General features: G+C 38.5%; 5 protein-coding genes across 5 annotated transcripts; 3 read left to right on the top strand and 2 right to left on the bottom strand.

Annotated features, from left to right (window-relative positions):
- Positions 1-14,997: 14,997 nt before the first annotated feature.
- LOC104453060 (phytosulfokines 4) lies at positions 14,998-15,656 on the bottom strand. Its single transcript, XM_010067560.3, has 2 exons — positions 15,413-15,656; positions 14,998-15,273 (listed from the first exon to the last, which is right to left on the bottom strand). The coding sequence occupies exons 1-2, from the start codon at positions 15,545-15,547 to the stop codon at positions 15,151-15,153; spliced, it is 258 nt and encodes an 85-aa protein (XP_010065862.1). The 5' UTR covers positions 15,548-15,656; the 3' UTR covers positions 14,998-15,150.
- Positions 15,657-23,733: 8,077 nt separating this feature from the next.
- LOC104453058 (pre-mRNA-processing protein 40A) lies at positions 23,734-45,027 on the bottom strand. The gene is made up of 29 exons (XM_010067558.3): positions 44,770-45,027; positions 41,151-41,213; positions 40,171-40,239; positions 39,740-40,081; positions 39,455-39,658; positions 39,234-39,319; positions 37,665-37,734; positions 35,270-35,322; positions 35,130-35,187; positions 34,707-35,053; positions 34,554-34,620; positions 34,377-34,472; positions 34,220-34,288; positions 34,068-34,145; positions 33,899-33,985; positions 33,781-33,815; positions 33,591-33,696; positions 32,706-32,786; positions 32,475-32,567; positions 32,353-32,406; positions 32,106-32,222; positions 31,926-32,024; positions 29,796-29,843; positions 29,633-29,725; positions 28,499-28,606; positions 28,330-28,394; positions 27,913-28,006; positions 27,160-27,450; positions 23,734-24,355 (listed from the first exon to the last, which is right to left on the bottom strand). Exons 2-29 carry the CDS (start codon positions 41,181-41,183, stop codon positions 24,218-24,220), a joined length of 3,081 nt encoding a protein of 1,026 aa, XP_010065860.2. The 5' UTR covers positions 41,184-41,213; positions 44,770-45,027; the 3' UTR covers positions 23,734-24,217.
- Positions 45,028-49,145: 4,118 nt separating this feature from the next.
- On the top strand, positions 49,146-53,275 carry LOC104453057 (probable zinc metallopeptidase EGY3, chloroplastic). Its single transcript, XM_010067556.3, has 6 exons — positions 49,146-49,834; positions 50,424-50,621; positions 51,223-51,447; positions 51,688-51,926; positions 52,041-52,195; positions 52,645-53,275. Exons 1-6 carry the CDS (start codon positions 49,298-49,300, stop codon positions 52,998-53,000), a joined length of 1,710 nt encoding a protein of 569 aa, XP_010065858.2. The 5' UTR covers positions 49,146-49,297; the 3' UTR covers positions 53,001-53,275.
- Positions 53,276-55,079: 1,804 nt separating this feature from the next.
- Positions 55,080-59,420, top strand: LOC104453056 (protein SHORT HYPOCOTYL IN WHITE LIGHT 1). The gene is made up of 4 exons (XM_010067555.3): positions 55,080-55,445; positions 55,518-55,739; positions 56,329-56,394; positions 58,807-59,420. The coding sequence occupies exons 1-4, from the start codon at positions 55,095-55,097 to the stop codon at positions 58,960-58,962; spliced, it is 795 nt and encodes a 264-aa protein (XP_010065857.2). The 5' UTR covers positions 55,080-55,094; the 3' UTR covers positions 58,963-59,420.
- Positions 59,421-60,678: 1,258 nt separating this feature from the next.
- Positions 60,679-63,376, top strand: LOC104453055 (tubulin alpha chain). Its single transcript, XM_010067554.3, has 4 exons — positions 60,679-60,936; positions 61,718-61,952; positions 62,041-62,411; positions 62,525-63,376. The coding sequence occupies exons 1-4, from the start codon at positions 60,844-60,846 to the stop codon at positions 63,176-63,178; spliced, it is 1,353 nt and encodes a 450-aa protein (XP_010065856.2). The 5' UTR covers positions 60,679-60,843; the 3' UTR covers positions 63,179-63,376.
- Positions 63,377-71,313: the final 7,937 nt, after the last annotated feature.

The raw sequence follows: 71,313 nt of genomic DNA, 5'->3' as shown, positions 1-71,313 counted from the left end.
CCAGATTCTGGGTGTAGATGTAATCGATGTTGGCATCTAAGGTTTTTCGCGTCAGGCACTCCTCTTCTCCCATGCCGCTGCAACCTTCACCGACCTTCGATCCCTAACCCGCAAAGACGACGACGACGACAACAAAAGGTAAAGATCAGAAATGAACGAACGGAACATTGAGCGATGGATCAGCAACAAAAGTCGGGAAAATTACCCAAAAAAGTCATAAACCTATTGCACTAGTGCCAATTCAGTTATAAACTTTTTTTTTTTTGCCAATTTAGTCCTAAACCAATTTAATTTAGTTCATCCGGCCGACACTAACGTGGATGCGATCGTCCGACAAAAGCCGACATGGCAATTTTTAAAATTTTTTAAAATTTTTTGAATTTTTGAATTTTTATTTTTTTTTTCCTCCTTCTCCTTCCTCGTCCGGGAGGTCAGCCTCACCTAGCCAAGGTGAGGGTCGACCTCACCGATGGCTAGCAAGGCTCCTTGCCAAGCCTCGCTAGATCTGGTGACGACGGCCTCGCCATCCCTAGGCGGGGAGCCTCGCGGTAACGATCGACCTCATCGATGGCTAGCGAGGCCACTATTGCCAAATTTGGCGAGGCTCAGCTCGCCATCCTTGGTCGAGGAGCCTTGCCAGCCACCGGTGAGGTCGACCCTCACCTTGGATTTGGTGAGCCTCATCGTCCTTGGGCGAAGTCGAGCCTCGCCTTGGCTGGGCGAGGCCCTGCTAGACCTGGCGAGACTCAGCCTTGCCCAACCAAGGCGACAACCAAGGTGACTGTGGCTAGTGAGGCTCCTCGCCGAGCCTCGTTAGATCTGGTGACGGTGGCCTCATCATCCCTAGGCAAGGAGCCTCGCTAGCCCCCGGTGAGGTCAACCCTTGCCTTGGTTGGCGAGGCCTCGCCAAACCTAGTGAGGCTTAGCCTTGCCTAGCCAAGGCGACGGTCAACCTAACCAATGGCCGCTATTGCCAAATCTAGCGAGGCCGCTATTGCCAAATCTAGTGAGGCTCGGCTCGCCTTGGCTAGGCAAGGCTTGGGCAAGGTCGAGCCTCGATGTCCCTAGGTGAGGAGCCTCACCCAGCCAAGGCGATGGTCAACCTCACCGGTGGCTAGCAAGGCCGTTGTTGCCAGATTTGGCGAGGCTCGGCTCGCCTTGGCAAGGCAAGGCTTGGGCGAGGTCGAGCCTCGCCGTCCCTAGGCGAGGAGCCTCACCCAACCAATTGACCTCATCGGTGGCCGGCAAGGCCGCTATTGCCAGATTTGGCTCAGCTCGACTAGATCCTGGGCAAGGAGCCCGCCGGCGAGGCTTGGCTCGCCCAACCAATTGTCCACCGGTGGTGAGGAGCCTTCGGCTCGGCTTGGCTCGCACCTGGGCGAGGAGGCCCACCGGCGAGGTCAACCTCGCCTTGGATCTAGCGAGGCTCGATCCCACCTAACCATCTCGCGATGATCTCCGCGAGGTCTCACCTAGCGACGACGCAAAGGCCGCCCTCGCCTCGGCTGGAAAGAGAAGGTGAAAAAAAAATTAAAAATTCCAAAAATATTTAAAAATATTTAAAATTTTGCCAAATCCACGTTAGCGCCGGCTGGCCAATTTTAGCCATATGGACTAAACTAGCACAATTGTAAAAGATTTAGGGCTAAATTAGCCCCCAAAAAAAAGTTTAGGATTGAATTGGCACAATTACAATAGGTTGATGACTTTTTGGTAATTTTCCCACAAAAGTCAAGGAACAAGAAGCGCGGCGTACTTGAGGCTGAGACTGTGTCGTCAAAGCAGCGCCATGAGATGCCTGGTCAGGACGCGCAGCCGAACAGACAACGATGAAGGAGACGGCGAGGAGGGCCAAAAGGGCGAGACATTTGACTTTCGGAGACATCTTCTCTCTCTCTTCTTAGGGTGTCGAGGTTTCTTCGAAAACGCAGGACAAGACAAGGAGAAGGAAGAGAGCGAATTCGAATGTATTTATAGGGAGAGTGGCTGATTAGAATGATATGGAAGGAAGGGACAAAAGTGGATCTGCAAAAGTTGGAAAGATATAATTTTAAATCAAGAACGGGAATGATAATGAATAATGTACTCAACTAGATGTGATAGATGGTGTCGGGATTAGAATGTTTATGAATAAATCTCTTAATAATCCGAATATGATAACCACATTTCCTAATTTACTGGATTTGTGCAATCTTACCCTTCCTAATTTATCAATTAGAATGCTTAAAGAATTTATTTTCCTTTTCCTTTTCGCAAAATGTTTTGACATGATCAAGTCCTCCAACTTACTCAATTCACATAATCAAATCTCCTACTTCATCTAATTACGCGTATCAGAGCCTTCCTAAATTATCAATGAGAACGTGGACAATCAAGTTTCCTAGTTTATCTGATTTGTGCAATCCAATCCTTCCTAATTTATTGACCGTCATGTGTAGAAGGACTCGCCTAGGTCGATTCTAAAGATTTTAAACTAATACTAAGTTACATAAAAGTAACAGCTGAACCATTCATTTCGTAAGATCTCTCATTTTCTTTTTTTATCATCTCTTCTGTTTGTAAGTTACTAAATTCTAATCGACAAAGTGCACCGGACACTCTCAAAATCATGATGAAAAATTAGTTATAAGAATAAAATTAAAGGGATTGTTGATGCATAAATTTTAGTGATCCATTTAGTTGTTCATTGCATAGAAAAATTAGAGACCAACCCAAGCCTTTAGACAAAAAATAGTAGTTAAAGCATATTTTGCATTTATATGTATATATTAGGAGCATTTTAGTCAAGCTCATATAATTTGCATTGAACTGATAGCAGATGGAAATAAGGCAAGAAAGTTATGAGCTTAATTTAAATCAGCTAGTTCAAGCCTTTGTCGATGGAAATTTGGCTGCCTGTTAGTCCCTACAATGGCCGAAAATTAATGAAGAGAGTTGCCAAGTTGGTAAACAATGATTAATTAAAGATAAACTTGAAGAATAATTAAACTTGATGTTATCACAATTTAAATTATAAGAGACATTATAATAGACATTATAATTTTTTCCTCATGAGGCATATCTTCTTGTGTCAAGATAGGAATTAAAAAAATTTGGGCTCTTGCAAGTCAACCCTAAATTGGTGGTCATAAATACAGGAGGATTACGGCACATTTAGGGTGGGTTCTCAATTTAAAGAAAAAGAGACGATCACGCGCTCAAGAAAAAGAAAAAAGAAAAACGAGAAGTTATCTCTCAAGTTATTCTCCACGAATTTCGAGCCCTTGCACCTGAGAAAAGCACAGAATAGAGAGAAGAGATCAACGCCTTAGGAAGAGAACAAGGAGAGCAAAAGTAAATCTAGCCAATTCGACCATGAGCTGTTGCTGAGAGCTATTAGTGACCAAAAGCAAATAGTTTGGTAAACTTGTAATAGCTTTATGAGTTTGGAGTTTTCGTAATATTAACTCTTAAATAAATTCCCTTATTGAAAACTTAATAATCAAGAATTCGAGTGTGAGATGGATCGAATTTTTTTAGTATTTTGACTCTCTTTTTTTTGTGTCAGGGTTAATATATTGATTATAGTGTTTATTATATTGCATGAGATTAATTTAGTGAGCTCTCCTATTTGAAAATTACAAAAAAAAAAAAAAAAAAAATAAAAAACATAGCATGTTACGATAATATTTTTTTCTAGTTTAGAATTTCATGTTTAGGAGCAATATAGTAATTTAGGAAATTTCCTAATTTTTAATAAGATTTAATTAAAATTATTTCCAAGTTTGAATTAGGTAATTACATATTTATCTAACTTCTTATTTTAATTCCTAAAATAAATAAAAAAAAAGTAATATACATATCATATAGAATCAGTTGCATCAATTGCACATCTTCACATTGCCACTTTATCGTATGCCATGCATCATTGCCATGTCATCATGTTGCCCTGTCATTGTTTTCCATGTCACCAATATGCACATGCCATTTTGTGATTGCATTTTAGGATTATATAAATTAGATTGCACCTCATGTTAGATTAGTGCAATACTTTGCGCACCATTGAAGTTAGATTGCATGTCACTTATCATTAGTTAAATTAGCATCACGTAGACATAACCTAGAATGATATTGCATGTTAACCTTATATATAAATTGCATATAGTTTAGTTTTCATAATAAGAAAAAAAAAAAAAAAAGTTAGAATTACATTAGAAATCATGTTTAGGGAATGCATATTTTTACGTTAACATCATGTAGATATTTGGGGTATTGATAACAATGAAGCAATGCTTTGCTTGGCGCTATGAGGTTTTTCCCTTATATCTAGTAGTTTATTAATTACTTTGATTATTTAGTGTTACATTATCAATTGTTCCCCACTTGATCACTCTTGCATTTAGTGGCTTTATGCTTAAAATCAACCAAGACTATTTGCAAAATATTTTTGAAAATAAAATAGAAAAGTACCGAAAGAGCATTAAATTTATCTAGCTTAATAGAATTCCCATATCCATGAATATTTAGTTTGTAGAAGTAAGGTGCTCTCAACACGCATTTCATTGAGGTGTCTAATCAATTTACCAATAACTGATTATTGACAATTTTTGAATAAACCAATTTGCATATTGAGTTAATTAAATTAGAACCCAAAAGTTGTGATTGTTAAAGGCTTGGGAAAGTAAGTACTAAGCCTACTAAGGGCCCGTTTAGTTCAACTTTGGGGAAATGGCTTTGCATTTCTCCAAGTATCTTTAGAAGAATGGGCATTTGATGAAGGCAAAGGTGTTTGGGTACTCTCATTTTGGTGTATTTTGCAAAGTAGCTTTGAGGTGAAAAGAAAAATGAAAAAAAGAAAAGGAAAAAGGAGGAGGAGATGCTGAAGTAGAGGGGAACGATCGGGAGCAGCCGGAGCTGGTGGTTGTGGTGGTAGGTCGCGCGACCCATGCACCGCCGTTGCTTGGGTCGCAGCCTCAGGTGACACCGCCTGGGTAGCGCGGCCTCAAGTGGCGTCACTTGAGGCCGCGCAACCCACGGGACGGTGGTGCGTGGGTCGTGCGCAACCCAGGTGGTGCCACTTGAGGCTGCAACCCAGGCAATGCCACTTGAGGCCGCGACCAGGCAACGCCGGTGTGTAGCGACGATGGTGCATGGGTAACCAAATCTAGCCGGCTAAGCTCCACTGGGTGGTGACGACGATGCGTGGCAACAACGGTGCATGGGTGACTAGATCTAGTCGGCTAAGCTCCAATCAGCCCATCGCGTGGGTCACGTGACCCAAGCAACACCGCCTAAGGCCATGACCCACGTGACGGCGGTGTGTGGCAACAGGGTGCATGGTGATGGTGATGTGTGGGTGACCAGATCTAGTCGGTTGAGCTCCGCCGGCTTAGCTTCACTCTTGAATAAACAAATCCAATGAGGAAGACAATGAATAGTAATTTTTTAGGGTAAAATAGGAAAATGCAATTATCAGTGAGGGTAATATTGAAAGAAAAAAATCATTAAACCCCTCTTTAGTATTCCGAAAATGCTGAAAGCCCAAAGCAAGTCCCAATTTGCTTTGGGCTTTTAGCATTTCAAATGCAATCATTTGCCTAAGGAGACCTCCAAATGCTGAACCAAACACCTAAAAATTTTCCCCAATGGACATTGGGGGCTCAAAGTCCATTGGGAATGCTGAACCAATGGAACCTAAGCCTTTGGGCTTAGTAATCTATTAACTTTCATTTTAGTGATTCACCTCAATTAAAGTCGCGATAAGGGAGACCTTATTTAAGATTGCCATCAACACTTTATGACTACAAAAAATCCTTATAAATTATACACCGACCCTTAATTTGGAATAAACCTATCATGAAAATGACCCTCTTGATTTTATCATTATTATTCTCTTTTGTTCATCCTTATCAACACGTTAGTGAGGCATTACCCAATGAGAAACAAGGTATACGTTAGTGAGGCATCACCCAATAAGAAACAAGGTATGATGTTGTTGGCATTTTTATCGGGTACTTTTGAGCAATTTATGGATTCACTGCTATAAAGACATACTACGATTATCTAAGAAGAGGTAAAATTTGCCTTGTTTTCTAAGAAGTTGCAAAGAAGTTGTGAGAAGATAACTTAGTGCAGAATACGATGTAAGGTTTGATTATCTGGAGTAAAGACAAATGTAGAGATTCAAGATGTAGCATATGGAAGAGTCATTCTAAATTAAGGTCCAACATTCGGAATTGTCAATGTTATCACTACGAGAAGGTACAACGCTATAGGAGAGATTGTCTAAAGTAAAAGGGTAAAGAAGTTAAGATGGAGTTTGCAAGCAATGGTAATATTGTTACCACAATAGATAATAGTTATAGTGATGTTGATATTGTTTTAACAGTCACCATGAGTTCATCAAGTGATGATTAGGTGCTTGACTTTGGGTGTTCTTATCATGTTACTTCTCATAGACAATGGTTTATTAACTATTAGTGCATGGGAGGTGGTAAGATGCTTATGGGAAATGATGTTGCTTCTGAAGTGATAGTGATCGGAACAATTCAGATTAAGATACCCAATGAAGTGGTGAGAAAGTTGATTGATGTAAGGCGTGTACAAGAGCTAAGAAAAGAATATTATATCATTTAGTACTCTAGATAAATTTGGATACCAAATCTCCACTAAAGGTGGACTTTTAAAGGTCTTTTGAGGTGTGCTTACTATGATGCTAAGGAAGATAGACTATAGGTTATATCATGGGAACTTCCAAAAAAGTCTTATACCTATTGCAATTATGCAAATTCAATTCTAAACTTTTTATTTTGTCAATTCAATCCTTTTGCATTGGTTGGCCAATGCTAATGTGATGCTACTGGCACTGACGTGGCATTTTTCTTTTATTTTCTTCCTTCCCCTTCCTCTTCCCCTACCCTCAACGCTGGCAAGGGTCATTGACCAACCCTCACTGGTAGTGGTCAAGGGCGGCGTGCCCTCACTCGCCTAGATTTGGTGAGGCCATCACGTCTTCGCCTAGACCAGGCAAGGGCCATGACATCCTCCCTAGCCAGATCTAGCAAGGGCTGCAATGCCCTGGCCCACTACCTATGAGGGCCGTGACGCCCTTCATCCACTACCAGTGGCCCTCGTCGGTGCTAAGGTAGGGGAAGGGAAAGGGAAGAGGAAAAATATAAAGAAAATAAAAGAAAAAAGCAAAAATTATAACAAATTAAAAAAATATTTACAATATTATTTTTAAAATGCCACATTAGTGCCGGCCAGCCAAAATTGGCTAGGTATACTAAATATGTACAAATACAAAAGATTTAGGATTGAATTGATCAAACAATATTTATGACTAAATTGGCACAATTGTAATTAGTTTAGGACTTTTTTGATAATTTTCATAGTTGTATCACCTCTACGAAGATAGTGATTGGCTCATTTGCTAGATTCTCTAACGCTTCAAGTCGGGACACACACAGTTGTGGCATATGAGACTTGGACACATGAGTGAGAGGGAAATGATTATTCTAAGTCAGAGAGGTCTACTAGGAGGCTATCCAATTGAAAAACTGAACTTTTGTGAACTGTACAACATGGGTAGTCAGCGAAGAGGGACCTTCTCAAGTTCCGTCCAAGGGTGGTGCCACGTATGTATTATCCTATATTAATGATGTTTCAAGGAAAGTCTAGATTTATTACTTAAGCACAAGAGCGAGGTTCTTGGTTGGTTCAAGTCATGGGAAGAACATCACATGCCTAAGAACTAAAAAAGGGTTCAAATTATGTTATGATGAGCTTGGTTACTCACAAAGGAAGGCATAATGGAATATTGCACTGTTGCCTATACACTAACTTAATGAAGTTACATAATTGATAAATAAAATTATATTGGAGAAAGCTCGCTCTTTACTCTTCAACATTGGATTAAGTGAAGATTTCTAGGCTAAAGTAGTGAATACCGCTTGTTGTTTAGTGAATAGATCACCATCACCAAAAATCGATTAGAAACTTCTCAGGAAACATGATGAGGTAAGTCTGCTGATTATTCCAACAACCAAAAAAAAAGGCTTATTGGTTATATCAGATTAAGAGTGTTCGGTTGCCTACTTATGCTTGCATGAATGATGACATGCTGGACTGAGGAAAGGAAGTGCTTATCCTTAGACTATACACATGGGTTGAAGGGATACGAGCTATGGTGCATTGAGGAAGATTCACCTAGTTTTATGTTAAATAAAAATATTGCCTTTGAAAAATCTGCCATGTTAAATAAAATAAAATAAAAAGTGTAAGATACCAATTGGGGAAAAAGATCTGGACGATGTTTAGAAACTATAGAAGCTTTAAGGAGAGCCTAGATGTATTCAGAGTATGGTAGATATGACGGTGTTTGCAAAGTCTTTAGATTCTATTGCAACATATAGTTATTCCGAGCTTATAGTTGGTGAAGCTTCATGGTGGTTGAAGGAGTGTATGAGATAGAGCAATAATTGTACGGATATATTGAAATATATCTCAATATCTCCCTACCAATGAGCTACCTTACATTAGATCATTCTAACAAAGACAAATTTTCAAATTAATGGAAATCGGATGGATGCATAAAACAATAAAGTCTACTAGATTGTGACATTAAAATTTTAATTATATTTATCAACTTATCCATGATAAGAAATGTAAATATTTTTATATTCTTTTTTATCATTCCTAAAAAGACCTTAATAATTTCTTAGCTATGGATTTTGTATGATACCTCGTCATATTATAACTTCCACGTAGAACGTCGTGACAACACACCAGTGACTACTAATTTTAACGTGTTTGTGCATTATGACACTTTTGTGGGAGTTACTATAGAAAGATAAACCTTGATTACAATGAGATATAATGGATGATTGGTTGCTCAAAGGACTAAACTCTGGCTTACTTGGCCTCAATTACCCTCCTTATTATGCTCCAAATGATGCTAAAATAAAAGTATAGTTATCATTTGTAAATGACAATGCTCGATCTAGGCGACAAATTATGTTTTTTTTTTTTCTTGGCAATTCAATATTGAAATTAGGGGTGGAGGAGGATGAGAGTCAACTTACAGAGAGGCTTTGAATTGTCCAAGGTAGGTGGAGTTGCAAGCAAATGTATTATGATTTGGGATCAAGATGCTTGCGTGGTGGGTAGGTGCGATTGCTCCACAACTCTCACGTGCAAAAGCACATGGGAACTCATGCAAAGCCATACGTCAATTGGGACTCTCCCTAAAATTCATCCTAAACCTCGATGGTTTTGTCATTTCATGAGCTGGTATTTTAGCCTAATATGGAAGACGATTACATGCAAAGCAATACATAAAATTCCTCTTTAAGTATATACACAATCAAAGACAAACATTTTTATCGAGCTTTTCTTTTTCTCCTTTATATTTTTGGCTAGCATAGAAGGCTCAATTCTGGTCATTAGAATGAGTTTGGTGCAAGATGTTTAATTTCGCAAAGTTAGTTGAAAAAGTCCAACACAATCCTAACCGGGAATCACTATTAATCGAATTATATCCCACTAGTCAAAATGAGGTTGGATGGATGATTTACATTATAAATTTAACTCTTCGTTCGAATAATGAACTTAAAGCATAAAAAATGCTAAGTTAAAAATAATCGGGGGAGTCTTGGCCTTTTTGCTTTTGTAACTTTGCAAGCGTTCGTCATAAATAGTATTCTTTTACGGTCACCAGCAAAAGAAAAATAAGAAATCAATAAAAAACTATTTTACTTATTTTTTTCTATAATTGCTTTATTTTTCTCGTAGCCAAAGGTTAATTAATGTTTATGAATAAGCAATATAATTCTAAACAAAGCTGTGAGATTTTGTGGGACCACTATCAATTATTCTAAAAATTTAAACTATTAGATGAAGGCGTAGTTTATTATTTAAATATTCTAACAAAAATAAAATAAAAAATGTTTGTTTTTTGTCGGTCTTATTCTACTACTATTCTAACCCTCACTTTCAGACTTTTGCTTTATCTCGTTACATGGCATGAGAATTGAAACCCATACTTAAAACTAATTCGTCATCACCCAACACCCGAAAAAAAAAATATATATCACCAATAACTGCATGATGCAAACCTCCCATTGATTTGACTTGATCAATACACACAAAAACATATCTATTTGGAAAACAAGAAACACAACAAAATCATAAAATGAAAAATGAAAAACTAAAAAAGCTAAAAAAAATTAGGTTTCTCAAGGCTTTTTATTCACGGAGTAGTCGCAATCGATGTAAACCTGCGGGGCTCGTCGCATCAGGCACTCCTCTTCTCCCCCGCCACCGGAATCTTCACTGACCTTCGATCCCAAACACAAGAAGAGGATGACGGCGTCCGCGACAAAAGGTAAAAGATCAGAAACGAACCAACGACCATTGAGCGATGATAGAGTGATTCCAAGAAAGCAACGAAATTCAAGGAACAAGAAGCGTGCGGGCCTAGCTGAGACTGAGACCGTGTCGCCGAAGCATCGCCGTGAAATGCCGGGTCGGGACGGGCGGCTGAAGCGACGGCGATGAAGGAGACGACGAGGAGGACCAAGAGGGCAAGACATTTGACTCTCGGATACATCCCTCACTCTCTTCTTTGAGCTTCGAGGTTTCTTCGAGAACGCAGAAGGAATTTAGAAGTACTTACAGGGAGAGTGGCTGATGGAATGATATGGATGGAAGAGGCAAAAGTAGAATTGCGAAAGTTATGCCGACCAAATTGCTGTGCACAATTTTATTTTTTTGGCTAGCAAAAAGGCAGAAAACAAAATTAAATCAAGAGTGAGATCCATAAAGAATAATGTAGACAATTAAATGTGATAGAGAGTGTTGGGAGCCAATAAATAGTGAAAATAAGCTAATAGCACAAGCCTCTCTCTTTTTTTTCTTTTTACATGATCTAAGTAGATAGCGATACAAAATTTAAATGATTCACAAAAGGGAATAGATCACGCATTCTTTTCTTTTCTTTTCTTTTCTTTTCTTTTCTTGAAAAATACCTAAACCTCATCCATCTTATAAAAGAGTGGTATAACGACCGGCCTAGGCCACTTGTAAAAATTTTAAACTATACTTGATTAAATAAAAGTGGTAGCTGAACCATTTATTTCATGAGATTTTAATTTGAATAAAGCAAGACATACCACTAGCCTAAATCTTTTCTTTTTTTCCTTTTTTTATTATCATCTCTTCAATATAAATATTATCAAATTCTAATTGACATAGTGCACCGGATAGGCTCAAAATCATGATTGAGAATCAGTTCTAAAAATTAAATTGAAGGGAGAAAAACCTTGTTTAAGACAGCTATTAACACTTCATGATTGCAGTCGAATTCTATAAATTCAGCGCCTACCCGTGATTTGGAATGTAACCTGTCATGAAAATGACCCTTTCGATTTATTTTCTCATTGTTCTCCTCTCTTGTTCATCTTCTTTATAGAAATTTCATTGCAAAAGCGATGGATTTATGAATAGCCAATCATTGTTCGTGTGTGAATGGGATCGATGTAGAGTCTGGATAAGATGATCCAGCGGAGATTTCATTGTAATGATACAGAAATTGATGGATTAAAGTCAACGGGTTTGCACATGTAGACGACAAAATCTAATCGGTTCTGTGGATGTGTTGTAACCAAGAATTTAGCCAGCCCTAAAAGGTTTTTTTTTTCTTTCTTTCGAAAGAAAGAAAATTGTATTTATTATTAAAAAAAAAAATACTTGAGAAAGACGTAGACTTCTAAAGTAGATCAAATTAGAACAAGGCTTAGAATACTACAAAATAAAGTCATATCAAGAAAATAAAGAGCATCAACAAAGCACCAGTAGGTTTAAGCCCACACTCATTCTATAAGAACAAATCTGTCAAACAAAATAGTCGGCTGTTGATCATTTGATTATTTGAGTGACGTTAGCAAGGGCCTTTCAACAATGTTGAGGATGGTCAACTCAAGTTAGAAGTTGACCTAATAGTGTAGAGGCCTCAAATAGTGATATATGAAATGAAAATGTATTATAAAGATGCGTGACATATAAATGAAAATCCATTAGGTTTTGTCTTGGAAATTTTCCATTGATGTAACCGTGATGGGACTTAAACAACTCAGAATAATACCATTGAGTTGTCACTTCAAGTTTAAAGTACAACATAATTTTTTAGAAGGAAATCGTTCTATTGACTAGCTAGATATAGAATTTGATAAGCGCCTAGATATTAAATTCTTTTCAATGTCCTTTAGAGAGTTACTGCATATTTTATTAAGTGATAGAAAAGCAATAGTAAATTTACAACATTACAATTTTATATTTGGCTTTAGCCCTATTTCATACCCCAAAAAAAAAAAAAGAAGAAGAAAGAAACATCTCGAGTGTTTAAATAGAGATCATGAGATATGAAATCGCAATTGTGCAATCGAAGAGGTTAGTGAAAAACGTTCAATAACGAGCAAGAAAGAAATCGAGTTGAATATGAATATAGTACGCATGATTACTACATTTATATTTTTTTAAAGGGGAAAAGTCACAAAAAAATCTTAAAGTATACCTACTGTGACACATTTATCCAAAAAAAAAATTCTTGCAACATAAAAACCTAAATTTATATCTATATGATACATTTACCTCCATCAAGGTTCTCCATTAGATGATTTTTCAGTTAAAACAACGTCATTTTTATTTCACTTAAGTCACGTAAGGTGCCATTTCAACATTATTTGCTTTCTTGCATCTATGTAGGCAAATTTTTAACTGTTCTTATTAGCAAAACTTTGACAAAATGTACATATGTCATAAAAGTACAAGTTTAGAATTTTTGGTGTTACACAAAATTTTTAAGAGTCCATGTGTCACCATAGGCATATTTTATGGTTTTTGGTGATTGTCCTTTTTTAACTATTATAATATGAACTGAATATATGTACGACTATCAGGTCAAGATACATGGCAAGTTCCAAAAGGCTCGATTCTAATTAGGAACCATAAATTGGGTTGTCGGGATGATACTTCGATCGAAAATGCATGATTTCTTGGATGAGGAATAGATATGACATGCATTATGAATTGGACGAAACTTGGAAGTGCCGATAAATCAGTGATGAACATCTAGGGTCCTTCATAAGTCCGGGAAATTACGTATTTGAAACCGAAAATGTAGTAATTTGTCAAATGCGGCATCTTCTTTGATAACCGGCAGAGTCACCCGGATTGAAAATGATGCGAAATTGAAATGCTAATTATGCAATTTGCAGTACCACTTTTGTAATCACATCAAATATGTCTTAAGTGGAGGAGCTTAGAAACCAACTTGTGAATAAGGACGTTCACACCGAACGTAAGGTGTATTTATCTTTATAGGAACGACAAGTAGGATCTCCAACCATGATGTCTATTCTAATTCCCGCGGAATTGTCCGAAAAGAGAGAGGTCGCTGCGGATCACGCATGATGGCTCTTTCGGTTTGTGCTCTTCTAATCATATGCGCTCCTTCACAACTCATGACTAATCATGGGTCAACAGCAAGACTTGCATCATTGCTTTGTGCATTTAGTGTTCGAACAAAATTTCAATAATCAAACGAACTTGAAGTCATGGCATCATCCAATCCCATATCTTCTGCCTTCTTTTTATCGTGCATGTAAATCTCAATATCTCCCTCCCAAAAGTAGTCCAATGAGCTGGCTTAGTAATGATTATTGCGACAAAGACAAAAATCTTGTATAATTTAACTTCGAAATTAATGGAAATCGGATGGATGGATTAAACAATAAAGTCTACTAGAATTTCAAATTAAATTTTGATTACAAAAGTAAAGATATCATATTATTTTTTCCCATTCAAAAAAAAAAAACAAAAACTAAGTAATTTCTTGGCTGGGGGTTTTCTATGATCCCTTGTCGTTATTGATATTATAACTTCCACTTAGAATGTCATAATAACACATTGATGACTATTAATTTTCAAAGTGTTTGTGCATTATGACACTTTATGTGGGAGTTAAGAGATAAAAATAAACCTGGATTACATTGAGATACGACGGATGCACACAGGGTCAACTGATTGCTCAATTACCCTCCGAAATACACTCCTAATTATGTTAAAAACAAAGTATAATTATCATTTTATAATGGCGGTTGGTTTTCAATGCTCAATTTGAGCGATGAATTCCGTTTTCCTCGTGGTGCTTAGAAGTAGAGGAGGATAATATTCAACTTAGACAGAGGCTTTGACTTAGTCCAATGTAGGTGGAGTGGCAAGCAAATATATTATGATTTGGATCAGGATGCTTGTGTGGTGAGAAGGTGCAATTGTTCTCCAACTCTCATGCGCAAAAACCACATGGGAACTCATGCAAAACCATACGTCAATAGGGACGCTCCCTAAAATTTATTCTAAATCTCCATGGTTTTGTCATTTATATCTTAGCCTAATATGGAAATTGATTATATGCAAATTGATTATATGCAAAAGCATTACATTAAATTCCTCTTTGAGCATTTCTTTTTGACAATCATAGAAGGTTTTCTTTTTCTATCGAGAGCTTTTCTTTTTCTCTCTATATTTTGACTAGCATAGAAGGTTTCTGAATGGGTTTGACCGTCTTCCACATGCTTAACCTCAGAAAACTAATCAAAAAAAGTTCAATAAAACTCTAATGGGGAATTACTACCAATGGAATTATATCCCGCTAATCAAAATGGATTCAGAATCATAATGTAATGCTCCGACTTCGAGCATTTAAAGCGCTGAGTTACATAGAATTAAAGGAGTCTTGGCCTTTTGTCCTTTTGCCACTTTGCAAACGGTTCTTCACAAATAGTTTTCTTTTACGGTTACCAGGAAAATAAGAAGAAGGAGATTAATAAAATTCTTTTTTACTCGTACCTTTTTATAATTGCTCTATTTTTCTCGTGCCCGAAAATTAATTAATGTCCATGAATAAGCGATATAATCCTTAAAGAAAAAAAAAAAAAATTGACACCACCAGTAAGAACATGACCCAAGCCTCCCATTGATTTGATTACTTTAAAACGCACAAAAAAAAAAACATGAATTTGGAAGGAAAAAAAAAGTATCACTAAATGAAAAATTGAGAAATGAAAACTAAAATAAAGTAAAAGAAAAAAAAAGAAGATGAAAATGATCTTCTCAAGGCTGGTGATTCTGGGTGTAGATGTAGTCGAGGTGAGCGTCTAGGGTTCGTCGCATCAAGCACTCCTCCGCCCCTCCTCCGCCGCCGCCGCCGCCGCCGTCGCCACAGTCTTCACCGACCTTCGGTCACAAACACGCGCAGAGACGACAAGCAAAGGGTAAAAGATCAGAAACGAACGGACATCTCGCGATGGATCGAAATGGGTTTCGAGAAAACAACTAAGTTTGAGGAGCTAAAAAAAGCAGGAAGGTGGTGTACCTGAGGCTGAGGCCCTGTCGTCGAAGCCGAAGCGGCGCCGCGAGATGCTGGCAGGGGGCGCGCCGCCGAGGACACGGCGGCGAAGGAGACGGCGAGGAGGGCCAAGACGGCGAGACATTTGACTCTCGGAGACATCTTCTCTCTCTCTCTTCTCTTCTCTTCTCTTCTCTTCTCTTTGGGTTTCGAGCTTTCTACAGATGGGTCAGACAACGCAGAACGAGACACGGAGAAGAAGGAGAACGGGTTCCAACGTATTTATATAGGGGGGCGTGGCTGATGAAAATTATTTATAGGGGCAAAAGTGGAATTACAAAAGTGAGGCCATGAAGAATGCTGTGTACTATATTATTCCTTTTGAGTAAGTTTTTTACATTATCTAAGTTCACCAATTATTCTGATTTTGTAATGACGCGTTCCGACAAAGACAATGAGAGAACATCGTGATGAATGCAGGAAGTGATCGCTTAGGCCAAAGAGTTGGAATATGGAGCGACTCCTTTCAAGCTTCTAAGATAATGAAAGAAGCGTGATTGTGTATCAAAGATGGGGAGAATATTTTTGAGATATAAATGTCAAAATTAGGAGATGCAATGTTTAGTTTTGCATTTTTAGCCGGCCAGCCAAAAAGTCTAGACATCTCTGATACAGCGGTTCAATGGCTGGGAGTTTTTGGCCTAAACTTGGAGATATCAGTAAGAGATGTTGATGGATTGCAAAATCTTCTTTTTTATTTTTATTTTAATTTGCCGGAGGATTCATGCTTTGTTCCCATAATTTTTGCTTATATTATCTTCATCTCTGGTCCCACACTGTCCCTAAGTCAACAATGAAAATCCATGAAAATGGGGAAAGCTGAAGGCTGCTTAAAAGATGCATGTAACTATCTAAGGACTTAAATTTGTGATTTTTCATCTTGTGGTAATCCTCCGGACAACATATTCTTTTCTACTTGCGTTCTCTTTTCTTAAATGAGCCATGCCTTATCATCCAATTTAGTCAAACCCTATCTCATCTATTGCTTGGCTTAGGTAGACGAAAGCCAAGAGCTGTTGTTCCCAAGCGACATGGGTGAAAAGGAAAATTTGCAGAACTAATTTTAACTTTTAACTTCTAACTTCAGTCACTTCCAACGCATCGGATGCTGAGAGCATAGAGGTCACTTTACTGAGAATAATCTGGGGTAGGCTTCTTCTCATTGTTCAGTGAAACAAGATGGAAAAGTTAAAATGCAAAATGATATTGGGCTTACACATGGAAAAAAATTTAGAGTGTCCAGGAAACATGGGCGAAGTACCAAAATATCTGATGGATTGAGTGTTAGCTGTAAGATCTTTTAAGATGAGACATAATCTACTATGCAGCACTCCTTCGAGAAGAATGTTTTTGAGATGACATGTAACTGAGGCATGAGGGAATAGCCTGTTTGTTGTTCTGGAGATTGTAGGCAATGGACAAGACCATGAGCATCCAAAGTGTAGTGCTATTCTTTTTTGTGCAAGGTCTTTTCCTTTTGTTGTCGAATCATCATAAGATGGACTTTTGAGTTAAGGTTTTCAGCTGGCAAAAATCTAAATTTGGATCTCGTTTTGTGTGCTGCTGATGGTAAGTCACTCGTTACTATTACTTTTCTTTTCACATGGTCAGAATGCCTATAATTAAATACCTTAGCTATATCCTATCAATTAAATGAAAATCAACGTCAAATTCAAGTAAACATTACCTCAACTTTAAAACAGCAAAACCAAGCTTCATACCTAACAAAATGATTCTCTGCATGTTTGTAAATCACTCATCAAAATGATTATTTAAAACTATCTACAACATGGAGTTGAGTGTGAAATTCTAAAACATTTCTCCGATTAAATTGATATTTCAAATCAACTCTCATCAAGCTCAACAGCTCCACAATGCTTTAATTTATGATTTCCATGTAATTTTAATAACTTCAAAATCAAAACTCGCAGTTCAAATTTTTGCATAATTTAAAAAAAGTTATTTCGACTAGAAGAATGGGCGTAAATCCTCATCCGGCATTACGAAAGAAGTAAATTTGGCCAGGTGAAATTTCCGCGGTGTGTACACGCAAAACCCTCATTACTTTTCCATTTTTCTTTCTGCTTTCTTTCTTTCCCGTTCTTACCCTTTCTTCCCCATTGCGTGCCCTCGACGTGATCTCTGTCTTAAACTGAGCTGAGCTTCCCATTTTCTCTTTCTTTAACTAGTTAACGTTATTTTTTTCCCATCCCCACCCTTTGACTCAGTCAAATAATCCAGACATAGTGCAATGGGACACGCTGAAAATCATCATTAAAGATCCATTCTAAAAATAAAACTAAAAGGAGATAACCTTGATTGAGACGTCTGTCAACATCTTATGATTCGAGTCCCAACTCTGTAAATTCAACACCTACCCTTAATTATGAATTAAACCTTTCATGAAAATGACCCTCTTGATTTATTTTCTCATTATTCCGCCCTCTTGTTCATATTTTTTTGGAGAAAATTCATCACGAAAGCGATGGTTGTTTTTAATAGTCAACCGTTATTCATGTGTGTACGAAATGGATGGAGAGTCTGCATAAGATGATCCAGCAGAGATTTCATTAAATAATGGTAAAAAAAATGAATGGATTAAAGTGAAGGGTTTGTACATACAGAAGATAATATGATTGGTTTTGTCCATATGTTGTACCGAGGAATTAGCCAGTCCTATTTCATTAGGTGTTTGATTATTCGAGTGAAGTTAGCAATGGCCGCTCTAGAATGTTAAGGGTATTCGACTCCAGTTAGAAGTTGACCTAACGTTGTAGACGCCTCGAATAGGGATAAATGAAAATATAATATAAAGATGCAGGACATATAGATGAAAATACACTAGGTTTTGTCTTGGAAAAACTTGATGAAAAAAAGTTTAGTGTGTTTTAGATGGGAATTCAAAAATGTAGTCGCCACGAGAATTTAAACAAAGAGAAAATTAAATATTAAATCGTGATCGTGCAATCAGATATGTATGAATTGAATATATGAAATCATGTTTTTGTTTAATTGCTCGAGTATGAACTGAATAAATACACAACTATCGGGTCAAGATAAGTGATTACGACTCTGCTTAGTAACGTTTCTGTTTTCATCCAATTTATGTTCTTTTATTCCCCGAAACAAAAAAAGAATATAAATCTGTTTGGTAACATCTATTAATTTTTATATTCTCCATAATAAAAAGTGACCAAGAAATAAATTTGGAACAAAAATAACAAGTAGATAAAAGTAGTTTTTTGTTCTCGGAAATAATTTATAGAGATAAGTTATTTTCTCTTCTTCTTTTTTTTCTTTTCTTCTTTTCTTCTTCTTTGTCGGCCGCCACTCCTACTACCGCCTACCGCTGGCCGGCCGCCATTTGCCGCGCAGTGGCTACCCGTCATTGGTGGTTAGCGGCAACGATAAAGAAGAATAAGAAAAAAATTAAAAGAAATTTTACATTACAAAAAAATTTTGTGAATCATATCAAACATTTTTATTTTTTTCCAAAAAATAAAAATTTAAAACTATCAAACACATTCTTTTACTAAGAAATTGTTTCGGAGAATAGAAATTTAAAAATATATTATTTCTAAAAAGAAAGAAATATAAGCTTTACTAAATGGACCTTAAGTTGCTTGAGTTTTGTGCCCTATCATCCTAGTTCCAAAAGAGTCTTTTAGTGGCCATAAATTGGGTTTGTAAGTCACATGTCAAAGTTACATGATTAGTTGGGTGAGAAGTACATGACTATACTAATTAAGAACCGGATGAAACTTGAAAATGCAAATAAGTCGCTCTATTCATACCTACGGAGAATTTGGCGTCATCTTTGATAACCGATGGAGCAACCGAGATTGAGAACAATGCCAAATTGATCTACTAATTAGGTAATTCTCACCCCCATTTTTGTAGTCACATCGAATATGTCCAAGTCAAGGAGCTTAGAAACCAACATGTGCATGAGGATGTTCCCACCCAGCATAAGGTGCATTATCTTTATAGGAACAAGAAGAAGGATCTCCAATCATGATGCTCCTTCTAATTCCCACCGAATTGTCCGAAAAGAGAAAGCTCCACTATGCATGACGTATGATGGTTCTTTCGGCCTGTTCCCTCCTAATCATATGCGCTCCGTCACAACTCATGTTTAATCATGGGTCAACAGCTTGCATCACTCCCTTGTGCATTTAGTGAGGCTGGATTTGGGTGGGACTTTGACGGTGAAAAAGTGAGCATCTTACTATCTTAGCATGCCAAATTGATGATGAGGAAGGGTTCGTTTTGATGAGCTTTTCAACGACAAACTTACCACGCCGATGCCTCTCTCTCTCTCTCTCTCTCTCTCTCTCTCTGAGATTGTTTGGGGAATGTCTCTCTCTCTCTCCGAGATTGTTTTGGGAATAATTACTCAAATAGTCCATCTCTCTCTCTCTCTCTCTCGAAATTCTGGGAACTAATTATCAAAAGTCCATAAATTTTAATTCATGGTCTAAACTATTAATTTGTTTAATATATGAAAATATCATTTTAATTAGTTCAATTTGATCCCTAAAATATTATCATTCCAAAAAATTAAGTTCATGGACAATAAATACTTGTAGATCTAATCCGATGTTATTTTTTCATCAAACATTTTCATATAATCCATAAACTAATTTGAATATGTACAAAAAGTTTGAGAACCATTTGTATCATTTTTTTCTTTTGTTCTTCTATATGCCCAAAAATAGCTCTCCTAAACTTTCTCTATCATTTCGACCAAAAAAAAAAAAAAACTTTCTCTATCATAATTTGTATGGCAATGGGGACCCCAAACTAAATCACAACAGAATTGCTGCCCCCTACGAGAAATTGTTTATAACACTTACAAGAATTTCTTTTTGATATTCCACCATGAAAACTCGAGCACGACAATGAAGTATCGTCTAGGTTAAACTACTCTCACAGGCCGCATGAACTGGCAGAAACAAGTGAGGCGATGAAGGTTACCATCTGAGCATTGAACATGCACAAATGAAGATCTTGTGACTTGCTGAATTTAATGAAAAACCTACATGAATGAATGCATCTTGAAAGATAAGTCAATCGCTACAATGCTGGGAGATAAACAAACTAAAGAATGGGAATAAGCATATTCATCTGAACGAAACCACTAGGCAGATTCTTGAATCCGATTGACTGTAAGATTAATCTGATAGTTAGCGGGGCACTGTCGGTCATGTAGCCCTAACATTCTCTTGTAAACTCCAGGGAGGAGATGATGAGCACTAAAGTCCTCCCAAACAAATGAATATAAACAATCATACAGAAAAAGCAAGACTCGGATTTTCATACTTCATATTCATCTGATTAGATCTACTAGTTTTTGGTCCAAATCAACTATTCAAGTAAAATTCATATTGGATTAATTGCACAGAACCAACAAATTCTAAAGAAATGATCAAACTAGTTCCTGAAAACGGGAAGAGTACCAAAAAAGTTATAAATAATTGCATTGGTACCAACTCAATCATAAATCTTTTAATTTGATCAATTTAATCATAAACATGTCCATGGGAAAAGTATCAAAAAAGTCCTAAATCTATTGCATTGATACAAATTCAGTCATAAACTTTTTAATTGGATCAATTCAGTCCTAAACCTTTTTACATCAGTACCAATTTAGTCCATCTAGCCAATTTTGGCATGTCGGCGCGACGTGGACATCAGCCAATGATCGGACACTGATGTGGCAATTTTTTAATATTTTTTTGAATTTATTATTCTTTTTTCTTTTTTTTTTTTTCTTTTTCTTTTCTTTTCTTCCCTCTTCCTCCTTGCACTGTTCCAACCACTCGGGCAAGGGCCTCGGCCCTCGCTCGCGCCGAGGAGGGTCACGGCCCTCACCCAACCTCTTCTAGGGCCGCCGGCGAGGTGGCTTTGCCCGAATTTGGGCGAGGCCAGCCTTGCCGACCGCAGCAAGGGGCCGACAAGGCTAAGGCGAGGCCTGGCCTTGCCCAAATCCGAGCGAAGCCGCCCGCCCGCAACCTGGGCGAGGCCGCGACCCTCGCCGACGGCTAACAAGGGCTTCACGACCCTCGCTCAGCCTTGCCTAGATCCGAGCGAAGCTGCCTCACCCGCAACCCTGGGCGAGGCCGGCCTCGCCCTAGCCTTGTCGTGGGCGATGGCCACCTTCACCCTCGCCAAGGCCTTGCAAGGACTGCGTTAGCCTTGCCCAGATTCGAGCAAAGCGCCTTGCCGGCGGCCCTAGGAGGGGCCGGGCGAGGGCCACGACCTCGCCGACCACCACCGAATGGGGTCTAGGAGGAAGAAGGAAGAAAAGAAAAGGAAAAATTCAAAAAAAAAAATATATTTAAAAATATTTAAAAATTGCCACATCGGTGTTCGGTCACCGGCCAATGTCTACGTCGGCGTTAGTAGGCCAAAATTGGCCGGATGGATTGAATTGGTACCAATGTAAAAAGGTTTAGGACTGAATTAGTTTAATTGAAATATTTATGACTGAATTGATAGAAGTGTAATAGGTTTAGGACTTTTTTAAACTTTTTCCATATTTCCACATTAATACTAATCAAATCCATCCAGCCAATTTAAGTAGGAAATTACGACGTGGATACCAATTCTAGTGCTCAACTAGTGGTTACGTAGACATTTTTAATTATATTTTATTTTTAAAAAAATTTTAAAATAAGTTTTTAATTTTCTTTTTCTTTTTCCTTCTCTTTTCCTTGCCTTTTCTCTTTGCTAATGGCCTTCGCCAGCCATTGGCCACATCCATGATTGGCGAGGGCTGGCCTCACCTATGTCACCCTTGCCATCACCGACCACAAGCGAGGGTTGGCCTCATTGGGCTGCACTTGGGGGAGGGTGAGCGTTGACCATGTAGGCACAACCAAGCGGTGAACCCCCCGCGGCAAATTTGGCAAGGTTGACCCTCACCCAAGCCAAGGGGACCTCATCGTGGCTTGGCTAGGCGATGACAAGACCTAACTAGCCTTGTCTTTGCCTAAGCAAGGATCAGTGAGGGAAAACCCAAACTAGATCTTGCAATGGGGGCCTCGCTTAGTCACACTTGGACAACTGATGCTCACCCTCGCCCAAGCACAACCTAGTGAGGCCAACCCTTACCTATGGCCGACGAAGGCAACCCAAGCAAGGCCAGCTCTCACTGGCCATGGATGTGGTCGGTGGCTGGCAATGACCAATGGCAAAAAGAAAAGGGAAAAGGGAAAAAAAAAATTATATTAAAAATTCGAAAAATAAAAAATATTAAAAATATTATTAAAAATATCCACATCAACAATTTCCGATATAAATTGGCCAAATGGACCGAATTAATATCAATATCAAAATATTTATGACTAAATTGATCCAATTGAAAAATTTATAACTGAAATTTACAATATATATATAATATATTTATAACTTTTTTGGTACTTTCCCTCTTGAAAACACATGATTTATCCTCAAAGTTTCTCAAAAACTGTGGGATATTAGATTAACCTACTCCTTTGTTTAGAACTGCAAAGAACTATTATTCTACTCATTATAACTTTAGAGAAATTGGAATTTCCCCCCAAGAGAAGTCTCTCTGTCTCTCTCTGAATTTCGGGTAATTAACCTAATCCTGTAGAAGGATATTCTACTTCCTTTGTAGGGCACCGAACGCATCTACTTCACGATGACTCCCATGACACAAAATTCTTTGGTCCATAAAAGCAATCCTGAAGTCAAAACCTTTTCTAGGGCTTTTACTCATACTTCATAAGACTCCTAAATCAATCCACCACAACCGATCATTTACGGATACAAACAAGTTAACAGTGCTCATTCTTGATATCTTCGTCTATTTATATGTATCGACCCAAATAGTGGTTTTCATCTGAGAATGAGCGGAACTTGAAATCATGAAACTAGCGCTCTTTTTCACCTTTTTTTTTTGGTTCTTTTTCCCATGATACATCAGAACTTTGATATAGAACACCCTTTGAATCCTTCCACTCTCATGATACCAATTAAAGTTTTCTAGATAAAATAGATAATCCTTTACTTCTCTCCCTTCAGTCTCTTGCAGCTATTGATTGTACTTTTCATAGACATAGATCAGAGAATTATTTGCCGGAATTCACTTGTTCAAAATTTAGAGTTAAAATATGCCAGTACTGATCGATCTTGAAGAACAAATCCTCATAAGCCTACTTAGCAGTCAAAGGGGCTTTGCCTTGGGTGCCACTTTGAGGAAGGGTAAGATGTTCATCGGCAACTGCATGTCAAATATACTCAAAACATCTGCTCACAAATTGTTAAAACATATCCAACAATGCCTTCTGCAATGGTCAATAATTCTCTCCACTTATCGTTCCTTCACATACAGAAGATATTGGTTTTCTACAAGAGTCCTCAATGCCAGTTCAAAATTCTCTAGCCCAGAGATCAAACGGGTTGGTGTCATCTTGCCAAGAAACAGAGCAAAAAATGCCATCAAGAATTGCTAGTTTCTAAACATCCCAAAGCACCAACAACAACACGCTTCAGTGAAACCTCATCAGTACCAAATGACATTTTCCTAATATGCAGTAAACCCACCCAGGCCAGATGTATGGAAACCCAAAAATAAATTAAAGAAAATAGAAGATATGCGCGCATTTAAAGGAGCCGAAAACACATACAAAACAGCTCCTTTTCTCTATATGAAAAGTGATATGATGACTAACTGACTCAGCAGGACTTCGCAGGGAGCTTATAAAGGTTCACAGCAGCTCAAAAATGAACAGAGCCAAACTACTACTTTTTTACATCTTCGCCAAATTCCCCATCTTCAAGTTCCTCCTCATACCCACCACTTCTGTGAGAACCATTTCTGCGATCTCTCTTGTGTCTCCTATGGCGGCTTTCACTGTCAGACTCTGGAGTGGATTCATGCTATACCATAAGTTATGCAAAAAAAAAAAAAAAAACAGCACATTAGTGCTGTCAGGAACCATTGGACAAGAACAAACCTCAGGAAGGAGTCGACAGAATAGAGCATGGAATAGCCAAAGAACACGGAGATGAACAAAAGAGGAAGTGGTTGACTGAGGTGTAAGTCCATAGTATGAGCTATGTACAAATTGAGGACTTCAAGTATTACTTTGACCTCCTTGTTTACGGAGTGAAAATACCACTTAGCAAGACAAAACACCAAAGAGAGCAAAAGCAACAGCGTTTTCACTTGCCCTCTGATTCTCTCCTTGCATTCAGCAGTGTGCACCACCAACCACTCTATAATGTACATTAACCTCACTACAACAGATCTCCCCAATTAAACAAATGAATCCTTTGAATAGCAACTGAAAGGTAATAAGGGCACCAGCTTTCATGATAATAAAGATCCTATCCAAATCTCAACAATGTTACCTCAATGGTGCTCTCTGTTATTAAAAATTAGGGCCTCAGTATCAGAGGCTCGAAAAAACTGGCCTCGCCTGAAAATACATATTTAAGATAACATATATTAAAAAGTTAAAACACAAGAACCCTGATGCTCATTCTCACGCCTCCTCTAGCTGTCTCAACTTCATATCTAGCTCTCTCAACTAGGGTGTGCACTGCCCTTGTTCAACCCAGAACCAGTTTAACCAGTTCGTTTTCCCAGTTGAACCAGTTTTTAAGTCTCCTTTAAACAAACAAAAGAATACTTTTGCACCCATTGAGGATCAAACCATGGTCTTCAACACCAACAAATAACAACATAACCACCTAACCAACATATGTTTTTGTATTGGAGAGGTGCAACCCTTATCTGTCATTAAAAAATGGGCCGGATCTCAATTTAGACCACACACCAAACCGGACCTGAACAGTTTAGGAATCGGTGGCTGCAAATGGGTTCTAATCTTTTGGAACCAGAAGTCATGGAATCGTCTCCTAGTTCTAAGCCAGGAACCGATCACCCCTATCTCAGCTCCCTCTCATCTCCACCCTTGATTGACCCCATGACTCCAACGTCCACCATCAGGCATCTAGGTATCCAACAATGACCAACCATGAAGTTCGACCAATGTCCACCATCTACTCCAGCCAAGCAACAATGGTAAGTGATGACCCTAATCACTTCAAATCAAGCAATTTCACCCATGTCTTGCTAGAAAACTACATGAAAAGTTATCACAACCAGCGACGGGACACCAGTAACCTCAAGTGTCAGTTACCCATTATTGCCTTTTCTACTGTGGTTTTGTACCCTTTTCAGTGTCTTTGTTGGTTGATGTTTCTCATTCTTTCTGTGGGGATGTTAATTTGGAACTCTTATGTATTTTTTTTGGTGATTTTGAATGGAACTAAGGAATTTCTTAGATTTAGGTCTCTTTTTGCTCCTCATTTGCAGTTTGTCAAACCAGGCTAATCCTGAACCAGGATAGATTTGGTCAGGCCAGCCAGCCTACAAAACCAGGCTAAGCTTTCAGGTGTAAAAACATCTGGCCCAATGAGTTCGATGCAGGCTATAATTTTCACAAAAGACCAGCTCGTGAGCGCCCCTAGCTATGGTTGCTTCTACAGATATGAATGCCAGTGGCAGGCAGTTCAAAAAGATTGATTCAGATTCATTCAGTGTGTGCTGCCTCCCAGGTTCAAAAGTACTATGCCATTCACCCTATATTCAACAAACATAGCATTAGGCCCCAAAAAGTGACAATAAATGCTTCTGCTTGAAGCCAATGACTGATGGAGTACCACCCTCTCAAAACAAATTCGCACATAAACATATGAGCTGGAACTAAACTTTCTGGTTTCATTGGAAACCATTCTGCTATGGAAAGGAGCAAGAACTAAGAGAAGCAATCTAAGGTTGCACATTCACAGGAAAAAGGCTGCAACAATCTAATTTTTGTTGATGTTGCTGCAGTAGTGCAGCAGTTGATAACTTCTTATGACGACCTGAAACACTGGTAATTACCCATTTATCTAATGGACCTTGTTAATGAGTGCTCCCAGGGTACTTGATAAGCAAACTTTATATGAAGATTTGGTTTTGATGATTATGTTTTCACGTTAAAGCATCATCTCATGTCACTTGAATTTCGTGTTTCAATGGGTTTTATATTCATGTAACCTCTCTCCACCTACTTAATAAATAAATAAAAATTCGTCGACCTTTCTAACATGATATCATACCTTGGTCCAAATCCTTCATGTCCACTTAAATTTATTCCACATGTGGCTCCCCGTTCTTTAGTTCCAGTTGCATTCTTTTTAAATATCTTAGTCTGATTTGCAAGTGAGAGGAGTTGCTAAAGTATTATCCCTCATCGCTTAAGTGGGGCATTTTGATGGGCATATATACATGTAATCTCTCTTCACAAAATAGTTTATGCTTTTGGATTTGATTTTCTACACACAAACCCACTAAGCTATGGCTGAGAATGTGCTCAAAATGAAAATAAAGGTAAATGTCTTATAAGTTTGAAAAAAGAGCGAAACCTGGTTTCATTACACTGAGCATTCTAGGTGCAGAAAAAAGTACCTTACAGTGTTATTTGTGATGCTGAAATGCTATAACATGACTATTCTGTCCAAAAACCACAACTGACATGGTAACTCTCTGTGTTATGAACCCACAAGATAAAGAAATCCAGCCAAAACTGAAACATAGAGACAAGTCCACCTGGATAACTTTTTCATATAATCTCCTCTCAAAGGAAAATGGCAGCTAGCTCAAGCTAAGAAACAGAGGAAATACTAGATACCTGTGTGGCCTTCTTATGGTCACCATTGTGTCTGTGATATTTTTCAGAATGCTCTGCCTCAGCAATGTCCATACAATCTGATGTTCTATGAATATGCCTGTGTCGCTTTCTTTCACGATCTTCACCTGATTTTTTCTTCTTATAAGATGCACGAGTCTCAGACAAAATTTCTCGGTCACTGTCTGCTCCATTGTCCCTCGATTCCTCCTCCTCTCTATCATACCTATCTTTTTCTCTCCTATCTTTCCCTCTTTTCCCTTCTTTTCCCCGCTTCTTCTTTTCCCTTTCTGCCTGAAAAGAAGCAAAACAAGTGATAGACAATGAAAACTTGAGGCAATGAGTACCAACACATGAAATTTTGCATGGTCAGTTTGACTTTTGTAGCCTTCTCTTTTGCCATAATGTTAAGGTACTAAAAATAAAAACTTGAAGTACTAGAGCTAAAACAACACAAGTGCCATAGTAATCTGCCCTTAAATTGAGCTAAAAAGAAAGAAAATCTAGCTAAATTCCATCTGATTTTTGCATCGCTATTCCAATTGCAGCATAGCACCAAATTTCGAGGTTCCTTTGGCCTCACTGTGTTCTGGCAAATGTCTCAAAATAATGGAGCAAAGACTATCATACATATTTACTTTCATTTACAAATTGAAAATAACAAAAATAAAGGAGCAACAATCGAGAGTGTGCACTATATATATTCCTTTATATATGGGAATTATCTAAAGAACATGAATCAGAGCAGATAAGTACCTTTTCCTCCTTGTGTTTTCTTGTTTCGTGATCCTTCAATTTTGTTATGTACTCTTCAAAAATGTCCTGACAATATATATCATCACCAATTGAACTGCACAAGGATTTTTTTCGCAATGTCAGATTCTAGTGTATGTAACAGCATCTCAGAAAGACAAGAAGTAAATTAAAGCTGGATATTCAAATATCGAGGTAGGATAAATGCTGTGGATAGACACCCAGATATCAGACTTAGTTCATTTATTATATGCAGAAAAGTCCCCTCAGCAAAGTTAAATTAAAATAATATAGCATTTAGATAGACAGATTTAGCTCATTTAAACAGTAGTCTGCAGAATTTAAAATGGAATATGGCTGGTATCTTCAAACAACTACATGTAATAATATAATCAAATTTAACGATGTCTTAAGCTATACCTGTACTCATGACTATTTTCAACCAATTGTTTGCACTCATCCCATGTTGAAGATGGAGTTATTTCCTGGAAATGAGAAGATCAAATTTAGATAGCAAAAACATATCTTTATGATATGCAGATTCATAAGATGAGTGTGAAGGTATATAGTTGACATCCATTCGCAATACCCTTATAGTGGTAAGTAAATCGAAGAACTTATCACCCAGTCGTTTACGCTTTTTAACAACTCTCTCTTCTTTCTTCCGGGCTCTTTCCAGCAAGTCATCGAACACTAACTGCAAAAAGCAAGAAAATCCAGATCAGATGTTTCTATTGCATGATAAAGTCTTAACTGTTTAAGCCAAGCTTATATATTAGATTCCTTCTCTCATTAGTCTCTCCTCCTTCATCCAACCCACTCTAGAAGTCAGGATCATATTTCTGTATTTAAGAACATTTCACTGACAAATACACTTTTTTCCCTTGCTTGCAATTGAGCTGAACAAATCTAAACTCAAGCTCCTGCCTAACTTCTTGGTGGAAAAATCACCACTTTGCTACTTACAGCTATCTAATTCTTGCATATCCTTGAGAATGTTTGGTATGTCAATTATTAATAAATTGAGATATATTTCGCCAAATTCTGGCCCATTTCACCATATAAACATTAAATATCATGGTTCAGCTGGAAATTGCAAGTGCTGAATGCATCCATCTGTCCGTAGAATGCAATTATCCAATTAACAGTTCCTTTGTACAGGCACTCAATTCCTTGATCTCTTAGTCAGTATAAATGAAACTCACCAGGGTGAGATGAAGTTTTCATAGGAACTGTCAATTGCTTAATGCTAAAAACCATTTGACTGACTAAAATAGTCCAAAGTAATTCACAGGGAATCTAAGCAACCAGCTTTTGTAAGCAAAAATCACTTTGTCAATCAACATGGTTTCTGACCGACTTTCTACCATATCATCCCTAAAAGATCATGATTACTACAGTTGTTCAATCAGGTAGAAATATTTAATCATTTAACGTTTTGGCTTTCAGCACACATAATCGTATAGCAATAACAATTCATGTGCCACCTATTTACTCCAAATGGTACCAATAAAATACAGGCTACACATAACCAACTTTCACAGTTTTGCAACAGCACGATGTCAGAGGCCAAACAAACAATGAAACATAACAAGCCCCTAGCTAATTGTTCTGAAATAGTTTGCGCTGAAAATTAATACTCTGTGGACCAATTATTGAAGAACCGGAAGGAAGAAACAAGTGGTAAGAGGAACGAATTAACAAGCCAAGAAAATAAACATACTTTAAAATTAATATCTGATATGGGTGTGCCACGAATATCATCTGCAATGGATGCTTTCAGGCCTTCAACAGTCCAGGTTGATGTTAAGGAGATCTGACACAAGCCAGAAGATTAGAAGAGATGATAGAGGCAAGAAACAGCAAAACCCTCCAATCAATCATACCTTTCTAATTTTTACTGCATCATCTACTTGAGATTTATCCTCCTCATACTGCCAAAGGAAGATAAGTCAGAATTTGCCACTTTCCGAGCACATATTTTTTCATGTTTAACAACAGCATCATAGGCACAGCTCAATAAGGTAAATTTTCAAGAGCCACAGCAACAAAATTAGTGAAATTGGCTTCAATTGATCATTGCATGATCTGGAAAGAGACTAAGACATGAGATGACATTATCCAAAATAACTAAGAAATGAAACTTTAAAATCAACTGTAGAAGCAATAGATTCTTGTGTTTCACCAAAAGAACACTAGAAGATAATGAAGAGCAAATCTTCCCGCAGCATTGACGTACTGAGTGAAAGCATTAAGTAGAAAAATAGTAAATGATTATCATGTAATTCCCAAAAGGAGGAATTAGAAATGATGGGGAACAGGTGAGTTCCCTATATAAGAGTGACCATTGATACGATGCACGTTGCTAACTTTAAAGCTATAGGTGAAGAAACTAGAGAGAGGCATAATTGAACAAGTGAACAGAACAAAAAGCAGGTAGTTCCGTTGAACCATACATGTTTATGCTATTTTGTCTACAAAATTACTATGAAAAATGAGGCACCATGATGCATGTTAATCACAACACATCTGTTTCCACAAGTAAAACAGATCAGGAATCAAATTCTTAAATTTAAGAATGCAAGTTCAGCATTTAGATCTTCTTCCATGATTGACGATATCAATATAATGGATTAACGTCCTTATCCTGGTTGTAAATAGCAGCTGCAATATAGCACTCGTGCAGCTACTGCTATTGGCCACTATTGCGACGAAAAAATGCAAGCCAATACCAGTGTTAGTGCTGTGATACCACCTGACAAGACATCTACTGCAATTTGAGACCTTGGTCCTTATTTGAAGTAATGTTCACATCTCTAACCTTTCTGCTATCTCATTTCCCCAGCATCCCCACCATAACATGACAGCTTTTAACTATAAAATCTAAAACCCATCATTTCACATGTCCTAACCATACTATATAGGTTCCTCTAATATTTTTGGTCATAGCCACACAACATTTTCTCTGGCATAATAAATCTAGAATCTATGATAGATGCCCCAAAATCTGATAGGAGTGACTAATGTATTAAGATGGTGGAGACACAATCTAGCATTACAGAAACTGGCCTTAGTGGAGAAAACTCAGTAAACCTTGGGAAGAGATGGTACCTTGAAGCAAGCTAATTTGCATTTTTGAGACAAGGCTTCATTATACAAAGAAGTAGATTTAATAAATAGAATTAGAGTTCAATTTTAGATTCCGTTTGTTTAACGAAAAATGAATGTTTTGGAAAATATTTTCCTGCTGATCACCAGTATCACTTGAAATTATTAGTCAACGAAAAAAAATTTGTTATCAACAATGATTTATGTGTAATCCTTTTTGTGGACAATGAAAATATCTTTCGTCGATTTACTTTTGTAAGTGCGATAAGCAATCGTTTTCTAGAAAATGTTTTCCAAATCATTTATTTTCCGCGAAATAAATGGAGCCTTAGTGGAGAAATCATTCAAAAACCCCAGAGTCTTTAAAATACTTCTAAAAGTTAAAAAGTTTCTAATAACCACCATGAGCACTATGCAATATGGAAAATATTGATAGAAGGGCAAAAGCACCCATAGTACATAAATCCTCACCAAAAAGAGAATACGAGGCAGTGAAGAGACTTGAACTATTAACTTCATGATGATAAAAGTAAGAATGCTGGCTGAGGTAACTCCAATAAGGGGTATTATGAAAGATGCTAAAAGTGCCATTAGGCTCATATTAATAACTGGAGTTGACATATTCACTTAGCCCCTGCCACCCATGTGAAGTCCAATGAAGGCTTGAATGACAGTTTTACTTCGCAAGCAAGTCCTAGAATCATTAGATATAAGATCCAGAATTCCAACGTGAATCATTCTAGAAGGATAGAATTATTTTGCTGTTATTAATAGGCACAGATCATTTACACAGCAGCGTGTCCAAAGAAAAACTTACATGGATTTTAGCTCTTAAATAAATTAAGATAATGACTTCGAATTCTAACTCAATGTACACCAAAAAAACTTGACATAAAGGCGCATTTCACCTGTTTCTGTAGTTCCTCGGCAACATCTTCAAACAAATCTTTTGGCGTTGAACCTGCCGTATTTGACGCAACTGCCATATATGCTGGCAAATCTTTAACCTAGAACCATCAAAAGTAAAACAGATAGGTAGTTTAGTAACTAAATATATTCATACTATAGAGGAAACAGTCGACTCTAACCATCATGTAGTAATCACGCCAAAGAGTCTTAGCAGTAAGAGTGCCAGCAGCAACATGTTCTTCCATCAATTTGCGGAATTCATCACGGTTTTTGCGTTCTGCCTTTCTCATTTCCTCCTGCATCAGTAAAAATGATGGGAAAACAATGGACACAAGAAAGATGTCAAATCAGTTCACCTCATCAAAAAGAAAGAAATATTATGAAGATGAAAAACATTTAACTGCCTGACGATAAATAGTACAGCACCTTCTGTATCTTCCTCTGCTCCTCCTCTTCTTTCTCTAGATCATGCAGATAATCCTGAAAAAAATCAAGTTCATCAGGCCAGTATCAATTACCAAAAATATCCCCAAAGAATTAGTACAAACCTGGAATATCTCTAACCGATCCATCTTTTCCAGGCGTGAACATCTCTCATCAGCCTCCAAGCGATCTTGTAGTTTGCGCCACTGACTGCTTGCCTACATAAGAGAAGGCAGTGGATGGGAGAGATTGACTTCCCCAATAGAGGGACTGGACATGGGGAAAAAAAAAAGCATACCAATAACATAGATGAGGATTGGAAATATGCTATCAAAGAGGAGTTTGCCAAAAAGTACCTTAATAAAATCGCAAGACTCCAAGAACTGCCTGTATTCCCTCATATTTTTCTTCCGCTCCTCCAAAGATCTCTCCCTCTCCTAATGACAGAGAAGTTTATACATACTTAGTTTAAGAATGTAGATGAAATTACCCCACAGATTGATATATTAGATACCAGTTTAAAGCAACCATAGATCAATCAATCACAACCAGATCAAGCAAAAACCAAAAAGATTTTCAAAAAGGTACTTTCCCATATGCTTTCGAAAAAGGAAATTCCAATTTCTTGTCAAGTACCTAGTTTCCTATTCAAGCTTCCACATGACAAATTTCAGGTTCACCACAAATGTCATAGTGAAATTTTGCACTGAGCAACTATCAATGTCCAATAGGTTTGAATGACAGTAAATAATCAATATGTAGCGTCATGTGCATGGAAAGAAATTATTCACTTCTCATAATTAGAGAGAGCTGCTGCCAAATTAGGCATCTTTTCATATGCATAGAAATTGGTCTGATTCACTAGTATGCTTAACACAGCCCAAAAGCACATCAGATGTTTTTGGTAACTGCCTCCAGTTGCCACATCACACAGGCACATAACTGAAATAGTAATTTTGAAAAGCACGAGAAGAAGTTACACCACTTGAATTTTCTGGGTGGCAACGCACTGCTTTTACCCTCACCATTAGACATAACAGATCTCATCTAATTGATTTCACACGACAGTATCCTCACAATACCCTTTATTTTATATTTCTCTTTATGCACTAAACATAAAAGTATACGTGGACCGGAAAGAATCAATCAAATATGCTGCAAAAAATAATGTCAATCGACAATTGGGTAGCACAATTTAGGTACACAAAAAGCCTTGTCTAAGACCAAAAGGAATAGAATACCTTCTTTTCCAGCTCAACTATGAAGCTCTCAAATATATCCTTCCGGTCTTTGTCTCTTTCAATAGCTTTGAAACGTTCATCTTCTTCAAACAATGTCACTACTTTGCTAAACAATATTTAATTATATAGGAACGTTAGTGATAATGTCACCAACATAAAGGAACAAAAGAAAACCATCACCAAGACACACCTCCATCTTGAAGAAGATGTCAGCTCTCTGCATTCCTGGGTCAAAATTGGTAAAGAAGAAATCAGAAAGCTAGAGGGAAAAAAATAAATTTTTCAAAGTGAGGTGATAAATGACTCACTTCTAACATTTGCTTAAAATTATCCCTAGCTTTTTTCTGTTGAAAGCGTCTACCCTCAGCATCCTGCTTTTTCCTTTGACCAACAAACTGTCCCATAAAATATAAGTGAATTAGTCAAAAGAAAGGAGGATAGAACAACCATTATAGAGCTGACAATTTAAAGTTTTACCTCATTGAATGCTTCCTTCCTCTCTCCGAGTGTTTTTAAAGCACCATACCTTTTATCATTTATTATTATTCTCATTGCCTGAAAAGTCAGTGCTACCATCAATACTTGAAGTTATTTGAGTGCAAACAAAAGCTTCAAGAACAGTAACTTACCCGCTCCCAAGTCCAGTCAGAACCAATATTTGCATTCTCCAGAAGTGCATTAAATGCAGCTTTAGCTTCCTAAACAAGTAAGGATCATCATAACTCAAATTACAGTACCCAGAATATCTCTTGAAAGGACCAAAATATTGCAAATCACGTGTCATACCAGCTTAGTGGCATAAGGTGATGGTTCACTATTAGTTAATTTCTCTTCAACAAGTGTCTCTGCCCCTTCAGCACTCACTTCAATATTCTTGGCTTCCTGAAAAGTAAATGGTTAAATTGCTTATGGCATAGGAACTGCAAATTAGAGAACACCAGTACAAGATAATTTTAGGCATACTTTGTCTTGAACAGATACTCCAGCTGACCAGGGAACATCCTGAATAGTGGACTTCTTGGAATCAATCCTGCAAATTTAAGTACAGAAAGTTCAATCCAATCTAAAGCTACTTGGCTGACTTTCTATGACATGATAGATTCTTTATTAAGTTACATTGGGGTTGTGCCATCATCAATTGCATCAGCAGCAACTTCATTGCTCTGTTGAACAACAGTTTGCTCAGCATCATCCATGGATGTATCCAAGACAACAGCCACCAACGTTGAAGTAGGCACTGGGACAGATATTTCTTCTGATTCAGCAACCACTGCTGACTCTGTGTCCCCAGAGGCATTAAGAGGAGCTGCTGGAACTGGGCTTGATGTAGGTCCTTGAGATGTGGAAGATGATATATCTGCACCATCAGGTTCATTAACTGGAACCAATGAGGTAGAAGAGGAAGGTAAAGACTCTGATTGTGTTCCTGGGGCCAATTTTCTCTTTGCTTCCTCACGAGCCAACTGGAATTGAAGAGTGTCAAAACAGGATAGCGTGATAGAAGGGTAAAGAGATGCAAAAGTGAATGAGATTAGGCACCTTCAGTTCAGCAGGCATTTCCCACTTAGACTGCTTAGTAGCCTTGTTGTAGTAGTATCTACATGTCAATCAATAGGATAGAGTTAAAACAAAAAGAAGCTTATAGGGATGAACATTAACTTGACTTGAAAAGTACACACGTCCTTCCGTCAGAACTTGTAAATTCCTTCCAGTCAGTTGAAGCATCTGCACGCTGTCACAGTAAGAGAATGACAATGAGCAAAAGAGAACACTCAAAATAAAAAAAAAATAAAAAAAAAACTATGAACGGTCAAATAGAAAAACTAAATGGCTTTTTTAGGGGGGAAATGGAGAAGATATGGAAAAATCTTGTCCACATATAGAATAATTAAAAGAAGAAATAATGACACTGTTTTAATGATGAGAAGCTATTTGGAACAATTCCAGAGATAGCTCAAATAAAAGAAGGTCCATTGACCACCCAGCCAGAAGGAGATGGAGGAGCCATTTCCCATTTTGAACTCAATAAAATGCATAAAATCAGGATACTCTTTACTTATTCCACTCTAAACCACAACACAATGACTTTTAATTGTTCCTCATTATTTCAGGACCCAAGCTGACTCCCAATTGTTTATACTATTTTGACGTCACAATGAAATCAACAATTAAACCTCAGTAATGAAATTTTTAATCCCTACCAAGCCTCCACGTTGATGAAGAATGATCTTTTCAAACAGTACTATAAGAGTGACATACTCTAAAATGTGAATGAACTTGCATGCAACAGAAACTTCATCGCAAAAGCTCAATTGAAAGCTCAGAAACCATCCTATATGTTTAAAATGTTCAGTCAACACTTGATTATGAAGAATTGCAAGCATACTTGGGTATTTTTTTCATCACTAAATTCCTCAAAATGGATGATTAAGAAGATAGAATTGTCACACTGAAGGAAGTAGTAAAATGACAAGATACTAACATTAGGGTTAACTAGTAGATAAGCCAAGCAGCAAAGACGCATATCACATATTACCAATCAAGAGAAGCAGGGCATGTACCTATAAGTGCCTTTGAAGCTATGGATGTCATGCAAAGCGCATACAGAAAAAAATAGAATTGACAGTTCCATTCTCAAACCACGAAGATCCATGTAAAAAGTATCGAAAGTAAACACACTTCATAAAACCTCAGAGACCATACCAGAAGAGATAATAATGGGACTAAATCAGTGAAACCTAAAATAATCGAGGGCTATATGACATAATATATGATCACACTTCTAAGACAACATGCCTCAAAATTCTCTCCCAATAAGCAGGCCATCTAATAATTCAAAAGCCTGGCAACATAACCAGATATCCACTAACTATGCAAGTCCACCAGATCTAGATCAATCAATTCAAGGAATAGAAAATTTCAATATTAAAAGGAACAACACAAAGGAATATATCAGTGAACTGCTAAACTGGTTGATAAGTGAGAAACCAAAACCCACGCATAGTTTTACGGATCAGAAATATCAACCACAAATTTTAACAAATGGAAGAAAATGGGTATTGGTTCTCCCCCTGCCCTATACCAAGATTAGATAACCCAAACACACGAGTTATTCTTGACATTTTTTCCCTACCCAAGCAAGTCTTATGTTTTCCTTTATCCTAATAGTGACCAAAAAAATTAAAAGAGGTTAACAAATTGCCTCATCCTTTCTTCTTGTTAAAAGCTGGAAAAGGATCTTGACATAAATGAATTTATCAGTTACTAAAAGAGGGTCCACAAATCATACGGACTTAAATTTCACTATGTTAAGGCATAGAGGGATCAACAGTGTTGCCTGGAAGTAAACCTCCTTCAGAATGCATCTTCACACAGAAAATCCTTTTAATGAAACCTAATGACAAATTCCCGTTACAGGAAAAACACCTCAAACTATGCTCTTTTGTTGAACAAACACCAAATAACCACACTTACCCAACTTAAGTCTCACAATGTGCACAGAAAATTAGAAACCGTGTCAGCATCCAATCTCACATTCCTAACAAACTTGAGACACCTACTTAAGTTCAATTAACAGCAACTTCTGCAACATCATATCAACAAAAGATGACTCAAGTAGTAGAAACAGATTTCTTGGTTCCAACACTAATGATAATGCATAATAATTTCTACTCTGAAAGATCAATAAGCATCTTTATATAAATAAGAATACCACAAAAACTAGGATGCTCACGCTAAAAGCACAAATGTAGTCATATTTGCTTCTTAGAAAGCACCAAAATTTTACTATGGGTACAAAACTCAGAAACGCTTTCCTTTTTGACCAAGTTACAAGCCAGCTCTTCTTTTGTGTTACCTCTCTCCTCAAACAGGAAGAGTAATGAAATGCCAGATAAAAAAGTTGGAATGGTAATCAAAGCACATATAACAAGAAATCCCATACCAGATACAAAATAATTTATGTTATATTAGGAAAGGTTACCCTGGATCATGATATTACAAGATAAACAATATACAAGTAGAGTTTCACAATGAATGTGATTACTGTCAAGCATCAAGTGAAGTATAGCCCACCTCAGTTACCGTCATCAACTCAAAGGGCTTCTGCCATGTAGATTGTTTTGTCTTCTTGTTGTAATAATATCTACAACAGACAACAGAGAGAAGACTAAAATCAGGTACTTTAAAAGCTAAATTAATGAAATGTAAACCGGAAAAGGAGTAGACAATAAAAACATGTGTAGTTCAATAAACAGAAAGCTGTAAGAGCCACTTTGCATTTACTTGTCATTCGACTGTAATATCTGGATCTACTCAATAAAATCAAATTTGAAGCATGACCATTCTCACTCATTTTGAAGGCAACCTCACTCATTTTGAAGGCAATCCGGCTCTACAATGCCTCAGAAGACAATTGAAATCACTTTGACATTAATTCCAACGGCATCAAGTGATAGTTGAGTCACTTTTCATGCTTTTGCACAAAACTTGCGGACATCTTGTGTCTACGAAGTATCCATGAGCAAGACAAATGAAGACAACAAGTAACCATCCCCAACCACAGAAAGCGGCATACAAATGAAAGAAGGGCTAGGCCCCTTCATCAATTGCCCCGTTGAAGTACTGCACTTGCTGGATTCTTATCACCTCCAAAATCAATAAAAGTGACTAACATAATGTAACAACTCAACACAGCTAAAGCACAAACTAGCAGCCTGGGCCAGGAGATGTCATCAATCTGGTGCTTCAAATCCTAAATTACCCCCTACCTGTTGCAAAAGCAACTTGAGCTACTGCTTCTTTCTCTCTGCAACTCACTTTACCTTGAGAATTAATCGCCAGTTAACAAGGGAAACCCATCCCATATTCAGCATATCAGCAACATCAATATTACCCAAGCGGATAGCTTCTCTAAAGGTGGGCATAGCTGTTTTGCCCCAATCACTCCACTGTGCTCTCATTTGTGCTATATTCTCCATAATATACAAAAACCTCCCTTATGTTGTCAACCCATCTTCTTCATTGGTCTTATCTATTCCTCAGGTCACTATATTACATGAACAAGAATCCCCACATTGTACTCTTAATGGGGCAAATACAAACTTCTCCCCTATAGGCTTAATTTTGTTCCAAAAGGCAACAGTTTCTTTTGATTGACCCACTTTTTTGGCTAGTCAACTCTAATTAAGCCTATTCAGCAGAATGCGGAGACACTAAAGACAGAAAAATTCAATCCAACCACTTTCATGATGAAGTAATGAAGGGAACTGAAAATAAATTTACCACCAAAAGCTTGAGATTAACCATCTTCTCAAGCTATACACCATCATTCTTTGTGCTTTAAAATTCATCTTTTCTATCTTGTGTATTGGAATTCTTTGCAATTTATCCTCCAGGAGAATATTGATTTCCAGGACAGCACTATTTCAGTTATCATAACAATCGCAATACAGTTGCCACATATTGCATGCTATAAGCATTATAAGTTCTCATCAGGCAAAGAAAGTTTGCCCTTCATAAGCATTCTCTATCTACCAAGATGGTCAATTCTAGTTTTTTTCTTTTTTTTTTTCATTTTCAATATGAGAATTCCTTTCCTCTTCAAGAAATTGCCTCTAAAAAGAATCCATCAAAATCACATACTTTCTTCCTGCAGGAGATGTATGCTCTATCCAATCAGTTTGAATTCTTTGGACAACTTCAGAAGAGTTATGCTGACCGCTTGACTCCTGAAAATTTCAAAGTAGAATTTCAAGAAGTTCTTCAAAGTATTCTATAAAAGGAGAAAGTTCAAAGTTTTGTTGCAGTGAGAAAAAACTATGTGGCCAATGAGGTGAAACAACTTAACCACATTAAATTCATACAAGTGCTAGTGCAGCAGAAACTGCAGGCTGCTCACTGGTAACTGGCAACCCAGTCACAGGGGTAGTGTTCTGGCTTTCAGATGGCAGATTGACTTGATCCCCACTTGGGACTCCTGAAGCCTGTGGTTGAGACATTTGATGGTAGAGAGAAGGGGGCCTTGGAGAAACAAAGTTCCCTTGCTGCTGTCCCCCATGAGAAGCAAACTGCAATTAATGCAGTCCATGAAAGCCATGCGAGGAAAGAGCTTAGAAGAAATTTTCAATTAATAAAACTTCTGATCTTACTGTGTATGATGATGACAGAGGAGCTCTTAGGCCGCTCCCTGCAGGCATGAAGTTATTCGAAACAAGACCACTAGGCTGATGAGGTCGTAGTGACTCAGATGCCATGGGTTTATTTTGCTGAGAAATAGGCAATGGCCCTGGAGGAGGAGGAGGAAGGACATTCTGAACTGGCTGCCCAGGCCTTGGAGCCAAATGTTGAACTGGTGGAGGAAATTGGGGATGCAGAGGGGCAGAAGGCAATCCAATATTCATGAGTACGGTACCATGGCTAGGAGTCTGAAAATGTTGAGGTACTGTTGAAACAAACTGCTGTGGTTGCTGAGGCGGAAGCGCTGGCCAAGGCTGCAATAATTTTAGATTAAAAGCAGTTTTAGATTGATGTTAATCACAGTAACAAGCAGAGACATGAATAAAATGGAGAATGGCAGTACTTGAACAGGCGCTGGCTGAGTAAAATTCCTTGGAGGATCTGCAGAACCAACTACAGGAGGCTGTAGAGGCTGTAGTAAAACAGTCAGAAAGAACCAGGCACTGAATTATAGGACAACCAACATTAGAAAATGAAAATGAGTCATGAAACTATTCCTGAGGCAAATGAATATGTACACTCCATGCCTAACATCTATTTTTTTTTAAAAAAGACCTCATAGGTTTCCTTGGTCTCCATTCACCCATGGAAAGCGGGAATCAATTCCCCAGTAAGCCATGAAGATGGTTATTAGTTCTGCTCAGCAGATAAGCAGAAGATATGTTGGCATTCTTTTGTCTACTGTAGACTTGCTCAATTGATTGCAAGTGAACTTAAGCCCCGTTACTTTTTCACAACTCCATTTTTCCATCAAATGGTATTCAATTCTTGAGTCCAATTTACAAATTGTCAAGTTCTTACAGTTTCTAGCCATCTTATCCTTAAAACAGAATTGTTGAATGTTGATCATTCTGTCTCTATTCTTGTTTTCTCATAGTCCAATGGTTAAATCTTCCACACTTTCTTTTGGTTGTAATTTACATCCTATCTATATGGGTTGCTTTTCCACTGAGTCTTCCTAGACACAGCATCAAACCACTTCAATCAATGTCTTTTCATAATGTATGGCAGATTTCCTGCAGATTTAAGGTATAATAATCTTTGCAGCGTCACGTTATTTGTTTCACCCAGATGCTTCGCTTCGCAATACAAGTGTCCATGTTTAGCTCCCCACAACACAAACAACCCCCTCACCTCTCCCTGGGGTATTCATGCACCAATTTAGATATGGAAAAGATGATATCTCTTAGGCATAGTCCGGGTTTTAAAAAGTACATTGTTATTACTAGAGCTATATGTCCACTCGAGACTCTAAACAGATTCAGTCATTTTGAGAGGACATTAATATTGCATGAGGAATAAAACTATGTCCCATAATAGTACCTGAAAACCTGAAAATTGAGTATCATTGGCCATTGGAACTGAGTAACCAGCTTCAAAAAAATACTGCACCAGAAACGAACATGTTAGAACTTTTGGACTTTGCAGCACAATGAAAACACGCACGATATTAAATACAACAAAACATGCTTATCTCCATATATCATAAAATAGAAATATTTATGTAACTACACCCTCATGTGGTTATGCCACATACGTCACTGTATTCGTATTGTAACAATTGATTACTGTAACAGTCTCAGTTACAAAGGACTGGATATAACCATACCACATGAATACTTGACCATCCGGCCTAGTCATCAACCTAATTACTCTTTCCCCCGATCAACTTTAACAATGTTTTCCCATTGAGTCAGTAATCTACGATCAATAGCTTTTCTTTTCCCAAATAATTGTCATTTCCAACTTAAACAGCCAATAACTTTACAACAGAAACTATCACCAAAACTAACATGAATGGAGACATTTCTCACCACTACTCACTCTCTGTTTGGTTATTTCCATTCTAGTTAGCACTTCCCTCTTACTAATATTTGGTTAATTGGCTGAGCTAGTACAAAGTTCTTGGCAAGATTTCTTTCCAATTTGATTGATATTTCTTCTTTGAGACCTGAGAAGCCATAATGACATTGAGGCACATTTCAATTTATAGAGACAAATCACCGTTTTTCCTCAAAACCCAAAATCTAAACATCCGGTGGGCAAGGAATTAGTGACCATTAATGCCATAGTTTTGATGGCATTCCCTTTTTAAGCCAGCATTCAAGGAACCGCAGGCAATCCATACACTACAAGCTGGGTTCCATTATCTCATAATCATGAGCAATGTCTCAATTGGCTTGCTAATTCATTCCTCCTACAAAACTTTCAAAATTTCCCATCCTCAAAACTCCCCTTTTAAGAGACTGAGTAAGTCATCAAAGTCAAGATAGCGCTACAAAGGCAGCAGGTATCAACAATATTTAGATCACTAAGGAAATAATTATACTAGACAAAATGACATCAATAGAGAAAGAACTTCCATGTACAAAGTTATTGCAATCAACCAAACTTAAGATAACCTTCAAACAAGGAAAAATTATGTAAGAGGACAATTGATGAATAACCTCTTTTCATGCTCTTCTTTTGTCAATACAAATAACCTTCAATGCTAGTTTTGTTACGTTGTGAAGATATAGAAAGGAGATTCAACGAAGCTATTTGTAATAAAGCTTTGATTTTACAGGACAGGCACAAATGAGCTCTCTAACACCTTTGTGGGGTTTTATGTGTGACTCAAAAAACTTGGTTCTTACCCTTTGCAGGTAGTTCTTTGACATGGCAAGAAGAAAGACCTTGAGAACATATGCAAATTATGTGCTGATCCTTCCAATATGCTCACTCGTTATTCATCTTCCCCAAAAATACGATGACATTATGAAAAAAGATTTATAGACATTTTTTGCATTATTTACAGATCTCTAATCAGAGCCAAATGCAACTGCATAGTAGGTGCTATTTTAAGAAATCAAGTTGAGGTATCCGAGTTTAATGCACAAGCTTCTCTCCAAACTACAAGCAAATAAAGGAAGTTGTAATAAGTTGGAAAGAATTTTAAAAAATTGGATACCTATATATAATATGTCATTGCCATTGTCTTAGTAGTCATGACTGTTTGAATTATTCATGTCCTCCAGGTAAACTTGATCTGATCAACTAACATGGCAAAGAATTATTGATGATTTTGCCTATATTTTTGTGTTTCATATTCTTGTTATAAGAAAACAGATGTCGTTCAACATGTTTGAACTTCAAGGCCAAAAAGTAAGTAAGATAATTAAGTTTAAGAGCAAACAACTATCAACCCAATAACTATGTGAACATAAGCACAAAATTTTCTTATACACAAGCAAATCATACTCACGATCATCTACCATCAATGTCCAAAATACATTTTTATCAATACTGTGGGTTTATATGGCATAGTATAATAAATCACTTGCAGAATTATGTTTGCTCTGTGCTATTATCGTACAAATAGACACAAACCACGTTTCCAATTCATGAATTTGCACAGATCCTCTATTAGCACCTAACGAAACAAGTCACTTCAAATACCAAAATAGAGACTTTAAGATCACCATAAGCATAAACATTCTAAAGAAGTGCTTAACCAATGTGGTGGCTGTGTAGTAGTGCTGATGAGAATCAAACTCCACCCTCCCAACTCTCTTTAATGATGGAAGTTATGGTTGTGACAGCGAACTTGGCAAATCTCCAGACGCAGAAAGTGTCAAAAGGCTTATTTTTGGGTTACAAACAATCTAGTTAGGAAAACATCTTCTCTGTTTGTAACTGCAAACGACAATGCAAAGGCCTCAAAGCAATGTCAAGCTTGAAAGTTAAAATCAATGCACAAGTAATTCTTATATTTTGGTCCGCATATCAGCTGAAGTATTACTTTAATGGACAAAATTTAAGGTGCAGGATTTGTTTCACTCAGTTAAGCGTAAAGACGCCAGGTCCCACCATATATTGAGCACATGATTTGCCAGGAAAAGGCATTTAAAATTGACACAAAAAAGCAATTACTCACATTAAATTGCTCTTTTGTCCAAATGCAAGTGTCATCATGGCCACGACCCCTTTACTTCATATATTTATCCACAAATTTAGTACTAAGTCCATTTGAGAGATCTGTATCCATCATTTAGGTCATTGTTAAATAGCCCTTGGTAATAGAGTAGTAGAGTAGTAGAGTATGAATGACCAGATACACATAGAAGACATCTACTCATTGAAAATCCAGATTTCCACTGCAAGGACATTCTACCAAACATCCGACTGGAGTGCAATAAAGGATCTAATTAGCTGTCCTCAACGATGCCGCTGCATTGAAAGACATGACAAAAGAGCATGGACAGAAAGCATGCAGAGTGCAACATGGCATGACTAATATGAATTCCTCTTCGCTTTTTCAACACAATCTGATATTCGATAGTAGAGTGTGCTTCTTCAGCTGCACATACTAAAAGCCAGAAGAACTGACTTGAAATCACATAGAACACTCGCCCGGCCTCTCTTGAAAAAACCATCACATTTATTTGTGGCCACCAACTTGAAGACTTGCAATGCGCAGAGACCTTTCCCTACTCCACTTCATCTTCTTTTCATTCCTTTAGCTATTCACTCCGTTTGCTACAATCTTAGTCTAATGAGCACCGGCGGGGAAAAAAAAATCAGGTCCTAAGCAGCAATTTGGTCGAAATCGAATCCCCAAACCACCCAACCATTGTCAGAAACGTCCGGCGGTGCCACTTCCGCAACGAAATCCAAGTCCAGGAAAGCAACTCGCGGGTCAATCTCTAAGCGAAAGCTCTCCCTCTCCCTCTCCCTTCAATTTCCTTCACCAACCGTCTCTCCTAATCAAAACTTTCCAACCCCCCCCGACCTTCTTTCACGATTCAGAACACGACCCGCCATTCTAGACTCGACAATCCACCCAAGATCGTTCCAAACGAAAGCAAAACGCAAAACCCATCACGGGAATCTGCCGCTACCGACCGACAATCATTCCCATTCGCGACTTAGAAAAAGCGTGGTGGCAGAGAGCGCCCCGTACCTTCGGTGACCGCGTCCCTTCTGGGTTCGCAGCCCTGCAGCGAGTACTGAGGAGCGCTCTTGGTGGGTCGTCTTCTTCTGCTGCCGGCTTTGGTTTCGGGAGCGAAGAGATCGATCCGTGCGCTCTGCGAGTCGAAGGGAAATGCGTTTGCGATGCCTTTGCGTCTCCGTTTGTCGTCCTCTGCTCTCCTCCTTCATGCGGTGAGCGTTTGGAGCAACCTCTTCAATTCTGGGTTGCTCTTTCCCCTATGCTCTGTTTTCCCAAAAGTGGCTTTTTCTTACCATTTCACAATTGCAACATTTATTTTATTTCCTTTTCACATTTTTTTGCCATACATTTATTATTATTATTATTATTATTATTATTATTATTATTATGTCCGCTCTCATTATATAAAAAAAATTTACATGGCAATTATGATTGGCATGTGTTTTTGGAAAATGGTATATGATTGAATATATTGAATGTCAATTATCCGTTGCTAAATGCATACATAAATTCTTTTTATATCGACAATAGAAACGGCTAGCTAGTCAATTCTTAGAAGGAACTAAAAACTGCAGAAAGAATTAAAACTGCACATTAACTAATCAGTACGTCATCAATCTCAAAACTTATCAAGTAAATGATATCGATGTGCAGTTTATAAAGCTTTACATTTAATATGTTGAACTTTTCTTTTCTTTTTTGGTAAAAGGTAAGAATTATTGAACTTTTCTTGTACTTCCTTTAAAATTGTGATGCTGACTACTGAGTAGCCTAGCTTGTTTGGCCCTAGCGCTGGCCTTGCCTGATCGGATCAATCTCAAGCCTGAAAATGACAAATGCACCCTTAAAATTAAACACTTAATAATGTGAGAGAAAATTTCAAAGAAGAGCATAAAGTGAAATATTTTATTCTTGAAAGAGTTTTCAAGACATGTTTTGTCTTAAATAAGATCCCAAAATAATCATTTAATTTCAAATGAGACCACCGATGGGCCAATTCCTCGTCATTTCGCTTAGCAAATGCGACTCACACGCTTACTCCGGAGGCAAAATCATGGGCAATTTTGTCTGAAACATTTTGATCTTACCCAATCTGAAGTTAGGGTTCTTGCTCAAAATCCCTTTCTACAATTCAGATCAGCATCTGTCCGCAAGGTCCAAAAGAAGCAGCATCGATTAGGACCAGAAAAACATGGATTTGCGGAAACAAAGATGGGCAGAAACCAGCGCATGAAACGAAGCATAGAAAAGGACGCGGAAGCTGAGATTATTTCCACGGTTAAGGAGAGGTCGAGAGACGCAAGTCCACAAGAACGAAATTGGGGATTTTGGAGGTGAATGAACAAAATTAGGGATTTTAAGCACGAACCGTAACTTCATTTTGGGTCTTCTTCCATTTGGGGCTTCTTCAAAATAGATAAAATCATTATATCTCGCACAAAATTGCCCCTATTGTTGCTACCAAAATAAATGAGATGTGCTTGCAAGTCAGTCGGTGAAAATTTTGGGTATAAATGAGAATTATTCTGTTCTAGAAATCAATTTATGGCTAGAAATAGATTTTTCAATTTTTATTCCTCAACAAAAATACACTTTTGATAACAACATAAAATTTCTATTCCTAGATTAGAATATAAATTTATTTGTTAACAACACAAAATTCTCCCTCTTGAATTGTGACGGGAGGCTAGCGGATGGCCAACAATGACGGTGGAAAAGATTTTTTATTTTTTATTTTTGTTTCAAAAATAAATAAAAAAGAAAAAATATTTTAACTTTCATCTATGTTCCAAACCTATTTTTGGACCAAAAATTTATTTCAAAAATAAAAAAAATGAAATTACATTACTCAATAGATCTCTGTTTTAAACCTGTTCTTGAAAATAAAAGAATAAAAAAAAATAGAGTCCATGCGTGCCCTTGGCCACCTGATGAATTTATGGCATAATTTGAGACTAATTTAGTCATTTCATAACTTTATTCGAAGCAAATCAACTTTGTTTTTTCTTTTGAATGAGTGGTTCTTCTTCAATTCTTCATTAAAAAAATTTCAATTACATGAGAAATCCAAGACTCAACAATATGAAAATTACTAGTACTACAATGCTAAATAAGTTAATTTTCTATAAAGAAAGGGATAATAATAAATGGTTTATGAATTTTGGATTAATATGGATTTCAATTTTCAAATCTAGGCTTAATAATTTTTAATTTGTTCAATGTGACTCTGAATTTTACCCCAATATGCAATATAGTCCATAAATTGCTTATTTGTTTAATATGGTTTCTGAAATTTTAGTATATGTTCAATTTAGTCAATGTCGCTAGTAATTTACATTGAGATTCCTCAGGGATAATAGTTTAGAAACTAAAATGAACATATATCAAAAGTCCAAATACTACATTGAATAATCTAAAAGTTCAAGATGACATTACCACATTAAATAAATTAAATTTTTAGATATTGCATTGCATATTAGATCCACCATGGTTCAAGTATCATTTATATTCACGTCCCCAATTTTTCAAGATGATTTAAGAAAACTTTTGGAAAAGAAAAATTATGTGTCGAACACGGATCAATGTTGACATATGTAGTTTTACTACTTTGATCCACTGAACACAAGAAAACACTCATTTGAGAAACCAAGGAAGCAATCATGCAATGTTGTTTCTTGCATGCGTCATGGTTTGCGATCCTCTTGTACTCGCATACCTTCATGAGTAGAGTTTGGGGTTATCTAGTGAAAAGTGAGTATTATAGAGGAATTGAATATAAATTGATCTATAAGAGTGGTATTGGAATAGTTGGTGCTAGGAGTTCTAGGCCTCCCGTGCACAAATTGGTGGGAAGTTGATGCTGTGGCAAACCGAAATCAATTATTATGTCTAAAGTGACATGCTATCTTACTTGATGGATTACACACTAGAGCTAAATTAAGCGTGATACAATTTGATATAGGAAGTCATTCACCGTATTGTTCTTTGCAACAATACGGCTCACTAGATTTCCCACGAGTTATTCCGTTGTTAAGAAACTATCAGCCTGTGACATATGTTTGAGAGTGAACCATTTGCTTATTTATCTTGGAAGTCATTCAATTGTTCAAGAATCCATATATTTCCCCATCAATCGAGTCAGCTCTGATATCCTGATTGAAAGACACTTTGCGAAGCAAGGCTATATTGTTCTCCAAAACAACTATAGAAGAAAAGCCAATTTGATATTATTCGCTCACCAAATGCCACACGGATTACTTTACGGTTAAGGAAGCTCATGACACATGTCTGAAAGTGAACCATCTCTTATCTATCCTACTCGCGAAAGTCATTCAACTATTCAGGAATCTATTTATCTCTCAATCACTCGACTTGTTGGCTTGATGTCCCTGGTTGAAAGACGTTGTGTGAAGGAAGACCTATGGAAGGAAGGTTGGTTTGGTGTTATTCGTTGATCAGATATCGCACAAGTTATTTTGGGGTTAAGGGTGTGTTTAGTAACGATTCTGTTCTCAGGAGCTGATTCTAACTAGAAATTATTATTTTCGATTTTGTTCAGGAAGCGATTCGAGTAAAAAACGCGTTTGGTAATTGTCAAAAAAATTTTATTCTGAAAAAGAATTGCGTTTTATACCATGTTAATTGATTATGTTCTAAATTAATTTCTTTTGATTTTTAAATAACTTTTTTTACTTTTTTCCTTTTTTTTTTGTTTTTTCTTATTCTTCTTCTTCCGGTGACCGGTCGGACGAGGGGCGGCGATGGCGAGCCTCGCCGGGCGGCGGGCGAGGCTCGACCTGCCCGATCTGGCGAGGCCGAGCCTCATCCAGCTACCGACGAGGCTCGACCTTGCCCGATCTAGTGAGGCCGAGCCTCGTCCAACTGCCGGCAAGGCTTGCCTGGCCACTCGTGAGGCTCACCAGACCTCGCCCTGGCCTGGCGAGCTCGCCAAACCGGCAATCAGCAGTGGACAGCGGCGGTGGGTGGCGACGGACGGTGGCGAGTGGTGGCGGATAGCAATCGCGGGATGACTGAAGGGAAAAATGAAAGTTTCATTATTTTGATTCTCAGACGAAGAATCATATATATATTTTTTTAATTCTCAATTCTCTTTCTAATCTATTCTCAAAAACAAAAATTTTACTAAAAACGATTTTCGTCACAATCTGATTCTGAAAATAAAAAATCAGAATTATCTATTTGGCACTTTGCCAAAGGGGCCCTAAGAAACTGTCGGCCTGTGACGTCACACTCCCGGAGTCATTCAACTGTTCAAGAATCCACGTATCTCCCCGTCACAATCAAAATCCAAAGCCAATTTTTAGCAACCGCAGAAATGTCTTTCCCTTCAACTATCTCCGAAGCCGAGCGTGGAGTCTTCTTCTTCCTTGTCGCCACCCTTGTCTCTCCGTCCCTCTGGAACTCTTCTCCAACTTTCTAGACCCTGCTCGGCCATGTCCATGCAGCAGGATCGGCGTCCCGTTTATATAGCCATGGCTTCTCCATCGAAACCTCACCGCCCATGTAAGCACCTCCTGCCATGGCGACCGTGTTCATCACCAACCCGCGGTGCTCCCCGTCGTTGCCTCTCATCAAGAAGAGCAACGTGGGACACCCATTTGGCCAGCGTGCCCGGATACCCTCTTCTCTCTCGTCCAGGCCCAGCTCCTCCGTGCGGCCGCTCAAGTCGTCCGCCGGAGACGACCGCGAGAACGAGCCCGCCAGCTCTTCTTCTGTAGCCGCGGTGTCCGAAAGGCCGGGGCGCGAGGATGCAGACGCGGAGGCGACCGAGACGTCGGGAGAGAGCGAGGAGGAGGAGAGGGAGAGGGAGAAGCAGCAGGAAATGGACTGGAAGAGCGACGAGGAGTTCAAGAGGTTCATGGGCAATCCTTCCATAGAGGCCGCGATAAAGCTGGAAAAGAAGAGGGCTGACAGGAAGCTCAAGGAGCTGGACAGAGAGAGCAGCGACAACCCGATCGTGGGGCTGTTCAATCGGATCGCGCGAGATAGTTTGGCCAAGGAGAGGGAGAGATTGGAGAAAGCTGAGGAGGCCTTCAAAGCTCTTGATCTTAATAAGGTGAGCGAAGGGATACAACTTTCGTTAGCACTTGATCGAACAGCGTGATCTTTGCATTGCGTGGGATCAAATTCATCAAATTCTAAGCATGTGTGTGCAAAGAACATGCGATTGGTTGGTTTTGTTTGGTTGACATTATTAAGGATAGAGAGATATGGGGACAGTAATGACTGTTACAGTGGTATTCTTAATCATTTGGCCTGAGAATTGACTTTTAACTCTTGCTTCTTGTGTGTAGAAGTAGAACATGTACTATAATTCTGTTAGTTTGTAGGAATTTTGTGTCCTTTGTGGGGAAAGACTCGTAATACATAACAATTGGTTATAATGTTGAGTTATTGTGCAATTAAGATGGGGCTCGCCTGCTAAATTAAGCAGATGCACGTGGATAGACTTCGTTATGTGGGTATAGTTCTATAGTGTTTCGATTACAGGATTAGTTGTCAATTAGCGAAAATTTCTTTGGTAATATGGAGAGGTGATTCATAGACCTGCAATAGTTGGTTCTTTTTTTATGAATGTTTGGTGGAAGCAATGCCCCAACACTACCTATGCTATGCATCTCACTGTTCAAATTTCTGTTTGGCAGTTGAGGAGCTGTTTTGGCTTCGATACGTTCTTTGCAACTGATGTTCGGAGGTTCGGAGATGGGGGCATTTTCATTGGTAATCTAAGGAGGCCCATTGACGAGGTCATTCCTAAACTGGAGAGCAAGCTGTCTGAGGCAGCAGGTCGGGAGGTAGTCGTGTGGTTCATGGAGGAGAAGGCAGATGACATTACTAAACAGGTACTTCAAGAAGAGCTTCATGATGATCTACTATCTATAGCATAGCAGCACCTGCTAGACTGATTAATTTTTCATTGAGCCAGGCCCTGTTATACACCATTTCGCTAATATGCCATACAAGATTTCTTCATTGAATTGTTTTTTTTTTGGGAAGCATGTTATACATCATTTGGGTTATGCACTTGCCTCACTGTTGGGGATATTTGTAACTTGAGCATTAGTTGTACTGCAGTAAAGGCAAATGATCTTGTGGGACCATTGCCAAGTTGAAACATTTCCATGTCTCTGTTGATGAAATCATCTATTGTCAAACTTGGATGCAAACCTGTTAGTAAATGCCTTTCTGGGTTCTTTGCAATTAATCTGCCTGATAAGTCACTTGGAAGAATAAATGCCACATTCCCTTAGACATTACTATCTTGTATCTGAATAAACTGTCATTGTTTCCTGGTCACTGATTCAGTTTTTCCGTGAGTAGTGTTTTAGTTTTGATGCCTATAGTCTAATCTGATAGATGTTTGATACTTAACCGAGTTTTTCTGAGGTCAGACAGTATTTAATGTCACTGAAAGTTCCCCATGACTCCAATGTATGTGTGTAGGCTTGTGTGGTGCAACCAAAAGCAGAGATGGATCTGCAGTTTGAATCTACCAGGCTTAGCACTCCCTGGGGATATGTTAGCGCAGTAGCATTGTGCGTGACAACTTTTGGGACCATAGCTCTAATGAGCGGCTTCTTCCTCAAACCAGATGCTACTTTTGATGATTACCTCTCAAATGTTGTCCCTCTTTTCAGTGGTTTCATTTCCATTCTGGGAGTTTCTGAGGTATGCTATACTGTCTTTTACTTCGACGCTTTTCTGGACAATTGGTTGTTTGCCTTAATTCTCTCTACAGCTGGTGTCTTTGAGTTGCCCAATGGTTTGGTGAGAGGCATGCTTGTTTTCTGGAGCTAATCATACCGAACTTAAGTGATACTGTGCTATCTAGCTATGCGGGTATTCATTCTTGTGAACATTTGGTTCTTTAATCAAACTGAAGACCATATGGTTATGTGCATCTTGCAGATAGCCACGAGAGTCACAGCAGCTCGATATGGTGTGAAACTGAGCCCGTCGTTTCTAGTCCCATCAAATTGGACGGGGTGCTTGGGAGTCATGAATAACTATGAGTCCCTGCTACCGAATAAAAAGGCACTTTTTGACATTCCGGTGGCCCGTACGGCCAGCGCTTATCTGACATCACTAGCAATCACAATTGCAGCATTTGTGGCTGACGGCAGCTTCAACGGTGGTGACAATGCACTGTAAGCTCTATTGAATACTGTTAGACTTTTCAGGTTGGAAAACTCTAGCAGTGACCTTAGTAAATATGAGTGACATGTTCATTGATAACATGCCCGTTCTCTTATCTTTTGCAGATATATAAGGCCACAGTTTTTCTTTAACAACCCATTGCTCTCTTTTATCCAATTCGTCATTGGACCTTATACCGATGACCTGGGTAATGTGTTGCCCTATGCTGTGGAAGGTGTTGGCGTTCCTGTCGATCCCCTTGCTTTTGCTGGACTTCTTGGTGAGTTTTTGTGCATTGAGAAGTTGATTCATTGTACCTCTCTCTGTTAGTTTTCATTTCTTTCTTTTCTTTTCTTCCCTTTCCTATATCATTGTGCTGCCTCGTCTATGTTGAAACAGGCATGTAATTCACATGATCTGGGCTTTGTCTTTTTTACATACAAAATGTTGAGAGAAATTATGTTCTTGTTTGCTGAGGATATAACTTTTTGAGCACATAATTTGCTCCATAGTGATCACAACAGATCTGAAAGAATATCCTAAGATCCAGGATCAAAGTTCCGCCTGATTTCATTTGGATTATCAACCCAATCTGTTAGATTGATTTGAAACTATGAAGATATTTTGAGGATGAGTAGTGTTCCTCTAGTCTCATGACCGTGGAATCAACACTTGGCTTCCATCTTGCAAGCAACCAATGCAGCAGATGCTGACTTAAAGCTTCTGCAGGCATGGTGGTGACTTCCCTAAACCTGTTGCCGTGCGGAAGACTCGAGGGAGGCCGCATCGCTCAAGCCATGTTCGGCAGAAGCACGGCCACTTTGCTATCCTTCGCCACTTCACTTTTACTCGGCATTGGAGGACTCAGCGGCAGCGTCCTGTGCCTAGCCTGGGGACTCTTCGCCACCTTCTTCCGGGGTGGAGAGGAAATACCTGCTAAGGATGAGATCACGCCCTTGGGAGACGATAGGTTTGCCTGGGGGATCATCCTCGGCCTCATCTGCTTCCTCACCCTCTTCCCCAACGTCGGAGGGACATTTTCGAGCTCATTCTTTGAGTCGCCGTTCTTCAGGAGTGACTTTTGAAAGGGCCATGATAGATCCAGAGGCAGTGGATTGAGTGTGTGATTATTACAGTAATACTAAGAGAGACGGATGCAGGATCATCATGTAGGAGACCTAAAGTGTTGTGTAGATTGTGATGTTAATGAAATGGCAAGGAGTAATAGCAGCTCACTGATAATTGTACAGTTCATCTTCTATACGAACTGTTGCAGTTGTGCAAGCATAGTTTGTTGGCAATTTCTTTGATTAATTGGATTATGAAGTTTTATATGCGAGCTCCACAATTGCATTCCTTATTTTAAAGTGTTGGTGCCAGCATCCTTCGCATTTTCAATTTCCCTTATATCTTTGTCTTCCCAAGGAGGAAGGAATATCTTCTTGATATGTTACATCTTGATGCTCTTGAGATTCGAATGAGAATTGAGCTGAAATTTTTAAGGACTTGTTTAGGTTTCTTATAAATATACTATAATTGGAATGGTGGATGAGTTGTTTACCTTTTTTTTTTCTTTTTCATATTTATGAAAGTATAAGTAATTGAAAAGCAATGTCGAAAGAATTTGCGAATGGGTCATGAGGTATAGGCTAACCAATATCAGTATCTTATCAGTTAAAGTCAAATTGATGAACGAATTGATATGGCCAAGAAGGATTCTAAGTCAAAGTCATCCAATTAGATTCACTCACTCGAAAAGTTTCAACTAATAAGACATGGGTTAATTAAGATAATATTAATTGCTTTATATTACACTAATACTTTGACGTGAGATTTGTAACAATCTCCGCACGTGTGAGTTCGATGTTAGGTATGCTCCCTAGTTAGTTTAGGTACTCTTATGAATCAACTTAAATACCTAATGCCCACCTTTTCGCATATCGAAAAATAATTTTCAGGATTTTTTTCCTTTTTTTTTATTGAGATATTCACCAAACAAAATAAATACTAAAGTCCAAAAATGATTTGCGGTATAAAGAAAAATGTCTTCTAAATTATTGGAAAATGTTTTCCAGTGAATTGAAAAGTAAAAAACATTTTCCTTACTTTGGATTTCTCTTATCTCACACCTATTACTTTTATCCTACTTTCTCCTCCTATTTCCTTTTTTCTAAAACATTAGAAATTATTTTTTGTTCCAATTATTTTTTAATTTCTTTTTTCTTTTTAATTGAAAATTATTTTTAATTTCTTTTTAGCCTTTCAATTTGTTTCCCATCTTCTTATTTCAAATTGATGAATGAATTGATACAGCTAAGAAGGAATCTAAATCAAATCTCGATATCTCTTGAATCCATCTCAAGCTATTTGAAAGTTTCAACTAATAAGTTATGGGTCAATTAAGATAATATCATTTTTATTTATTTATTATACATGTAAGCTCGATGTTAGTTGTACATTACTCAAGTAAATGACTCTATTTACTTTTTTTTTTTTTTTTTTAAACACAAAAGACGCATGGGGGAGAACATACCACTCAACTGGAAGATTTTCATGAAACCACCTTGGTCACCAACATGCTTTATTTTTTTTTAAAATCCAAACATTAGAATATTTTTAGAATAGATAATGGTGTTTGGCGACAATGAGGAAACAAAGATATGAAGTAAGTTGCCTTGTTGGTATTTAAAAATAGATTTATATTTGATGGATTTAAATCACCTTGGCCCGTTATGATTTTATGACTAGGCCTAAATACCATCAATTTAAACATTTAGAAAATATTTGACTAGCACAAACAATATCGGGAAATATTTTTCAATTTTTTAGGTTTTAATCAAAAAAAAAATCTTATTATTATTTTTTTTAAAAATCAACTTCTAGGAAAATATTTTTCGGAATATACATTTTCTCTAATAATATTTTGAAACTTATATAATATTCACAAATTCGACACTAAAACCAAAGAAAAAGTCACCTTTTCCCTTTTCACAATACCATAAGAAATAATTGCAAGACAAGTATTGAAACCTGCCCATTTCCTGCTCTTAAATTCTATAACATTTTTTTTTTCCAGACTAAAAAAAGAAAATCTATAACTTTTTAATCTGATCACTCTTTTTTTTTTTTCATAACAAATTTTAAGGTTAGGACAGTTGTGGAATCTACTGTAGGAATCAATGAGATCAAGGCATCAGAGGTTTCCCAGTTTACGTCATGCATCTTTCTGCCCCCTCCACGTGTACTGTCGGGACTTTTTCCCGTCGCCGTCGCCTCCTCGTTCTTGCAAGAATCTCCTGAACAACCCCCTCCACCTCCATGAACGCCGCGCCGCCACCCGAACCATGTTGAAGCTCCAGCTCCGGCAGCAGCTCCACCTCGCCGCAGCCGCTCCCCGCCTCCTCCCTCGCCGACCCATCACTCCCGACAGCTTCTCGATCACGACCCGCCAGCCGTTTCCGCCGCCGAGCCCCTCCTCTCTCCGCTCCCGCCTCCGCGCTTCCCGGCGGCGCGCCTCCGGTTTCCCTCAGGTCCTTTGCCGGAAACATTCTTCGCGATGTTCGCGAGTTTTGGTCTTTTCTTGATTGCCGTGTGGTGTGCAGGGAGGCGGCGGGGGCAATCTGGTGGGGGATGCCAGGAACTGGAGCCGCGCCATCAACTCGGTGTACGGGGATGATGATGATCACGAGGACGGCAGCGATGAGGATGAGGATCGGAGCTTGGACCTGCTGGTGAGTTTCGTCCAGAACGTGTTCCGGAAGGTCTCCAGGAAGGCGAGGAAGGCCGTGCGGTCGGTTCTGCCCGTTTCGATTTCGACCCAATTGGTGAGCGGAATGTTCGGTTTTTCTTGAATTGGTTAAGCAGAGGATTTTCCTGTTGATTGGGATTTGGTTCGCTAACGTTTTGCGACGTCGCGATGTCTTAAGCTGCTCGCTTTGTGTTTGTCCCCCAATGTCCGTGGCTTGTTGCGTTGATCGGTTGGTGATTCACTCCATGTCGATTCGCACTTTGTCTTGAAGTACGAGGTGGTTTAAACCAGTGCAGTTTGAGTGATTGCATACGGTTTCCTGATAGGTTCAAATGATTGTGTTTGTCAGCTGGTTCGTCTTAAACGTGTGTCTGCTGCTCCGCAATTGCAGTCCCTTTCTATTAGTGAATTTGTCCTTGTCAATTGCTGATTTTAGAAGGCTTGAATTGGATGTATGATTTGTCTCAAGGTAAAGTGTCTCTTTTTGCTTTTTGAATTTTTGATCTGTGGAGAAGAGGACTCAAGCTATCCAAGGAAAAGGCTAATGTTGCAGTTCCTTGGGGGTGAATGATTATCTTTTGAGTTTCTCTACATCACTTTTCCAATAACAGTTGTCTTTGGATGGTTACTGATCAGTTGGTGAATCATTCATTTCCATTTTGCAGGTCAACTTTTCCGTAAATGGGGTCCTGATTTTGGCATTTCTGTGGGTCTTGAAGGCATTTCTGGAGGTAACTTAAGATTTTCAGTGTTTCCAATTTCGTGTTTCCATACCATTTTGAGTGAATTCAGTAACATCCTCTCTCTTTGAGTAGCCATAGTTTGAATAAAGAATACAACTTTGGTGCTTAAGATGAATTCATTCTGCCTCCGAACATGTTTACTCAGTTTGAGCCCATGTGGTAGTAGCAAATATGTTCCGCTTGTTTGCCATCTGGCTAAATCCTTGCCTTGTGAATGCTCCTAGGATATTTTGCTTTTCAACTGATTTACCATTTTTGCATGTCGTCCCTCCCCCTGCATCCGACCAAAATCACCCAAAAAAGTTAAAAAAAATAAGTAAATTATGAACTCTTTCTAGAATGAACACTTAATGACCAGGCAAAGTTACAATGTACCCCTCCAAAGTGTTTAAATTGCTGCACTGTGTACTTGTGGCTTTTTTGTGGGACTTTGAGAATTTGGGAGCCATAGTATCTTCTTCTTATCCCACCAAAGATCCTTTGCTTTTCCTAAGCTAATTGAATTCTTGAAAGGGATAAGATACTATGGTCTTCAATGGAGGCAGAAGAAGTTTTGACGACACAGTCCCAAAGAGTCTTTCTTTTAACTTTCTTGCCAAAAACCTCTGCTAGTGTCTGCTTGAACTTTGATGCCTGCAGTACTTAGCACTGTTTCCCAAGATGCCTAAATTGGAATAATGATCTAGCTGTCACATCACATTGGGAATCACAATGAAATGCTCTGATAATTAGGACTGTGGTCAACTTTATTTGGAAATCACAGTCTTAAGAAAGTCATAAGTTTTCCAAAGTGCAACTGATCTGTATCTTGCTAGTTGTGTGTACTTCACTATATTATCACAAAACTGGGCAACAATTCTTTCTCCTTTTGTAAACTGAGAAGTGTATGAATCTAAGTAAGTGAAAAAATACCTTATGAATGAAGGAAATGAAGTAACACTGAACAGTTTAGTGAGAGGGAGAGAAGATCAATCCTATAGAATCTCGCTTGACTGTAAATGCTAGTGCACTCGAAGGGTGAAGGACCATCAGGCTTTTTATCATCAGAAAGATGACTATAGGATAATTTTGAACAATATTTAAGAAGAATTTTCTGTTAACTTGTTTTGCCAAATCAAGAAGTCTAGCATCTAGCCCGTGGTATCACGACACCCTGCAAAGTCTAGGACCAGAAAATCCTTAATTGATAGTCAGACATATTCAAGTTGAACTGATTGATGGCTCTCTAGTGCTTTCCAAGAATATTTATCTACAAAATACCACAGAAGATTTCACTCTCCAATGCACTTTGGACTTGAGCATAGCTTTCCAGATGTGTCTTTGTTGCTTAATATGTGTTTGACCAGAGTATTATGCGAGGACACTGCTCTCATGTCGAAAAAATGATGAAATATGCAACATGCTCTTTTATATGGCATACAAAGATTAGAAGAGTACTACAAATAACATGAATTTCAGTTCATACAGAGTCTACTATATGCAGAGGGTAATTATTCGTACTCAACTGGGCTTCATGCTTTTCTTTAATATGATTATTTTTTGAGCCTTTTCTGATATGTTTTCTTGTGTAACATGAAGTCCTTGTAGTTGTAAGATAAGTTTTTGGTCTAATCTATTTGAAACCATGCTCAGTGCAAAGCTTATATCTTGGCCTTTTCTGTTTCTAATTGTTTTGCTATGTCAATTATTGTGTCTTCACCTTTTGTACAATCAATTTGACTTCTGGGATATATCTTTCTCTATCATTAATTGCAGAAATACATGGCAAAGGAATAATGCCTGATTGATTGTGTTGTTTTTTATGCATTATTTCCTGGAACTTATCAATAGTAGATTGGAGTTGAAGTACTTAGTTGAAAGAGTTTTTCTCACAGCATGAATTTCAAGATGATACATAGGTCAGTGATCGGTATGGTATATGCTGTAAGAAGAATTTTACTTATCATGTAAATTCTGCTTGATTTCATGAATATCAGTTGCATGTCTAGAGTCTGAAGCCTTTTATTCAACAATCATAGGAAGTGCCTTTGAGGCTCTAATAGAGAATATACAGTTGATAAATGTTGAGCCGGACTGTTTTTTGGATTCCTAATCAAGAAAGATGCCATCTTGAATAATTTGATAATGTTGGATATTGTCCCCAAAATTCTGTTGGAAAGCGTAAGCGTTTGTAGGATTTCTGATTTCAGATTTAAGGTTTTCTTCTCATTTCATAGACTAGATTTGTTTCCTTCAAGTTGGCACTGGAGCTCGGTTTTACTGTACTGCTCCTACAGCACATATGTCCTTTTCCACCGGCCATTGGCCAAAGCTGTTGTTTTTCTTCCAAGTGATTGTGATTGTACTTCTACCTACATTGTGTTTACCAAAATTTGCGTGCTAATATCCGTGTGCTTTCAGGTTGTATGTACCCTTGGAAGCATTGTGTTCGTTAGCATCTTGCTGATCCGTGGAGTGTGGTCTGGGGTTACTTACATGCAAGAAAACCATACTTATAAGATGAACGAAGCCGACGATGATCATCGTGCATGGAGTGGGGCACAGCCAGTTACGTAGTTCATGCACACAACTGAACTGGACATTGTGCAGGAAGGATCAAAGAAGGCAATAGTGTTATCCTTCCCAAGAGCAAATTCATAGATCGCCATTGATTATTCTCGGCCAATTCATTTCTCAGCAGCTATGCGTATTCGCATCAAGTTCTAGATTGAGCAGCACTTGAATCATCACCCCAATGCGGTTGATTGGAATGAAAGCCGGCATGCGTAATTTCGGGTCGGAACGGCTCTTCCCTAATAATTGTCTGCTGAAAATAAGAGGTAAAAGAGCAGCTCTCTTGGTTAGACTCACGGGTAATGCCCAATTCTTTGGTGACCTTGTACTGGTTGCTCTTTCTTCCTTTAGCTTAGTTTAGATCATAGGATGTCTTTCAACGCTTTAAATAATTTTGAATGGTGAGATCTTTGGTCAAATAAATGAAGGACGACATGAGGTGTTATTTTTATTTTATTTTATTTATATGCTTCTTGGGTAGCGAGAGAGAGAGAGAGAGAGAGAGAGAGAGAGAGAGAGGAGTTGGTTGGAGCCCTGGCGTAGCAAGGTGCCGAGGGCAAAGTGTTTCATTTGTTTGTTTGATGACTGATTTGATAGAATCAATCAAATTGTCCGTGTAAGATGTTTGTCATAGTGTTAGAAACTTTTAAATCATCATATTTTTATTAGCTTCTTAAACCGCGTGTTAATGTCATTTGATATAATTCTCATATGAAATGCTTTTGGTCGTGTCGATCATTAATCCTTAAAAGTTAAATGATAAGAGATCATATTTGAAAAAAAGTGTCGGGAACATATCTGATATATGAACGAGAATCATGTTGTGTACTTATCCATTATAGAGTTGTGGGGACTAACAAATCAAACGCTAGCCTTTGATTCACAATCCTCATCGATTGTTGTGAACTTTTATCGTGATTCACAATTCTCATCAATTGTTGGATTGACAACCTTTTTGACCACTTTACCATGTTTTATTTCCCAACGAAATAGACAAATCCATGAATAGACTTATTTGATAGGTAGGTGTGGGCGGGCTCGAACTGAGCTTGCTCGGGCCTAAACTTCCTAAGATTCCGCCAAGGCCCGCCCAAGCGAAAAACACGAGCGGGCCGAGTAGCTCATCGGCACCGTCCTTTTCTTTTAATTTCAAAATTTCCAGCTAAAAATAAAAGTAAATAGAAATAGGAAACAAAAGAAAAATAATTTCAGGGCTTTGAGTTGTTTTATCACCTCACCTTTGCCTTCGAGTTTTATAGCATTCTCTGCTTCATTTGAAATATGGGCTTACGTCATGTTAGTAGTACTTACAAATACTAAATATCAAAGCAAAATTATCAACAAAACGAATTCACAATCTCTTTCAATAATCATATTCCGGGCCGGGCCGGGCCGGGCCGAGGAGCCCGGCCCGCCCGCCGAGCGGGGCCCGCCAGCACGTGCTCAACCCGAGAATCCGGCACCAACAAGAAGCCTGCAAATACTTAACCAAACAAAGCGGCAACGACTCAAAAAATTCAAAAATTCAAAAAAGGCCAGAGTCAGAAAGAGACGTTCGAGCTAATCGCGGTTAAGCCACGAGGCACCCCAACGGCCTGCCCCCCGCCCCCGCTCCACTCAATCTCCGCCGTCCAAACCTCACCACCCCAACTAACCATGGTTAACCCCACCCCCCTCCCCCCACTCTCCCTTCTCTATATAGCGAGCCCTCCTCATCGCGACGAAGATCACGCACCGTTTCCGGTTCTCCAGATCTAGAGATAGAGAGAGAGACATTCTCCAAGAAGGCGTCTTCATAAACGCCTTCGACCTCCCCTCCGGCCCACTCAATCTCCGATCTCCCCTCCGGCGAAGCCTCCTCCGGTCCCTTTTCCGGCGACGAAGATGAGGGAGTGCATCAGCATCCACATCGGCCAGGCCGGTATCCAGGTCGGGAACGCCTGCTGGGAGCTGTACTGTCTCGAGCACGGTATTCAGGTTCGTTCCTCCTCCCCGCCGTCGTTTTCGTTGTACGTGTGTGTGGTTTTCTCGACAATGCCGATGTAGATCCGAGTTCGGTTCTGAGGTTCCCGTCGCCGGATCTGTGAGCTTCGCGTCGGATCTGGATGTGCGTTGTTCCGGCGCGCGGGAATCGCTAGGTCCGCGAGTCTCGCCTGGCGGTTGTTCGGAAATGACGTGCGGAGCGGGTAGATTTGGGTGTGATCTGCGCCAGATCTTGTTTAGTCAGGATTTGAGGTTCCGGCGCGCGGAAATCGCTAGATCCACGAGTCTCGCCGTCGATTGATCGGAAATGACGTGCGGAGCGGGTAGATTGGGTTGTGATCTGCGCTGGATCTGTTTAGTTAGGATTGGAGGGTAGAGTTGATGATATGAATCGCTTGTTTCTTCTGCGGTTTGTCGTTTGATGTCTGTATCATGCGACTTAGTCAGATCTGGTGTTTATTAATCGTCGGATCTGATTTTCTGGAGGTTTGTAATGCGCTGGATCTGAGGTTCTGCCTGATCTGATGTATCGTTTTATCAAGCTTGAATCGTGTATGAATTTGCAGTAAAATGTATAGATCTGTGGCCGTATGTTGTATTCGAAGAGTGTGGGATCTAATGTATCATCTGATCAGAACTAATGTTCAGAAAGATCTGGCTGTAAATCGGTTTATTTTGAGTGGAGTCTGGCTTCAATGATGAGAGGTTGAACGTGATCATGAAAATTCTGCTGTGACATAGGCTGAATGTCTGCTTTTCCCTGTTCGTCCTACAGCCTGATGGCCAGATGCCGGGTGACAAGACTGTTGGCGGAGGTGATGATGCCTTCAACACCTTCTTCAGCGAAACTGGAGCTGGGAAGCACGTCCCTCGCGCTGTCTTTGTAGATCTAGAGCCCACCGTCATTGACGAGGTCAGGACCGGAACCTACCGCCAGCTCTTCCACCCTGAGCAGCTCATCAGTGGCAAGGAAGATGCTGCCAACAACTTTGCTCGTGGCCACTACACAAGTAAATTATACTCTGTTTTTTTTTGTAGACATCGTTTGCATGTTCGTCACAGTTAATTTGAATTAATGGTTCTATTTCTCTGTTGCAGTTGGGAAGGAAATTGTCGATCTCTGCTTGGACCGCATCAGAAAGCTTGCTGACAACTGCACTGGTCTTCAAGGGTTCCTTGTGTTCAATGCTGTTGGTGGAGGCACTGGTTCGGGGCTTGGTTCCCTTCTGTTGGAGCGCCTGTCTGTGGATTATGGCAAGAAATCCAAGTTGGGTTTCACTGTCTACCCATCCCCTCAGGTGTCCACGTCTGTTGTCGAGCCCTACAACAGTGTCCTCTCGACCCACTCCCTTCTGGAGCATACCGATGTTGCTGTGCTTCTGGACAATGAGGCCATTTATGATATCTGCAGGCGTTCTCTTGACATTGAGCGTCCCACGTACACCAACCTGAACCGTCTCGTTTCGCAGGTATCTTTAGTTGCCATTCCAGTGTAAAGGTCATTCCAGTGTAAAGGTTCAGACTTCTGTTGGTATTCAGCTCTTGAAGTGATGAATGACATGATTTTGATTTCTGAATTCAGGTCATTTCCTCCTTGACTGCCTCTCTAAGGTTCGATGGTGCCCTGAATGTGGATGTGACTGAATTCCAGACCAACTTGGTCCCATACCCCAGAATCCACTTCATGCTTTCATCCTATGCACCTGTCATCTCGGCTGAGAAGGCCTACCATGAGCAACTCTCTGTGGCTGAGATCACCAACAGCGCTTTCGAGCCATCCTCTATGATGGCCAAGTGCGACCCTCGCCATGGGAAATACATGGCATGCTGCCTCATGTACCGTGGTGATGTGGTGCCCAAGGACGTGAACGCAGCTGTGGCAACCATCAAGACCAAGCGCACCATCCAGTTTGTCGACTGGTGCCCCACCGGATTCAAGTGCGGTATCAACTACCAGCCGCCCACAGTTGTCCCTGGAGGCGACCTCGCCAAGGTCCAGAGGGCTGTGTGCATGATCTCCAACTCAACCAGCGTTGCTGAGGTCTTCTCGCGCATTGACCACAAGTTCGATCTGATGTATGCCAAGCGTGCCTTTGTGCACTGGTACGTGGGTGAGGGTATGGAGGAGGGAGAGTTCTCTGAGGCTCGGGAGGATCTCGCTGCCCTCGAGAAGGATTATGAGGAAGTCGGTGCAGAGTTGGCTGAGGGCGAGGATGATGAGGGTGACGAGTATTAGAGGGTGTCTGCGCCATGATCTCTATTGGCTGTTGATGTTGTTGGGTTTGTATGTGTTTTCTTTCGTATTCTGTTATTCCTATATGAAGTGAACTGGTGATTCTAGTATGCTGCTTTATCTTGCGTTTACATTCTCGTCCTTCATTGTTATATCTGGGGTTTTCCGAAGGATGTTGAGCTGTTTTGTGTGGCCGCTGGATATGTATGTTTTTTCCATTAAGTTGTGTAGTTACTCAGCTGAATGACAAAAATAAAACATTTCAAATTCAAATATGTCGTGACCAAAAGATAAAGAACTGCAAGGTTTGAGAATTTCCAAACAGTATAATTATGTTTCTTTCTAGGCAATCAAAATTGACAATATATCTTTAATAAATCAATGAACTCGTGATGAAATTAATAATGTTGGGCGAGGCGGCAAATTGGACTGGCGGGCTGCTCGAGTGGGTGGATGACTGGGCTCGAGCGGGGTTCACTCGAGATGGGCTGGATCTTTTTATTTGTTCACATATTTTGTTTTTTACTATTGTTTCTCTTTTTTTTTTTTTTTTTTTATACTTACAAAAAATGCATATTAATTTGTCAGCAAAAAAAGTCATACGTCAACATATGATATATGTTAAGTAAATTAGCTACGTTGAGAAAGGGGCAACGTTAATTGTAAATATTGAATCAATTCATATGAATGTAATTTGGTAGTTTAATTACATAAAAAATTGTGTTTTAGCCCAAAATGGTGGAAATAGTGCCACCCTAAAAAAATGGGATGTGAAGCTAGTCTTGAAATGCATATTTATTTGTTGTAAATACCAACAAGAATTTATAAGTGGATTTTGATGTGAATCTAGTCTTGAAATATCTCTTAAAACATGATCTTATTCAGGATAAATTTATCTAAACGGGTTAAGTACTTATTAATTGGACAGCCATTTAAGTTAAAGCCCGTTTAAAAGGATTGACTTTCACTTTCCATGGTCAACTACTTATCAATTTTCCTTAGAGCAATTACATGAATTAATTTACCATGAATTCTTATGGAATTTAATGTTGCCTTGGCGTAATAAGATGGTATTAATAGGAAAAGATATCATAACCAGCCAAATTCAACTTCATATAGATAAACTCCACATACAAAGTTTCTATCTCATCTTAGACTTATACAATATAAAAATATCGGAAGTTGGAAAAGTTTTTCTTGCTTACTCGAATTAATTGTTGTCCTACATACTGATTAGTATTTTCTAAGCGGCTTGATAAGATCCCATACCTAGAGCTAACATTATATAACTCAATTGAGACTTTGTTGAATAAGCTAAACGTCTTTTGATATCTTTTTGAATAAGAACTAAAATAGCTTTTAATAATACCATTACTATGCCTATTAAATATAAGAAATTCATCAGACGAGATATGATTATAAAAAGAGGAAGAAGTTGAGCTACAAGAAAATGCCCACTGCTGCCATTGGAGCAGCATGTAAGAGAGCTGAAATAGGAGTAGGACCTTCCATGACATCAGATTTATGAAGAGGGAACTATGCCGATTTAGCATTTGCACTATTGTTAATTTTCTATAACTTCTATTTGCATCATTCGTATCAAATTTGAGCATTACTTTCATTTAGTTTCTCAAAATAAAAATACTATATCAATAGTATTATGGTATATGCAAATCAGAACTCGAGTTTAATAATGCCACTTTTCCTAAATGGAGGAAATATTAGGTGCTAAGGGGGGACTTCTTTTTAATGTATTTTGAAAAGTATTTTGTCCATAGTATTTTTGTATCATAAATGATTTAACAATGTTATTGTTGATGCGGGAAGCACAAACTACCATATCTTGCAAAGCCACAAAACTATGTCGACCATCTTTTGTCCATAGTATTTCTGGGGTTAATAACTGATTAGGGCTTGCTGACCCTTTTGAGAACAAGATCCTTCGAATGTTGCTTCCCCTTTTTCTCATATCTTCAATTTCCATCATGAAAGTGGACTTTTTTGATTTTTGTTCCTAATATTTCTTTTTTGTTTAATCTGAAGGAATGAAGTCTAGTATCTCACTAGCAAAGGCTGTATACTTTTTTTCTCCTTGTTTATTTCTTTAGCGCTTGAATTTGCAGAAGTCTAGTATTTCAGAACTTCTAATGATAGGGTCTGCACTCTTTATAACAGTGCTTTTGTCAGTTCTTGATCTGGTATTTGTACAGTTTGCTACGGGCGAAGACAACTTGCTCTTCAATAAGCAGTACTGGTTAATGGTATGTTCCGGATATTTTTAGAAGGAATAATTAAGTCCATAATACAGTCACAAGTTCTCATCTGAATTTCTCTAAAAGAGCAATGAGCAAAAGACAACAAAAATTCTTTTGCAGGAGAGACCTTGTGCCCGCCTTATTGATTATGCCTATTTGATTTCTTGAGAGCAGGCGGTCAAGAATTTGCAGAACATATCGTCATGAGATCATTGTAAGCATAATGATAGATCAATAAATCAAAAGCCATCTGTTATTTTAAGTACATGTTTTGATGGCTGGTTACTTCTCATGATCTAGATGATTATGCATTTGAAACAGAAGCAACAGCGAGAAGGTTGAGAAGTGCGTCGAATCTCTCCAGCAATTGGTCCAGCCAAAACCCGACCAATTGAAAATCTCCGCCAAGGTCATTTGTTTCTCATCAGCTTGTATAAAAAAACGGTAACTTGCGCAGTGGCTATAGAGCAATCGGTTTCAATTGTTTTTGTGGAAATTACAAATGAGAGACCTCTTGGGTTTGCTCTTTTCACTATTCATGTTGAGAATATCAGGTGTTTATTGTTTTGGATGTAATGGAACGATGAGGGTGGAGGATAGGCAAGATTTGCTGTTTCTGTTGTTTTTCCATTTCAAAGACGCCCATGTAGGGGAGCAGGAGGAGGATGAAGAGAAGGCCAGAGAGGAGCTAAATGATTTTCTATTCAAGATTGCTGTCAGTTCAGCCAAAAGTTCCAGTTGGTATGTAATTTGTTCTTGTGTTGTGATTCCGTTGTACTTCTAGCCTCTTCGGAGCAATACCCGTTGTTGACTTGTGCACGAATTGCCTTGCAAAGATTTGGTAACTTAGGAGTATTCCAGTAAATTGTGGATTGTACCTGGCTAGGCAGTATCAGTATCCAAATGGTCTCTTGCTCAAATTTACCAAACTTTTGTCTGCTTAACTCGAACGATCCTATGACAATATATGGATCATGGAAGTGGTAAATCATTACCTTTCGGTATTCGTTTGAAGAGAGTGGCGTTTGACGGGTAGAGGACAGCTAAAAAATAACCATGCTTGCGCTTGTTAATCTGAGTTCTATGGTTCTCTATCTTTGCTTCTTACCTTTGCGTTTGTTGAATTGCAGGCTGGAGACAAATCAGCAGAAGGGGAACCTAGCACATCAAGTACAAAGGCAGAATCTGCAGAGGTCCTGCTCGAAAACATAGACTGAGAATGTAAATTGTAATCACTTAAAAAATGCGAGATAAAGTGTAACTAAATGGAGAAAAAAGGATGCGAAATATGATCCTTACAAATATCAATCATTTGCCCGTTGGTAAAACTCTACTTCTCTGCTCTAAACTCCCAACCTTTTCAAATATGTCCATGAATCTTTTATCTTTTCTATCAGACCCTTTAACTTAGATTAGTTTTCGAATGAAGTCCATAACAATTCCGATCAATTCAAGCCGTGCAGTCGTCGAACAATGTTGGCGTATGATGCCGTGGATAACCCCATAATAGGAAATGAGGTGGACCGAAATGAATATTTATGCAATTTCATGGAGGCAAATCTCTCCACAATAGCTTGTCCATAGAGGCCGCATCATATTTCAGCATGGTTCGATGGCCATGTTAGCTTCAGGAGTAAGTAGCTTTACGATTGATCTAGGTTTCACTTCGACTTTGAAGCCCACTCCTTAGAATTGGTTTCCATATTTTTGGAACTTGAAACTCCTCTTGCATTTTCTGAAACCTGAAAATTATGCTGTCATAGGTTCTAGTGTCTATCCATATTTCACCTGTATTCATATTAAACAATTATAATGAATTATCACTTTTGATAATCACCATTTACTGCTATAATCCACTAACCATCGCTTCGGTCAAGCATCTCATATCATTCGAGTTTAAATAGATTCAAAGAAAAGGTTTGTGTCCTAGAATGCATCCACGTCTTATCCTTATTGGATAATTAGGCGCTACTTTTCCCCTAACATTACCTATGCTTAGACCCTTTATATGGAGCCTTTGATAAAGAATAAAACCCCTTCAAGCCACCTCTCCTCGGGTGAATACGTTAATTAGATTCTACCCTCTAAAGCACAACCGAATTCCTAGTGTTAAGCATATGGATTTTGAAGCCCACTAAGCACTTTCAGATGACTGCCTAAATCAAACTGGGGCACTTTTCCTATTTGACTTGTCATTTCTTTGAAATTTTCCTCTTTCTTGCCTAGACTAAAAAAGGAGGGAGCATGCCTAGAAGAATTTTACTATAAAAAAAGAGTACCATCTCTTAAAGAGAGTGGACAGGATGTAAAAGAACTCCTAGCGAGAAAGCCTGGAAATGGCTCATAAAGATTAGAAATTTCTCTCTCAAGGGATGGAAATGGCTGAACGAATAAAAGCAACCCTACCCAGAGTCCGGACATAAAGTTTTGGCTAATGATGACAGGCTACAAGGAAGCAAATTTAAAGAATCTTTGAAAGTGAAGAGGAGTTTTTACCATCAGAAACTGATAGCTTATAAAGTAGATGGTTCCTGAACATTGGTTTAATATGATACGAAGTCCTTTATTAACGAAATATTTGATTAATAGAATACCATCAAATCGTCTTAAATTATGTAAGTGAAGAATTCGAATTCGATTATTTCCTTTTCCGCTCACAACAGTTTTTAGACGCTTTATAAAGAGAAATAACATTCTACTGCTCCTATCCTCAAATCCATTTATTGATCCAATATAGTCTTCACTGAAATAAGTTTCTATAGTATAATTAGGCTTAGAAGCAACATCTTCACTAGGTCAACGATACCGCATATCGCCGCCCCCTTTTCTTAGCAGCCCCGGTTCTGAAAAAAGAACATTTATGCATTAGCCAAAACCTTCGGGACATTTATATCAGATCCATAAATAAAGGTACATAAATCACTTGCTCATGGGTCACTCACTCCCTTTATTGCCTTAAGCGAGGTGAAAAAGAGTTATTGCAGCATTCCTTCGACTCACGATACACCTACTATATGATTGTCGACTTATTGTCTTCTCACTAGGTATTGACTTGCTGATGGAGGATAGGGTTGAAGGAGTGAATTTCTGTCAACTAGCTTGAGATGAAAGTAAGCTAGTAAGAGGATTAGGAATGAAGAGACTGGGGCAGATCTTACTAACAATGATTTTTTTGCGGATGCTATAGGATGCTTGGTGGGGGAGTTAAATCATCATCCCTTCATGTTCCAACGCATCCAAACTCGCTTGGCTTACTCTTATTTGCTTTCTATATCTTGGAACATGCCATTTGATGAAAACCCGAGAAAATGAAAGTTTCGATTTCACATTTCACTTATCACCTTGAATGGCATTGGTGGCATTCATAGGCTTGAAGGGCAAATTCTGCATATGGAAGAGAAAAACTAGTTTTACCAATAAACATAGAGTTAGATCATCAACCCTATCTATTTCATCAAACACATGAATCTCACTCTAGAAATAGCTTAGAGAGCACTTACTAAGGAAACTAACCTGCTCGAAAAAGTCTAGAGGCATAAAGCTTATCAAAGTCAACTTCGGGGCAAGCTGCCTATATCCTATTATTGATGGGGAAGGGATCAAGGTGGCCAATGGGACTTTGTCAAAAGGTGGATTGAAACATCTTATTTGGGAAGAAGAAAGGAGAGTGATACAACACAAATGTAGGATTACTTCTAAGCTCATATCTGTCAAAGGGGACTAATAGATAGGTTTTCTCATAGATACTTTCCTAATCTTTCTTCCACTAGTTGGTATGGCATTTAGGGGAAATGTCAACTCATCTAGTCTGGACCAAGAGTAACTCGACTAGGGATTGAGACTCTTCCCTTGCCTCATTAGGACCCTCTGATAACTAGCACAAGCAAGTACATATAATACGCTAATAGGGGTAATCCACTAATATGTAGAGGTTCGTTGACGCCTCAATGGGATCTTTTATCCTGGTCAGCGGAGAGATTACCAAACGTTTAACATTCCCTCACGCTTGGTGCTAGAGAAAACCCCCTCTCCTTCAGACTCTACATCTCTTTTGACTCTATCTATGTGGGCATCGGCTATTTATGAGGGTTCACCCACTTCGGTTATAGCATTCCTTTCTATTGTTTCTAAAATATCTATTTTTGCTAATATTTCATGCGTTTCCATTTATGGTTCCTATGAAGCTTCAATGGAGAAGCAACCACTTGGGGCCTATCTATTCCATACCCAAATGCAACTCAGAATGGCTATGATTAGTATAGTTAACCGCTAGTGCTACTTTCATAATTAAGTATTCCATTCCGACTTCTGTAGGGTTTGTTTACCGATCACAATTTAAGCATTGCACCTCACTAGGATGGTTTTTCCCCCTTAGAGCTCTTCTAGTAGGTCTTAATGCCTTTCTCTCTTGCATAAAAGGAAGTAAGATCTTACCAAACTTCAATTACATACTTTCTTTTAAAGAATTGGATATAACAAACTACTTATTTTATTAGCATAGAATTACCTTAAATCTCTTCTTTTCTAATGGAAATTAGGAGTTAAGCCGTAAAGATCCTAAACGAATGGCAAAAGTCCCTTGTATTTATTCGGCCATCAAAAAGGCAAAAAATAGGTCCAATCTAATCAAGCCCTCCATGTGGTCCCCTATTTGTATCAATCAGATGAAGAAATTGCATGGGAGGAAAAGAAAACAAGGCAAAGATGAAAGATGACATCTAGAAGTTCTAGTCATCATCAAAAGACATCTTTAAAGTAAAAATCCCCACACATCTATCCAATTCTAATTGAATAGAAAGAATTTGATACAGGTTATTGGGCCATAGGTCTTGAAGATACATACCCTAGCTATAGGGTTCTCCTGCTTCCATTCTTCAAGGTTTGAGTGTACGTTGTGGAATTGATAGTCCTTACATTAAATAAAAATTGGATGGTGATTGGAATGCATTCTAGGGAGATGCTTCATAAAAGTTTCTTGAAACTAAAGCCTCTAGGCTTGATTACATAAGGCTTTGTCCAGCCCATTGGCTTGACCTAGCTGGATATTGTAAATTTCTTGGCCTTAGATTGCTATGGTTAGCTTCCTGATCTTTAAGCTGGCAAGCAGAACTTGTTGTAGTCTTTATCCCACCTCTACCTCTTCCATTCTCTGTCTCCTATTTATGTATTTTTTTAATTGATTTTTGGATTGCCTAATTCAATAGCTCAAAAATAGGTGGAGTTTGGCCTTTCTTTTGAAGCATAGTTAAGTGTTTCAACAAGGGGATTTTTCAACAAATGGGAAGCAAAAAGTCTCCATACCAACATGGAAAAGCTTCATAGCTATCCATAAGAGAGCTTTACTCAATATGGGTGCTAATGACTGAAAAATCTCTAAGCCCCTATACTATACAAGGGTTCCAAACCTGAAAGTTTTTTATTCAACCGGAGCTCATTGTCTACTAATCAAGCCTTCACTAGCCAAAGTTGATTCCTTTTCTTATATTATGAGATTTTTTATTTTTAATTGTAAGAGTAGGTGTAAGCTTATAGGCAGTAGCTAAGTGTTAAGAAGTTGGTTTTTGCACTTTTCTTAACACATGTTCGTTAGGGCATGTATAAGAGTGATCATGGGTATAACGTGCTCTTGGCTTAAAGCACTATTCTTACCTGTTGCCTTCCAAATGAGTTAAAGCTGATTATAGGTCAAGCCATAAACGAGTGCAATAAGCTAGCTTTACTTTCCAGCTAGTCCTAAAAGCCAGTCCTTTGCCATTGCTTTTTTTTTTTTTTGGCTACCTTTCACTCTTTTGATTTCCTTTGATGAGAGCGTTACACTTCCCCCTCTTGGCTTTTTCCACTACCTCACATATTGTAGCTATTGTTCCATGGGCTCTTTGTTTA

Source organism: Eucalyptus grandis, chromosome 7 (genome assembly GCF_016545825.1).
Source record: "Eucalyptus grandis isolate ANBG69807.140 chromosome 7, ASM1654582v1, whole genome shotgun sequence".
In the NCBI taxonomy this organism is placed as follows: Eukaryota; Viridiplantae; Streptophyta; class Magnoliopsida; order Myrtales; family Myrtaceae; genus Eucalyptus; species Eucalyptus grandis.
Note: the sequence above shows the minus strand (reverse complement) of the source record. Positions and strands in the feature narration are given on the sequence as shown.

Bases quoted from the DNA above. Each gene is read 5' to 3' on its own strand.
- LOC104453055 (XM_010067554.3), top strand. From the start codon at position 60,844: ATGAGGGAGTGCATCAGCATCCACATCGGCCAGGCCGGTATCCAGGTC. The intron at 60,937-61,717 runs GTTCGTTCCTCC...TTCGTCCTACAG, and splicing joins GTCTCGAGCACGGTATTCAG to CCTGATGGCCAGATGCCGGG. The intron at 62,412-62,524 runs GTATCTTTAGTT...TTCTGAATTCAG, and splicing joins TGAACCGTCTCGTTTCGCAG to GTCATTTCCTCCTTGACTGC.
- LOC104453057 (XM_010067556.3), top strand. From the start codon at position 49,298: ATGGCGACCGTGTTCATCACCAACCCGCGGTGCTCCCCGTCGTTGCCT. The intron at 50,622-51,222 runs GTACTTCAAGAA...GTATGTGTGTAG, and splicing joins CAGATGACATTACTAAACAG to GCTTGTGTGGTGCAACCAAA. The intron at 52,196-52,644 runs GTGAGTTTTTGT...AAGCTTCTGCAG, and splicing joins TGCTTTTGCTGGACTTCTTG to GCATGGTGGTGACTTCCCTA.
- LOC104453058 (XM_010067558.3), bottom strand. From the start codon at position 41,183: ATGGCCAATGATACTCAATTTTCAGGTTTTCAG. The intron at 34,146-34,219 runs GTAAGTTACTGT...CTGACTTTTCAG, and splicing joins CTGACTGGACTTGGGAGCGG to GCAATGAGAATAATAATAAA. The intron at 33,697-33,780 runs GTGTGTCTTGGT...AATATTGTTTAG, and splicing joins ACATCTTCTTCAAGATGGAG to CAAAGTAGTGACATTGTTTG.
- LOC104453060 (XM_010067560.3), bottom strand. From the start codon at position 15,547: ATGTCTCCGAGAGTCAAATGTCTCGCCGTCTTGGCCCTCCTCGCCGTC. The intron at 15,274-15,412 runs GTACACCACCTT...TTGTGACCGAAG, and splicing joins CGACAGGGCCTCAGCCTCAG to GTCGGTGAAGACTGTGGCGA.
- LOC104453056 (XM_010067555.3), top strand. From the start codon at position 55,095: ATGAGATCAAGGCATCAGAGGTTTCCCAGTTTACGTCATGCATCTTTC. The intron at 55,740-56,328 runs GTGAGCGGAATG...TCCATTTTGCAG, and splicing joins TTTCGATTTCGACCCAATTG to GTCAACTTTTCCGTAAATGG. The intron at 56,395-58,806 runs GTAACTTAAGAT...GTGTGCTTTCAG, and splicing joins TCTTGAAGGCATTTCTGGAG to GTTGTATGTACCCTTGGAAG.